Source organism: Haemaphysalis longicornis, unplaced genomic scaffold, assembly GCF_048455015.1.
Source record: "Haemaphysalis longicornis isolate Haplotype H1 unplaced genomic scaffold, Haemaphysalis longicornis Haplotype H1 scaffold_2, whole genome shotgun sequence".
NCBI classification, from domain to species: domain Eukaryota; kingdom Metazoa; phylum Arthropoda; class Arachnida; order Ixodida; family Ixodidae; genus Haemaphysalis; species Haemaphysalis longicornis.
This window is the reverse complement of record NW_027526295.1, coordinates 53287114-53359202: the sequence shown is the minus strand read 5'-3', so window position 1 is coordinate 53359202 and position 72089 is coordinate 53287114. Positions and strand designations below refer to the sequence as shown.

At 48.2% G+C, this 72089-nt stretch overlaps 1 protein-coding gene and 1 long non-coding RNA gene across 5 annotated transcripts; both read left to right on the top strand.

Annotated features, from left to right (window-relative positions):
* Positions 1-15995: 15995 nt before the first annotated feature.
* LOC144168899 (uncharacterized) lies at positions 15996-26549 on the top strand. Of its 4 annotated transcripts, XM_077697895.1 has the most exons (4): positions 15996-16187; positions 16798-16884; positions 22456-22909; positions 25679-26549. In XM_077697895.1, the coding sequence occupies exon 3, from the start codon at positions 22495-22497 to the stop codon at positions 22861-22863; it is 369 nt and encodes a 122-aa protein (XP_077554021.1). In that variant the 5' UTR covers positions 15996-16187; positions 16798-16884; positions 22456-22494; the 3' UTR covers positions 22864-22909; positions 25679-26549. The 4 variants fall into 4 exon arrangements, 1 of the variants encoding a protein (XP_077554021.1); XR_013322283.1 differs by lacking the exon at positions 22456-22909 and having other exon boundaries at positions 25679-26544; XR_013322282.1 differs by lacking the exons at positions 22456-22909; positions 25679-26549 and adding an exon at positions 20421-20572.
* Positions 26550-48176: 21627 nt separating this feature from the next.
* LOC144167109 (uncharacterized) lies at positions 48177-55495 on the top strand. The gene is made up of 2 exons (XR_013321848.1): positions 48177-48240; positions 55343-55495. It is a non-coding gene; the product is annotated as an uncharacterized LOC144167109 (long non-coding RNA).
* Positions 55496-72089: the final 16594 nt, after the last annotated feature.

Sequence of the window (72089 nt, the reverse complement as noted above, 5' to 3'; positions counted from 1 at the left end):
CGTCGTGTTTACTAGACCGCGACATGCAGGGGTGCGCGAATGCTTCTTTTTGTTCCATTTATATCCACAGTTTGCTATACTGCACGCTCTATAAATCAGCAAAGTAGTTTAATTTACTGGGATTTTCACTGTGGATACAAAAAACGCAAAAGCTCTCAAGCTGATGCGCGGCAGCCTGATGCAACTGTGGCCGTTTTCTTTATTTTTTTAATAAAACTTGAAACTTGTCTCAGCTACATACATCGATGGCAACTATCATTACGTCGGAAGCATGCATGCAGCAACTGACAAACTAGAGGAGTGAATGTGTATTTTAGCCGCAAAATATTCGACACTAAATACATCGTGGCTGAAATTACAATGGGCACCAAGGTAACTTGACGTAAAAACAAACCTTTCAGCCCGGAAAATCGGGAACCAAGTGTAAACGCTCGACTTTTCCACCGTTAGATCATCATAAAACAGCGCACGCCACTTCTGCAACGACACGCGGCTAAATGCAACGTAAAAGAAACCAACAACACATTCCCATGCCGTGCGCGCCCGTCACAGAGGAAATTTTCAACCGCGCCATGACGGCGTAGTGCGACAAGAAAAGTTTGTTTACAGCCCTAGGTAAGATAAAGGCTCGTCTAGGGGCTAAGCGGTACCCTTTAACAATAGAATGAAGCGGGCGCAGAGCCACAGGGACGAGTAAAGGAACAGCCTAATTTTGGCAATGTGTGGACACTGTTTTTCCGGTCGAGCGCCGCTGTCAGTCGCATGAACAGGTGGCGCGCGCTCAGGCTTCATTTAGAATACAAAGGCTGGACCACACAACTCCAACCCAGCTGTATTTTTCATCCGGACAGCGACCACGGAATCCCGCGCTTAGCGAACCAACGACAAATATTCGCTCCCAGGGCACCGCGCCCAGCGTGTCACAAAGGTTGCTCGCGCCGGCATAGTTAGCGTTAGAAATTTCGTTCAAAACCGTGGAAATTCACGTACCTTTTCTCCATTTGGGCAGGTATTTCCGCATTGCGTGCACTGCGGCACGAAGCGATGCTCCGGCATTGTAGTCCATCACCAAGAGCGGTCAATACCCGCCTTGTATGTTTTGCTAATTGGCTTCGGTTTCAAACGACCGTACCAAAATGGCGGACCTAGTTAGCGGAGTCGACGTGAGATGGCGGGGCGCATTTTGCATAGGGTCTATTGGCGGTGAGCGCGAACAAAGGCGGCGCAGCGAAGCGCGCCTCCCTGACCTCAGCTTAGGGATTCTCGCATGTGTCGTCAGCTTCACTCAGAATCGGTCTCCCTGCTGTATCGTTGCGCTCGGTCAACGTCTGATGCTTGTCCGCACCAGAATCGGCGTGTGGATAACTTTTTATCATAATAATAGGCTTAAAATCGCATACACTTGCTCATGGTGTCAATTAAAGTATAGTTTTGGATACCGCTACCGGAAAAACATTGCCGGCGCCACCCCAATCCTTGCGAAGCCGGTCCTGTGCGGAGCACGAAGAGTCGGAGCTAGGCGTCAGCTTCTCATGTAAGCATTCGAACAAAAGGAACAGTCATCTTCTAATAACCGACAACAGCGGAAATGGAAGACCAAAACAAATTCTAGGCCTTCAGGGCTGTCGACTTTGGCAGAAGGCATCACGATTCCCGGTTATCATATGTAGGGTAAAACAGTTTTTGCAACATTGCCGAACGCTCGAACGCGTTTTGTCACATCACTTTACGTTGTCAATGCATGAAAGTTTGCCGACATGCACTATAGACTGCAAAAAATGTAGGTTTAGTTCCAATTAAACCAGTGTGTATATACGCGCGTGCTGATTCTATACCAGGCATCTAACCAGTATGGGGGTTTATTGAGCAAAACGAGTCACGTCTTCGTTAAATTTATAGTAACACATATATGTTTGTTAAGACCTGGAAGGATATTCCGGAACATTTTGCACAGCCATATCTTCCCGATATTCGGGTATGCGTTATAGGAAAACTGCACTCAAGAGGACGAGGAGTAAGAGGACGAGGGGAAAACTTTGCTTAACAAATAAACCGATTTGGTTAGTGGGCCGGGTCCTCAGTGCAGGACCAGAGAGTAAAGTAATTTTCTTCAAATCATAGAACGCCATCCCGAGTAGACTAGGATTTCTTCTTCGCGCCTGGAAGGGTTGAAAAGCAATAAAGAGCTACTTGGAATTCTTCTTCAGTTTCGAGTCTTGTAATATATGCAGGTATACTATTTATTACGTTAGTTAGCGAGTATATCATGCCTTCAACACCGTAATCATGTCATCATTGCTCGAAATGAGAGTCAGTTCGTTATGATAACGATACAATTACGATAGAAATTCGGAGCACAAAAGCCGCCTTCGAGTACTGTGGACCACGTTGTTTAGGGCGCGATCGCGGTGGCGTAGCACAAACCTTCTCATTGTATTTGCGTGTGAATAAACAAAGCACGCAGCGGATATGCACCTTCTTGCACGCAGCCGTAATGAAAGCCAATTTGTGGAGAAGGGAATGTATGCCATACAAAATCAAGGAAATATCCACGCGACCTTTGTGATGCTCCCAAACATCCCGAAACCTCCTAATAAGAAGTTGGTGACGGCGCAGAAAAATTAATGCGTTGTGCAGAGAAAAAAAGCAAGAAACATTAATCCGATACAAGACAACAACGAAAGAAACAGAAGAAAGTCGCTTTATTTCCTGTTGTGCGATGAGCGTGTAGAGGCCGCTGCTTGGTACGTAGTATTAGACTGTTGAGTCTTCATAGGAGCATCTCAAAAATACTGCAGGGAAGCCTACCTATTTTGAATACTTATCGAGAAGCTCTGATCGCTGATCCTGGCGAATAAGCAAGAAAGGACGAATTACACACGATCTTCTGACCGATACTCTGAAGAAAGTGGTTCTCTACCTCTTCGTGTGTTGCAAACTTGTGGGGGATACAGCTTCAAATTATTCACATGCGTCAGAAGCTTGCAAAATAACTGAGTCGCTAGAAATACGCTTTTTAACGCATTACAGCAACGAAGCGGGCGATTTCTAGCCCAGGCACTGTTGCCCCTCACAAGCGGAGTGTAGCAGACGACAGCGGCGCGAATCCCTAAGCCGACGTCAGAGCCAGGTGGCGCCACTCAAAGATCTCACCGCCAATACTTGAACACCTTACCACATAGTCACGTTGGGCTAACGTGACCCTCCTTGACGTGACGTGAGCCTCCTAACCTATCCCCCCTTCCCACACTAGCAGCCTCCGGTCCTCCTCTCCTCAATAAAAAAATCATCAATGAAATAATGAAATCACCACATCCTCTTGTATCATTTCTTGTGTCACGACAAGACGAGGAATTAGAACGATGAACACAACCTCATTATATATATATATATATGAAGTGGAGTCCTTAGTTGCTGCAGGAATACGCACAAAGTAGAAGTACGCTCTTCGGAGACTTTATTTCCAACGTTTCGACCTGAGACAGGTCTTCCTCAGGAATGAAAGATTTTACCCAAAGCTTTCATTCCTGAGGAAGACCTGTCTCAGGTCGAAACGTTGGAAATAAAGTCTCCGAAGAGCGTACTTCTACTTTGTGTATATATATATATATATATATATATATATATATACAGTGAAACCTCGATATATCGAACAGCGCGGTGCCCGCGAAATAGTTCGACATAACCAGAATTCGATATATAAAATTACGTAAAAAACGCGTCATAAACTGGTACAAAACAATAGATGCACGAATTGTGCAGTAAATACTCACTTGGTGCTTCAAAGTATTTGTTCTTTTGGCTTCAAGTACTGCAGCAGGGTAGCCTGGATTGCTATACAGGACTTTCTCAACGTAGTCCAAACGTTTCACAAGCGACAGGCCGGTAGGACCAAAACCGCTGAAGCCTCGGTCGAAGTCAGCAGCGGGGCACTATCAGCGCTTGCGGGTACAGCCTCGGCAGCGTCTTCGTTTGTGCGCTTAGTAGTAACTTAGCTCCGCTAGGATCTCCACATCCATCAACTCCGCCGTCGTTCCGGTGCTGTCGTCACCGCCAACAAAGTCATCAATGCACATGCTTCGTGGCTCAGCACCAACAAAGCGCTCCAGCTGGCCCCAGGTTTCTTCAAGCTCGCATTCTTCTTTTGCAGCGTCCAATTCTGCTTCGGTGCAACCGATGCGCAGCAGTCGGGAACGCCCATCGCGCCACCGCTATCCTCGAGGGTATCGCGGGATACCTCTCCGCCTTTCAACAGAGCGCGAGCGGTCTGGGCAGTCCGGTTAGCGGAGTTCGATATACCCATTTCATGTTCGTCGCAGTTCGAAATAAAGAATTAAAAATTCAGGTGATTTTCCGCGCGATATAGAAAGTGTTCGATATAGGCAATAATTCGATATACCCGTGTTCGATATATCGAGGTTTGACTGTAATGCGATTGTGCTCATTATATATATATATATATATATATATATATATATATATATATATATAGCGATGAATAAGTTCCGGGATTCGGTTTCAAAAATACAAGAGAGGGTAGACTTACGTATGAAAACGATGATTGAACTAACGTTTCGACCGGGTTCCGGTCTTCGTCAGAGTCGGGGTCCGGCCTGTGACGAAGACCGGACCCGGGTCGAAACGTTAGTTCAATCATCGTTTTCATCGTGTGTCTACCCTCTCGTGTATATATATATATATATAGAAAGATAGGGCAGCAGTCTACAACGCCAAAGGAGGCATAGGGGTGTGGTTAGGCTCTTTTCTTTTTCACTACGGTTAATGAAGTAAACATTTTTTTTAATATACAGACGAAAGAAAGGAAGAAAAACACGCGCCAAGAGTGGGGACCGAACCCACGCATTTCGATTGCATGTCGAATGCCTTGTTTTCTTTCTTTCTTTCGTCTGTATATTAAAAAAAATGTTTACTTCATTAACCGTAGTGAAAGAGAAAAGAGCCTAACCACACCCGTATGCCTCCTTTGGCGTTGTAGACTGCTGCCCTATCTTTCTGTATTTCCTCAACAAGCCCCTCATTTCCTTACTATATATATATATATATATATATATATATATATATATATATATATATATATATATATATATATTCTGAAAAGATAAAAACTCACAGAGCGCGAAAAAAATAAGGTTACTAGAGACAGAGACAAACGAGAAAGACGTAGAAAATAGAAATAAGTTTACTGACGTTTCAGGGAGAGGACTCCCTTTCTTCAGAGTACAAAATAAGTTCGTTTCAGAGTTCCTTATATACAGAAAATGTAGCAAGGGCGAGGGCAAGGTAAGAGGAGGGAGAGTTTGTACATATGTATCATGGTTGGTGGGTAGCAATAAGAACACACAGTCACGCGGCACGAACAATGAAAAAAGAGAGAGAGAAGAACCAAACACAGACAAAAAATAAATAAAAAGGAAATTTTCCCCTCCCCCGGGGCAATGAGGGTGAAAGACAGGTCAAAACAAGATATGTCCATGCACGTGTTTGACATGGGCAAAAAGATTAGTCACGCGGAACAAAGAAGTTTCAAAGAAGATATGAGTGTACATTGGTTTGCAAAAAAAAGACAAGGTCAAACAAATCATGACAAGGAAGAAAACAGGCAGGTGCACCCGTATGACGCGGAAGCAGGTAGTATTCATCTCGTCGGCGCATGGTGCCAGTTCAGGGAATGCGGAGGCGGTCAGCAACGAATATTAGAAAACAACAATACAAAAAAGAAAGAGGACACGAACACACGCTCGCGTTCACAAATTAATTACAAGGTGAGAATATCAAAGCTAACAACGGTACTGCAGCCTTCTACCCAGAACACAATGTCATGTCTAGACTTGTTCGTCAAATTTGGTTCAGTGAAGCCATTGTGCTAAAAAACGTCTTGCTAGCACGAAACTATACCCAACTACGGGAGCTCGCCAACTCATGGGAGAATATTATTGAGGGAAAGAAATGAACAGGCATAACACTAGCCTGAGAAATGCAGCCGAAATTTTAATCGGAGGAAAGACATGTCAATTTCCCATAACTTTCATTTATGCCAAACGACGCTAATTTAAACTTATAGATAAGGTAGGACTCACGAACCTCGCGATCGTGATGCGTTTTAAAGCTGGATTCAAGAATTGTGGCTTTTAGTTGTTCAAAAGAATGACCAGGAGTGTTAACATGCTCTTATAGAGGCAAAGAAGGGCAGGTTTTTGCATGAGAGCGGTGATTGTTAAACCTCGAACGAAAGGGTGTTTCAGTCTGGCCGATGTATTGTTTGCCGCAGAGGGTGCATTCCAGCAGATATACGACGTTGGCGGAATCACAGTTAAAGTTCCCTTTTATATTAACCGAATAGTTTGAAGCTGTGCTGGCGGCGCGCTGTGTGGTAGTCATTTGTGGGCATACCTCACACCGTGGTTTGTTACAGGGCATGCAACCAGTAGTCTGTGGTCGGCTGATGCTGGATTTAGTGACAACATCGCCCAAATTTTTGCTGCTTCTATAAACAACACGTGGCGGCTCGGGGAATATTCTCTTTAGGCGTTCACTTTGAGCGAGGATATTGTGATGTTTGCTTAGTATGGATGCAACTTTCGGAGAAGAGGCCGAACGGGTCAAAACCAGGTTTGTTTGTTGATTGGGTTTTGGAGCTTTTTTTCGGAGAATGTCGGCGCGGTTCAACTGGTTAGCTCGTGTAATCGCGTCATCGATCACCTGCTCTGGCTATTTTTGATTTAAGAGTGGGGTTTGAAGTTCTCTGCAGTTAGAACTGAAATCCGCCTGGCTTGTGCAGATTCGCCTAAAACGGTGAGATTCGCTATAAGGTATTGCAGTCTTGCAGTGCCTGACATGGCTGCTGTGGAAGTGTAAATACTGGCGCGTGTCCGTAGGTTTCCTGTAGAGATTAGTCTGAAGTCTGCCCTGAGAAACTGTGACAGTAACATCCAGGAAATTCATGCTGTGCGTAGAGTAGGAATGAGAGAGGGAGATGGTGGGATGCGCAAGGTTAAAAGCCTCAATAAACGCAAGAAGTTCCATTTCGCCGTGCTGCCAAATCATGAATATATCATCTATATACCTTTTGTAGTACAATGGCTTCAAACTTTGGGGTGCGAGGAAGTTTGACTCTAGACATCCCATAAAGATGTTCGCGTAGTTGGGCCCGATTTTGGTTCCTATTGACGTTCCGCTTGCTAGCCACATCCGCGAGCTTTGCTTCACGCAAAAGCGCTGCAACCCTCCTGGGTGGCACGAGGTCGCATGCACCGCCACCCAAGCTCCCGCAGGGGCCTCGTACGACCATGACTTCCCACCGCTGCCTCCGCTCCCTTCCAGCCCAACGCCCTCCACGACGTCCCCGGACACACGGGCCAACCGGCCAGCCCCGCGTGCCGCCGTGACCACCGTGGCCACAGACCTTCAGCTGGGCGCCAGGGACCTACCCCCAGAGTCCCCGGACGCCCGCCGCAGCCTGCAACCCGTACGTGCTCCTGCGACCACGGCCTCGGAGCACCAACGCTTCGCCTCCAGCTCAACCCCGAGAGTGCGCCGCGCCCAGAGCCTGCCGCGCCCGTCCTCGGGAACTACAACGGCCACCGGAGCCCCAACCACAACCGAGCCACTGGAAAACGCCAGCAGCGGATCCGCACTGCTATCGGACTCCCCAAAGCCAGCCTACAACCTCCGCAAGAAAGTGTCTTCTGCGCCTACAAAATGACTGGGCTCCAAAAAACCCGGTAATGCAGCTTCCTACCCACTATCAAGACAGTTCTTAAAATTAAGAAAGATTACTGAAAAACGCATACGTTCCCAAATGCACGTTTCCGCACTTTCACAGTAGTTCTCTGCCGAGGTAGCTCCCATGGGTTTGAGGGTTAGGCTGAGACCTGCAACTGCCGAACTGTCCCCTTCCAACAAAAAAAAAAGTGGCAACAAGTACTACGCATCCTTGCAATTAACGCAGATAATTCTAGATCACTACGAGACTATGTCCCATTCCCTCCGCCAGGAAGAGGAAATTCTTAGTAAGGATCTAAGCGAAAGAGAATCAGGCCTTCTACGCAGCTACGAATCCAAAAAGGCATCCGCTATATCCGAAACAAAAGTCTGTAAATTTTCCCGAGATAATATCCCTAGCAATGACTACATCCGCAAGAATAAAGTTAGCCCCATTACTAATGGCTGTCCATTATCTGGGAATGCACATGAAAATCGCCCCTTAAGCGCGCCAAATACTAACCATTCACAAGCTCTCATTAAAATAAAATAAAATAATAATACTTTATTCACTGTACATATGCAAATACATGATCCAGCCCGTATAAGCGTGTGGGGGTCGCTTGTGTGCGCGGCTGGGCAGCCCAGCGAATCACAGTTTGTGATTGAACATAATAAATATACATGTAGCCATTTACAACAAAATACTAGATTTCCAACATAAGAAAACAAGCTCGATAAATGAGAACACGAGTGTGGGAACATACAAGACATGAGCAAACACTGCAATTAAGGAAGCTTCGCAAGAAAGAAAATAATACAATCGTTACATAACGTAATGCAAGCTTGGTGTTCAAACACAGTAAGAATTACAAACGGAAGAATGGGAAACTTTATGCGTCTGTGCTCAACCATTGTCGAAGCAAGCGTTTCACTGTGGTGAAGTTAGGGATATTGGGGTCAAAGTGAAGGTTATTAAAATAAAATGGAATATAGATGCGGCGACTTCTTTACCGAAATTGGTGTACACACGAGGTAGGACGAATCGTTCAGTGTAACGTAGCGGCTTTACTTTAATGTTTACTACTTTGAATGAATCATCAAAATAATTTTTCATTATTGGATCAAAAATACACTGCTGGTGCACAGACAACATGTCAAAGGAATACATTATTGATTGAAGATCGTAATCATGGTATCGCGTACCACACGCCAGGTTAACGGCAATTTTATTCAATATTCGGTTTATAACGTTTAATTTGTAAGGGGAAGCAAAACCATAAACAGTCAAACCATATTTGATAATAGACTCACCTAGACATTTGTACACCATTTTTCTAACGGAAACGTCACAGCACGACCTCAAAGAATACAAATATATACAAATCAAACGCAACCGTTTAGCCACCTCCTCAATCTGCAGACTCCAAGATAATGTCTCGTCAAAGATCAAACCAAGGTATTTAACATTGTGTACAAGATCAAGTTCAGAGCACGAACAACCGAAACATTGAGTACCATGGAGAAAAACAGAGTAAGTCGGCGCTGGGGCTTTATGCGGGCTATGAAAACATAATAACTTTGTTTTTGATGTGTTAACAAAAATACTGTTTATGTTGAACCAGTCGACCAAAACACAAATGTCCTCTTGAATAATTCGAGCTCCATCATCGTATGTGTCGCAGGCCAATGCAAGAACTGTATCATCCGCGTAAAGAAAAATGTTTGATTTCAAAGGAAGATCGCCCAATTGGTTAACATATATATTAAATAATAAAGGCCCCAGCACAGACCCCTGTGGTACTTCATGGTCTATGGGAAAGATTGATTGATTGTGGGGGTTTAACGCGCCGACGCAACGCAGGCGATGAGGCGCGCCGTAGTGGAGGGCTCCGGATTAATTTTGACCACCTGGGGATCTTTAACGTGCGCCGAAATCTCGTACACACGGGCGTTTTTGCTTTTCGCCTCCATCAGAAAAGCGGCCGCCGCGGCCCATGGTCTATGGGAAGCGTATTACTACTGCAATTTGAAATACGGACGCATTGAGCACGATCGGAAAAGTAATTATTGAAAAACTGCTTATACGGTCCTCTGAAACCAAAGGTATCTAATTTCCTTAGCAATGACTGGTGGTTAATTGTGTCAAATGCCTTTCTCAAATCGACGAAAAGGCAAATTATCATTTTGTTATTATCAAAGTTGCAGCAAATGTAATCGTTAAAATCTTCCAATAAATGTGTAGTGCTTAGTCCTCTGCGAAAACCGAATTGAACAGGGTTTATTAAATCGTATTTAGTGCAAAATGAAATCATGGACTTATACACAATTTTCTCTAAAATACACGACAAGGAGCATAAAATAGCTATCGATCAATAGTTATCATACAGTTTTTTAGAACCTTTCTTATGAAGGGGTCTAATCACACTGACTTTCATTTTATTCGGAATTTCACGAGTAGCCAAGATTTTATTTATTATATAGAGCAATACGTTTTTCAGTTTCTCAAAGTTACAAAACAGGTCTCGAATTTTAATTCCATCAAATCCAGCTGATTTAGTTAGCGGTATCGATTTAACAACATCCCATAGCTCAGACTCATTGTCTGTGGGAAAATAGGCTGATTTTATATTTGATGGCGAAGTATATTCATCAAAGCGATTTGCGTTTGCGAGGTTAGAAAGTTGGTTAATTGATCGGACAAAGGTATTGTTAAGCTCATTCGCAAGTTTCACGGGAGTTATATCCGGAAATGTTTCTTGGAGCATCATATCAAGTTCTTTTTTGCGGTCTTCCTGCAATACTATTAACGACACCCCATTTTTTTCGTATGTCACGGCCGCATGCTGTAAAATGTTTACGATGATATAATTTTTTAGCTAACGTTATTTTTGCTGTTATTTTGTTTCTAAGTTTCCGAAACTCTTCCTTTAAACGGGTATTTTCAGGATTTCTTTGCCACTTTTTTTGCAGAATGCTTTTATTTTTACAAAGCGAAATTATTTCTGCATTGATCCACGCGCTAGATTTATTTATCCATGTAACCTGTATTTTAACCTTTGAGTCATCGTTAATATTTTCGAATGTTTCAACAAACAATCTATAAGCTTGTAAACGGTCGTAGTGTAGCAAGGAATCCCAGTTAAATGATGCGATTTTTCTGTGTACCTTTTCAGAATTTATAACAACTTTGGTATCACCTTCAACATTATCGTGTACATTATCATTTCCTAACACAGACATAGCAATAATATAATGATCAGAGACCTTTTCTTTAATTATACAGCCTAGGGTAGTTTTTTCGGGCACCCTAATATTTATATGATCAATACACGTCCTTGTCAATCGTTTGTTTAGTATTTCTTCACGTGTATATCCTTGAATCAGATTTTCGAAACCATGACTTGCCAATAATGTTAAGTAGTCAGTAACTCCTGGCTTAGATGAATTAGATGCGTCAATGTTAAAGGAGTACTGGCACGAAATTTCTCGCTTTCAGTTTTTATGCTGTAAAGAATACCTATTGGCCCAGTAATTACGAAAATCGAACCGAAAGCCGTCAGCCGCCAACACAGAATTAATTATAGCACGTTTATTGCAACCAATTTCAAATTTGGTCGCCGCGCGGGAAAATGGCCGTTCGAAGGCAAGCCTGCAAGCGGGCAGCCTTACGTCACGGTCTCACTCGTGACGTCAGGGACGTTTTTCTTTCCTCCATGCGTTCGCCGCATCGTCTGCTACGATTGTACATGGTCCGCGACTCGCCCGCGCAGTCGACATGTCGTCTGAATCTTCAGACTCGGATGAGTCACTGCCACCCGACAGACAGAACAACTTTATTTGGCCAGGCGATTAGGCCGGCGATGTCTTTGCCGTCGTCCGTTTTTTAATATCACTGCGGCTCGAACCGGCGCAGACCGTGATAGCAACAGCTTGTCGCCAGTCTTCTAATCAATCTGATCACGAAAAAGAAGCTCTACATGCGAGAAACTAGATGTTAGTGTGTTGAAAATTGTGCTAGGAGTTGTTATCAGAGCTGAATTTAAAAGTGGCGTTCAGATATTTGCCGCGATGGGAAGCCTACGCTGACCGGCAGCGGAGGTTCGGCGCTCCGACCCAGCACTGTCGGCACCACGGTGCGGCGAGCGGCCGAAAGATGGCGCCACCTGCGCGCTAGAATCAAAACAGGCCGCGGCAGATGTCTTGGTCACCGATCGCAGAAACGGAAATTATTGCCAAAATAAAGCTTCATATGCGAAAAAGGGATGATAGTGTGGTGAAAAGTTGTGTAAGGGATGGTCATACGCAGTTGTACAGATACCAGCGATCAAATAGTCGCCACGATACTAAGTTCCCAACACCCAAGGTGACCCGTGCAACCCCGAGCCCGCTGGCTTGGGCGACAGTTCTTGCGGCCGCCGGCGTGCACGAACTCCACGAAGTCCACATTTAGCGCCGCATGTCGTCGCGTGGAAAATAATGCATCTTGGCGTCGTTGTCGATTTGCTCGGGCAGGCTTCCACGAGCAGTACTTCGCATACCGCGAGCTTGCCATAGCACAACTTGGGTGAGCTCGGCGACGCGCACCGCCGCGTCGCCGCGGTGCCCGTAGACATCGCGCACCACGCCGTTTTCGGCACCAGTGTCGAACACCATGCGCCGGCAACGAACTGAAGAGCAAAGACGTCGAACACGCAACGTTTACAAGCATTGCTCACACAGCTACGCCCACGTCTCCTGCCCAAACGAATACCACCGACAACAGCAGCGCAGGATATCGTTTCCGGTTCTGAAAACGACTATATGATGTCACCCTGAACCGGCCAGACACGTAGGCCAATGTTTCGTCACGCCGAAAGCGATTGCGCTAGTGCTGCCGATTTGTGGAAGCTCGCGGCCTGGACAATCAAAATCGATTTTAGATGTGATTCCGGCCTCGGATAGCTGCAAAAATTTCTGTGAGGCATCTGTACAAACTACTGAAGCCAATTATATCATTTTTTAGGTATAAAAATTTGGTGTCAGTACTCCTTTAAAGTCGCCAACTAAAATTACCTGTTTATTGCAACTGTGTTTGATTAAGAAATCATGCAGTTCTTTAAGAAAGCCAGATATATCCCTATTCGGGGGTCGGTAAACGCAACAAATCAGGAAATCTTCGTAATCTTTAGTGATAGAAACAGCAATTACCTCTGCCTCACTGAACTGGACTTCTAAACGTTCAACCAGCCAAGTGCTCCGCACAGACATTCCAATACCACCTCCTTTTCTACCTTCTCTACATAGACTAATTAACCGAAAATTGTTAAGAAATATTTCAGAGCATTCAGATTTGCTGACATTAATTTCTGTAAGAACAAGGACATCCAATGAAAGCAGTGTGCAATCAAGGTAAACCTGGAGCATACCCCAATGTTTCTGCAAACTTCTAACATTTACGTGAACTAAATTGAATACTATCACACTAAACTTTTTTACGCCCTTTTGGCCAAAAAGGGTGTAAAATAATTGAAAAAAGGGTGTTGGGAGGCCCTTACGCCCTTTTTCTTGAATCTCAACACCCTTTTTTGTAGCTTTCCACCCTTTTTGCGTGAAAAAAAGGGTGTTGACCAACCTCACCACCCTTTTTTTTTGGAAGGGTGTTGAAAGGGTGGGGAAAAGGTGTTCAGCTCATCATTGATTGAGGTCATGCATGCAATATAATTTCAAAAAGACATCCCATTGTGCCATCCACCCAACCTCGTCAAAAATGTTCAAAAGCAAAAAAAAAAAAAGCTGCCAAATTCAATAAAAAGCAGCGGCAGCACCGACGTTGAAACAGGAAAAAATATCAGCCCTTGCTTATTACGAAATCGACAGAATAACACTCCCCCTCCCACTTTTTGTTTTCTACAACCTTGCACCGAGCACAGCACAACCTTGAACTGTGACATCTGCATCATCATTCCGTCGTTCCCTGTTCCTCTCCTGCCCCACCAGCACAATCATAGCCCCCTCTGACAACAGTCATTCTCGTCACTCAGTGGAGTTATAAAGTACTAGCAATCACAATTTTATCCCATTCTTATTGTTAGCGACCGTAAATATTGTGTACAAATGCAATAAACAGACCACCTAGTTTCTCCTACAGAAACAACGTTGGAGAACAAGGCAGATATCAAAAGAAAACAAAAGTTGGGAATGGAGGGGGCATGAAGTCGGGCGCTAAATAAACAGACGCCAAATAATAATACGATTACTTACACTAGAACACTGCCAAATTTCATTGCGCAGTGTTATCTTACTATCTGCTGCTTTTTTTAACGTTCAAATGGAGCGCCAAAAAACTCAGTCCGCGTTTTGTGTTTGCAAACTTTAAAAATCTAAGCTTCTTTATTATATTGCACACAAAAAATAATAATTTACTGTTGTAGTCAGTAAAAGAGGCAATTATTTATTGTTGTCGTTTTAATTTCTTTACGCAACTCCCTGTCAACGGCCGAAACCCTGAGTACGGCGCTGGGCGGCGTGGCCGGATTCCGGAACAGATACCCCGTGACCAGTGCTGCCACTGCTACTGATTTATCAGTAGATCTGCTGATGTTGTTCAATTTCTGCTGATTTAGTGATAAGAGTGCAAAATCTACTGATTTTTTTGCTTTCTGCACATCAGGTTACCGAAAGCTACCACTATTTTGACCTCAGCTCGAGTTAATCGGGGCGTCGCCATTTTTCCAAGAACTTGTTCTGATTGGCTTTTCGTCGAGAACTGAAAGCCAACCCTTATAAAAATTTGGCTCCAGTCCACGTTGGAAGGCAAAGCTCTGAACGACACCCACAGCAAATGCCCATGAGACGTCACTTGAATTCACACACGTGGCTCTACAAAGAGTGAAACCAGAGATTTTGCCAGCCGTTACTATGAATTCGCGGGGGCCGGGGCGGCGTCCCGAACACGGCCGGGCTAGAGCGGCGGACGCCGCCGCCCCCCTGCTGTAGCCCGGCCGTGAGGCGGGAGCATCTTTCGTAGGGCGTCTTTCGTAGGGCGAGACAGCGGAACCTAGCCATCCTGATGTGCTAGCTTGTGGCTACACCACCGCGCGACACAAGCGCAGACACCGAAACGATTCGGCGTGTCAGCTTAGTGATTCCCATTTATACCTATTTAAACTAGTTATTTTAGTAAGTTTGAGAATTGCGAGAAAGCTGAGGGAACTTGTATAATTGCTATTTATCAGAACCAGTTGCTCCTTTTGCCTTTTGTAATACCTCTTAAAACACAACCGAATAGGTATTCACCAATTTAGAAAACGGAGTCCCATTCGTGGCAAGCTATGCACAAAAGTTAGCGTTTCTCTAGCGGCCAGATGTCCGTATGTGGTTCCCGCCCTGCAAACCAATCCTTAAAGTATGTTTGCCGTACGGCCACTTAATCCCGTCGGGTGCGGGTTACCCTGGAGGTGCTGTCGAACAAGTTAATCAAGCCGCGCAAAGGAAGCGCGCAATGGACACGAAACTGCGCCAAAACAGGCCAGAAACAACCGTCGCTAAAGCAGACGAGAAAACCGTACCGCCCATGCCGCCGCCGGCAGCACTTCAGCGCGGGGAATGCTGGGTAAATTCGCCGCGCCATCTACAGTGTGCTCCGTGGATGAAACCCCCCTCCCCCCCCCCCCCCCCCCCCCCCGCCGCTGACTCCACCGCGTTGGGAGTTTGTTGTCCCGCATGCCACGAAAGAACCGTTTGCTGGTAGAGCTAGAAAGCTTTGCTTTAAAAATGTACAGTTTCGATATGACTTCATTGCGAACCCCTCAAAATTCAGTAGGAACGAAGCAAATACGTGTTTTATTGTACCAATGTAATTAACATAAGGGGTATAGATGTCAGTTTAATGAAACTCACCAGAATTTACATAATAAAAACCGACGACAGTAACCGCAGTACACGGATCAGCTGCTTGCGACTCCGACGTGCACAAAGCATATAGTACCCGATAAGAAATAAAAAGGATAGAACCACAGTTGCATTTGCAATGCGTATCTTCCCCCTACGCGGCGCCACCATACACGTGCGCGTGCACGAATTGGCTAACGAGCGTTAAAAAAGAAGTTTGAAATGGAAAGTTGCTCTTTCTTAATTGTTTTGAATAGTAAAATCTCCTGATTTCTGCTGAATTTTGAACCAAATTTTAATGATTTCTGCTGATTTTTCAAGCAAAAATCTACTACTACTTTTTCTTTGCCTGTGGCAGCACTGCCCGTGACCCTCCATGCCGTGACCCGTCTTTCATGGATTCTTTACTGTGGTGTGCAGTTACACAAGCGCAGTTATTATGATTAATTGGACACCTCGTCGTCTTCGGTTATGTCTGTCGTGTTCGACTTCGCGATGAAGTATTTGAGAACAACTTTGCCACCTGAAGACGGCTAAATTCGTTCGGCGCTTGCCCCTGAACGTCGCTCGCTCTTCTGCTTCGTTTCCTGCAGGTAAGCTGTCTCGACACATTTGCCGCCTTTCTTTTCACTGGATGCCGTTTGTAGCTGTCAGCGCCGCTTTAAGGATTCGTTAACAGGAGCCCGCGTGTGTGAATTGTTTAACTGAACTAGCTAGGTTGAACCTTGAGGGCTCGTCTTTAGAAAGGCGATGTGCGAAAGAACATTGTGGTGCTTGCATTGAGCGCTGAACGCACTGGCGCTCAGTAACGCAGTGGCGCTCAGTAACTCAGTAACGTTTCCCATTCCGCAGCACTACATTGAACAGCTTCAGAGTTCACCACTGCAAACCACGTCTTACGCGTAGTTTATCAGAACACGGGCGGCTACTCCTCTAAACTGTGCTGCGCAGCGTTTACGGCTTCGTTAATCACCGCTGTCATTTGTGCCGTGTTGGGAATGGCGAGGGAGAATCGTTTGCGAGCGAATGTGCGCGCCTCGCAAGCTTCGTTGCGTTTGCGGCGAGCCACCTCACCATGTGTACGGTGCCGCTGTACGCGGGCATTGATTTTGGCTGAATATTGTGTTGCCCGAGTTGTAACATTCGTGCACCCAATAATTTCCATTCTTGCCTGTGTGGTAATCATGTGTCATCCTGTTTTAGACCTCTGGACGGTCTGAGCACATCACGTCCCTCCATTCAACCGGACAAGAGCCACAAGCATTGTCAACAGTGTTTGGCCGCCAGAACGTAAGTTTTCAAACACAGTTTTGGTAGCACAGTGGGCTACCATACTTCAATAATGTTCGATCAATGTACAAGTTCCCTCGTACAAGCCAGGAATTTTTTTGGGGGGGAGGGGGGGGGTGTGGTCGACCAAAAAATGGGACGGGGAAATATGTAGGCAAGGCATCTTGCGCGTTGTTTTGCAAACGAAGCTTGAAATAACTGACTTTAACATGCGATTTGTGTATGCTCAACACTACCTGTAAAGCCCACCTTAAAGGAGCCATGAAGACAAAATACAAGTTGGGTTTATTAGAAAGACTGCTTAGTCCTGATAACAATGATCCCAATATCATCGCAATCTTCGAAAAAATAACGGAGATATTAAGGAAAACGTTTGAAGCAGTCGCGACCCCCTAGCCAATTTCCCGCAACTTATTTATGACGTCACGGAACCTTGTTTGTGCGATTGGCGGCCGTCTAACTGACCTGTCGCGACGGCACATGACTGGACGTCTGTAATCCGGCCTCTAGTTTCATTTGACCGCATCACTTGAACGTTAACGTGCAGTTAAGGCACTGAAAATTATGTTTTATTGTGGGCCCGTATGACGTCATTCTTGCTCATAACACGTCACTGTGGCGCAAAATTTGAAAGTTTTTAAATACTTCTTGCTTTTTTTTCGTTAAAAAACATATTTTGCGGCTCTAATGGAGCTGAGTGACATACTGAATCCTAGTTCTTTCAAATTAAACGAAGTTGTATTTTCTCTTCATGGCTCCTTTAAGGAGCTTAGATGGTGATGATAGTGATGATCAGCTAAATTGCTGTTCGCTGGTCTATGGGCAGACTACGGGCGATTCATTCGTCCGCAGAGCAGGTGGTTAGGCGGACCCGCGCTCGTGAGTGTGATCATGAGCGCGCTCGTGAGTGGCGCGCGGACCCCGAAGTTCGTCAGGCGGAAGTGGAGGCCAACACTGAATGTTTACTATCAAGATTCTCGTGTTTTAGAAAAGGGACTATTAAGTTTTCTTATCAGCTATGAAGTACAGTCGAGCACGATTTGAAGGTTATCGAGCGGCCAAGCGTGCCACCAGCCCACGGTTTCGTTTCGGAACCATGAAAATCGAGATTTCACACTCTTCGCTCCCTTGTTGGCTGTTCCATGATACAACAATGGCCTGCACGACTGACTTGCCACCCTTTGGGTTTCAAGCTGTACAGGGCCGTCCACGCTAGGTGCGAACACGGCGCAGCGTGACCTTGCTCCGCGGAGCGCCAGCGCACAATCCGCGGCCGCGCATCGAAGCTAAGCGGCGCAGGCGCACAGGGGCTTGGAGGTGGGGCTTCGTGTCGTCTGCTACCGCGGGAGAGCGCCGTGCCTGCTTTGTTGTGAAGCACGCCTAACTGTAGGCTTGCCTGTAGCGTCTAAGCGCGCTGCGACAGCATTGCGGGAAAGCGCACTTTCCTTACTGCGGCGCGTTGTGTAGTTTCTGCCTACGAGAACCCACAGCTTCCGCATTTCAGTTCCGCGGTGCAGGTTAAATGCAAATATTGTTGCAAACATTTCAGGACTGGCTTGGTTTGGTTCAATGAGAGACGCTGTATAGAACGGCATCGTATAATTTCGGCCACTAGGATTTATTTAATGCTCACTGGCATTACGCAGAACATAATTGTCTGTGCATTTTGCCTCCGTGGAATTTCGGTCACAGCGGCTGGGTTTCGATCTGCCGAATTTCCAGATGTGTATTGGCTTTTTTCAAACATATGAATATCGCGCATCGTCGAGATGGTTCAAGCAGTCGCCCAGCCAGGAAGTCACGCCCCCAGCACAATCGTCTACTCTACGGTCGAATCCTGGACCGGTCCCACTCTAGTGTGCTAAATTATAATGCATACGTCATTGGTTGCGCTCCCTACATGGCTAGTTATTTGGAGAAAGCGGCCCCTCCCTTTGTTGCCACCTGTGCGCATCCTCCTTTATGGTAAGACCCGTACTTCCTCGCGACTCCTTGAACCATCTCAACGATGCGCGATATTCATATGTTTGAAAAAAGCCAATACACATCTGGAAGAAATTCGGCAGATCGAAACCCAGCCGCTGTGACCGAAATTCCATGGAGGCGAAATGCACAGACAATTATGTTCTGCGTAATGCCAGTGAGCATTAAATAAATCCTAGTGGCCGAAATTATACGATGCCGTTCTATACAGCGTCTCTCATTGAACCAAACCAAGCCGCTGGTCCTGAAATGTTTGCAACAATACTTGCATTTAACCTGCACCGCGGAACTGAAAAGCGGAAGCTGTGGGTTCTCGTACGCAGAAACTACACAACGCGCCGTAGTAAGGAAAGTGCGCTTTCCCGCAACGTTGTCGCAGCGCGCTTAGACGCTACAGGCAAGCCTACAGTTAGGCGTGCTTCACAGCAAAGCAGGCACGGCGCTCTCCCGCTCTAGCAGACTACACGAAGCCCCGCCTCCAAGCCCCTGTGCGCCTGCGCCGCTTAGCTTCGATGCGCGGCCGTGGATTGTGCGCTGGCGCTCCGCTGAGCGAGGCCACGCTGCGCCGTGTTCGCACCTAGTGTGGACGGCCCTGTACATTCGTTGTTATCAAGCACAGACTTGGACTTGGTTGCCCTTTATCTACACCAATGATAACGAAACTTGCATGGAATATTTGCTAAAGCTGTTGTTCTTCCTTCTTCCTGCTTCGTTTGAAAGAGTAGCTTTCCCGCGACAACCTCCGAATCGCAGTGGACTGTACATGCGGCGCATTCGTATATTATGGTGGTGAAACTAGCAAATGTGCGTGTTCGTCCTTAAGTAATCGCCTTTTGTTATTTTTTGTGCTAGTAGCGCGAGTAGTAAACTTTCGCTAAGCGGAACACCTTATTGCACTGCTGTTGAATGTTGAGCTTGTTGCACGTTTCTTAAATTTCATTATATTTCTATCTGTTAAATCGAAACAGACATGGCTTCAGTAAAACTCCTGTTAAGCAAATACAGAATGCTGATTCTAACCAAGAGGGAGGTCAAGGAAACTGGAATAGTGCCAAAAAAACAAAGCTCCGCATTAGGGAGAATTGTGTAGTTTTGTTGATGTGGAGGAAATACAAGATGGGCAGAGCAATGCTTTTTATGCAGCAGAAATTATGGATCTGCAATAGTCAATGAAATGCGATGTCGGTAGAAAAGTAAACATATCAAGGATTGATGGTTGACTGAACAAAATACAGCGACGTGCTCTGTCATGTGATTATACTTTGTACCAGTGTAAAGACAAGGAATGACACGCTCCTGACAACATGTAAGCCTATATGAGGCTTTTCCTGCTGTTCTGCCATTCCCCGGCCGTGCTGTTCCGCCATTGAAACAGTGGGGCTGTTTCGATTGGCTCGTGGCAGGTTCCCAGCGCTTGTCGGTGTATCCGGCGCGAAATGCAGCCGGGCTGTATATGTTGACAGGTACAGCATCTGGAGCGGGCGCAGGGATCAGACGTTGACATAGCCCTTGTTTTCAGCTTTATATGAGCAAGAATGTCCTTAAAACTGCAGGTTCCGCGCCTGCAGGTGACTTCAGGCGGTTTTTCAGGCTGCTTAAACCGCAGCCCAGCAGTTATCTTCTTGGATGTTCTTTTCCCCGGGGCTTCTCCTCCAAGCCGCAGTAGCGCTGGGGATCTGACCCCGGGTATCCTCAACCGACAAACTCAGCCTCTGATACAAAACTGTACATTTATTTACAGCCCGGCGGGCGACTAAAAAACAGTGCTCAGGCGGAGCTCGAAGACGACGGGCCGAGCTCTCCTGTGCCCGGACCGCGTCTCTCTCGTCTCCTTGTCTTCATATTCCCTCCACCCTGACGCTGGGGGCTAGGGAAGAGGGAAAAGCGAGTCCTTCGTGGGGGTCCAACCCCATGTGGTGGCCATTAGCACATCCGGTGCGAGCAGGCGGGACCTTCCTCGGGATGCGCGGAGTTTCAAGGCGCCAAGCGACACGTGCGTTCAATTTCTGTGCCGCTCGTCCCGGGGCCCGCGCCAGTTCATGCGTCGAAGCGCGCGACACCTCCACTGCCACTGTGAAACATACCTTCAGGAATGTTTCACACACGAAACACACACCACACACACATTTGGCCCGTGCACCATCGTTCCTTCAGTTGACGACACAACAATCAGCACGGCCAGTGCCTCTTGACCCTGGCTGCAGGTCACCATGACAAATTAGGCACAATCCTCACATAGCTCATTCAGAGCGAGCGGCCTTTAGAATGCGGTACGCACCGGCCGTCGTCGTCCGAAAACGCCCTTGCCATGCGCCGCACACCCTCACACAACAGTATCAGGGGCCCCTCTCTTCCTCGCTTGGGAAGGGACCACTGCTGGGTCGTCAGCATGCGTTGGAGCCACTCTGCACTGAGGTGAAGCTGACTGACGCTTGCGCCTCTTTCCAGGCGAACCCTCGGGTTTGGCCGCTTCTGACCCACTGTACGCGCACGAGGTGTCATTCTCTACGACACACCTTTGGTCAGGGTAAGCAGCAGAGGGCTGCTTTGTGGGCACGTTAACGCGGTCATGCAATGCCGGAGAGGCTATCTCTTCAGTCACTGCAGTTCTACCTGCAACTGCCTGGGGCTGCGTTACATGAGCGGCCGTACCCTGATTTGCACTTCCCTCTCTCAATTCGCTGGAGCTTCCCATGGCAATCATATTTTCGGGACTCGACATTCGGGAACCTCCAGAAACACACGATGCAGTGTGCGCGACACCAACTGCATCCGATTCTTCACGCGATTCCCGTGCTGCCGCATCCTGCAAAGCTACTGGCCGCTCGGCCACGCTCCCAGGATGTTCTCTGTCTCCGCACGGTGCGACGACAGGCTCACGCTCAGCTGAAGCCAGTCTCCGCCCCTTCAGAACGGCTGATTTAAGAACCTCATAGTTCTTCCGCTCCTTAATGTGCGAACCCTCGCGTTCGGCCGCTACTGAACCACCGTTCGCGCACGAAGCGCCGTTCTCTACCACACACCGTTGTGTGACGCAAGGAGTAGAGAGGGGCTCATCGGTCACATGAATTAGAACATGCGACGCAGCTGAGGCTGTTTCTCTGGCTATCAGCTTTTTCACGGGCATGCCCACACTCCTTCGACGCACGAACTGGCGCGGGCCCCGGGACGAGCGGCACAGAAATTGAACGCACGTGTCGCTCGGCGCCTTGAAACTCCGCGCATCCCGAGGAAGGTCGCGCCTGCTCGCACCGGATGCGCTAGTGGCCACCACATGGGGTTGGACCCCCACAAAGGACTCGCTTTTCCCTCTTCCCTGGCCCCCAGCGTCAGGGTGGAGGGAATATGAAGACAAGGAGACGAGAGAGACGCGGTCCGGGCACAGGAGAGCTCGGCCCGTCGTCTTCGAGCTCCGCCTGAGCACTGTTTTTTAGCCGCCCACTGGGCTGTAAATAAATGTACAGTTTTGATCGGAGGCTGAGTTTGTCGGTTGGAGATACCCGGGGTGAGATCCTCAGCGCTGCAGCGGCTTGGAGGAGAAGCCCCGGGGAAAAGAACATCCAAGAAGATAACTGGCGCAGTCGACAGGATCTTCAACAGCGACGACTCAGCCAGCCGGCGGGCGAGATGGAGCAGGCGGAGAAGTCACGGCCTGCTGAACAGGATCGGCGGGAGCAGCGAGCTCGTCAGCCTGGTGGAGAAGCGGCTCGACCGGCGCTCAGCGGACTTCTCAACGGAGAGCGGCAGCCTGCTGAACGAGATCTGCAGGAGCAGCGAGCTCGCCACCCAGGTGGAGAAGCGGCTCGAGCGGCGCTCAACGGACGTCTCAACAGAGACCGAGGCAATCTCTGCGGCCTGCTGAGCAGCGGAGAAGCAGCTTGGCAAGCGGTCAGTGGAGGCATCAGCAGCCCACTGAAGGAGAAGCGGCAGGCGAGAAGTCGGCGGGCGATTGTTTGGTGGACACCTCGGCGGAAGGAGCGGTGCATAAATGGATAACCCATCTGCACCGGTGCGGCATCTCTACAGGCGCCGAGCTATACAGGTCAGTGCCTCGTTTGATGCTGGGTCTGCGGTTCACCATGACATCTAGCGGCTATCTAGATGTAGCCGCGAGATAATGATGAGGATTAGGAAGCGTGCATGAACGTTGCAGGGACAGCAAGCATTGCAATGTCGTTCGCTGAGCAGAAGGCGCTATTGCTGGCGAAATTGAGAATCGCTGAGGCAGAGTTAGCAGCGGAACGTTCGAAGAGTGGACGTTTCAAGAGAGCTAACAACGTTCCTACCTCACCGATTGCTCAAACAGTAATGTTCAGCACTCGGGGAGAGAGTGAACTGGGGTGCTCCGGTACGCCGAAAGATGCGCTGGGTGGAACCCATTCACTGGGCGCGCGTAGTCCTCCTGTTTCACGGGATCCGCCACGATCAGAGTCACGTGGGAAAGGCGAAGATAGGATAGTGGCGCACGTTCCTTCGTGGGCGTTGAGATTTTTCTGCAACCGGGGAGTAGGATAGTGAAGCATCCCGCTTAGAGAATTTCACCGAAATAAAGATGGAGGTGAAGGAAGGTGTTACGCGCGAGGCTGCGTTGGTAAATGACAGGCAGTCAAAGTTGAATGAGAGTGTGCGCATGCCCGTGATGAAGCTGATGGCAAGAGAGAAAGGCTCCGCAGCGTCGCATGTTATTGTTCATGTTGCCGATGAGCCCCTCGCTACTCCTTGCTTCACACAACGTTGTGTGGTAGAGAACGGCGCTTTGTGCGCGCACAGGGGTGCAGTAGCGGCCGAACACGAGGGTTCGCACAGGAAGGAGGGGAAGAACTATGAAGTTCTTAAATCAGCCGTTGTGAAGGGGCTGGTTTCAGTCGAGCGTGAGCCCGTTGTCACCGCGTTCAGAGAGGGAGAACGTTCCGGGAGCGTGGGCGAGCGGCCAGTTGCATTGCAGGATGCAGCAGCACGGGAATCGCGCGAGGAATCGGATGCAGTTGGTGTCACGCACACTGTATCTTGTGTTTCTCAAGATACCCAAATGTCGAGTACCGACAATGTGATTGCCATAGGGAGCTCCAGCGAATTCAGCGAGGAAAGTGTAAATCAGGGTACGGCCGCTCATGTAATGCAGCCCAGGGCAGTTACAGGTAGGTCTGTAGGAGTGGCTGAAGAGATAGCCCCTACAGCATTTCATGTCAGCGTTGACGTAGCCGCTAAGCAGTTCTCTCCTGCTTACGCTGACCAACGGTGCGTAGTGGAGCACGGCGCTCCGAGCGCAGAAGCGGCCGAACCCGAGGGTTCGCCTAGAAAGAGGCGAAAGCGTCAGTCAGCTTCACCTCAGTGCAGAGTGGCTTCAACGCATGGTGACGAGCCAGCAGTGGTCCCTTCCCGAGCGAGGACGCGAGGAGGAGAGGGGTCCATGACACTGTTGTGTGAGGGTGTGCGGCGCATGGCAAGGGCGTTTTCGGACGACGACGGCCGGTGCGTACCGCATTCTAAAGGCCGCTCGCTCTGAATGAGCTATGTGAAGATTGTGCCTAATTTGTCATGGTGACCTGCAGCGAGGGTCAAGGGGCACTGGCCGTGCTCATTGTTGTGTCGCCAATTGAAGGAACGATGGAGCACGCTCGCAAAGTGTGTGTGGTGTGTGAAACATTCCTGAAGTTATGTTTCACAGTGGCGGTGGAGGTGTCGGGCGCTTCGACGCATGAACTGGCGCGGGCCCTGGGACGAGCAGCACAGAAATTGAACGCACGTGTCGTGTCACGCGGCGCCTTGAAACTCCCCGCATTCCGAGGAGGGTCGCGCCTGCTCGCACCGGATGCGCTAATGGCCACCACATGGGGTTCCCACGAAGGACTCGCTTTTCCCTCTTCCCTGGCTCCCAGCGTCAGGGTGGAGGGAATATGAAGACAAGGAGACGAGAGAGACGCGGTCCGGGCACAGGAGAGCTCGGCCCGTCGTCTTCGAGCTCCGCCTGAGCGCGGTTTTTTAGCCGCCCACTGGGCTGCAAATAAATGTATAGTTTTGATCGGAGGCTGAGTTTGTCGGTTGGAGATACCCGGGGTGAGATCCTCAGCGCTGCAGCGGCTTGGAGGAGAAGCCCCGGGGAAAAGAACACCCACAAAGATAACTCCAGCCTTGACATAAAACATTATGAAGGGGGGGGCACCGGGACCCCCCCTCCCTCCCCCCCCCCCCCGGCTACGCCCTTGGCGTGTGCTTATTCTTTCTCTTGCATCCACCACATTCGAGTCGTCACGTTGATTTGGGAATGCTGGAATCCAGCATATGCTGGCAAGATACGAGAGCTTGAACACAACCCACTTGCCCGCAATGAGTTTTCAAAGATCTCCACCACCTGAAGGTACTGAAGTGAGATGTAAGCATTGCCTGAAAACTATACCAGATAAGGGTACCAAATCATAGTTATGGGTCTTTCTCGCCCATTTTAGTGTTTTGAACGAAAAAAGTGCCATTTAAAGGTGACACGTCGTTCCCTGCCGATTTCTGATGCCTGATTAAGTTTGTGGGCATAAATTTAGCAGCTTTCTCACATGTCTAACGTGTATGTGTGCTTGTTAGGAGTGAAGTAGGTAAAAATTGAAAGGTTTGATTGTAGTTGTGTATAGATTACCTACATTTTTTTCATTCCTAGAAAAGAAAAATTGAGGTAGCCCTGCCAATTGTTCTGCATTGCTGCGTTTTATTATGCTTGTATGATTCGTAGAACCTGCAGGAGTTCAGCTGCTTGTTAACGGAAAAATGAACAGTGGTACAAAAAAAAGTGCATCTACTAAAAAAATCTTCACAATCGCAGGATGCCAACGGTCCACCTACCAACTTGCGTCCTGCATTGTTTCTGCTGGCTGGAGCGGCGCATGGAGCATTTTTCAACTTCTCGAAGTTTGTGATCAAGCGCTGCCCCAAGTGAAGGATGCCGCCGAGGGATCTTCGGTTTTAATGCCACAATTTCATGTGCTTAGCACTTACTCGTAAGGCATTTTAAATATTCATCATCCCAGAGGATATGTTACCTTCGTCTTGGGTGGAATGTGGCTGCAATCAGGTTATTTGTGACAGAAACAAGTGAACCACGTGGTGAGAGTCATTTGTTGATATCGCATGCTACTGAAATAACATTTTCATTCAGCTGAATACTTTCTAAATATTACAATTTGTGAACAAAATATGATAAAAGTCATGATTAGTTGTACTGCAGTGCAGGAAAGAAATGCCAGCACATATTTTAGGAGCCTCTTATATTTCAGGTCATTGGCTGGTGAGCAATAAAACATAACCGAAAATTGTTTAAAGTGAAATCAAATATTTGTTGTCGCCAGTGCGTGGCCCGTAGTAAAAGCTATCTGGTCTCCCAATTTCAAATGAGACAGGAAATGCCAAAAAAATAAGGAAATAAACAAGACAGCTTGCTACAATAAACCAATTCAAATAATTGCTCAATGTCTATAAAGTGGTGATTCAGGCGGGTTAGTTCGGTGTTGATGAAATACAAGCAGGCCCTCGCCTGGTCAAAAACAAATAAACAAAGACATTTTGGGCCCCTACTGGCCTTTGATCACAATGAAAGGGGGGTGAAAGGTCGCGATTATTTATAGGTTTGGTGGTGCAGAGTGCGCATGTATATCTCGGGGAGTTGGTTGAATATGCACTGATTCCAAAAGTAGTCGTGTCGACAGGCACTTCTCTGATGCGATTATGCTTGCGGAATCCCAATCGATGACGTGGTCAGTAGCCAGGTGATGATCCGCCAAGGCATTTCAGCTTGCATTGCCTTTTTTGACATCGTTCTGGTGCTATTGAATTCTTATTTTAAATATTTCCAGTTTCACCTATGTAGGGTGCGTCGCAATCCTTGCATGGAATTTTGTAGGCAACTCCGGGGAATCTTGATTTTTCTAAAGGGTCCTTCACGCGTACCAGCTTTTGCTTAAGCCTGTTCGTTGGCACGTGTGCAATTTTAATGCCATATGTCCCAAAACACCCTTGCAAGAGCTTCACTGATGCCTTGCGTGTAGGGGACGGCAGCACGTTTTTGCCCGTCTTCAGGAACCCTTTCGGAGGAGGCAACTGAATCCCACAATTGTTGCGTCCTCACAAGCTTTGAAGGGTAGCCGTTGCTGCGAAGGTCCTTCCTTACCACGGCTAGCTTTTGCTTGCACAGACCAGGCTCAGAGCAGATTCGTGATGCGCGTGAGAAGAGTGCAGCGGCGACGGAGCGTTTTTGGCCTATAGGATGCGCAGAGTCGAACCCCAGGTATCTACCCGTGTGGGTCGGCTTTCGATAAACACTGGTTATAAATCCTTTGGCCGACCGTTTCAGAAGTACGTCGAGGAAGGCGATCTGTCCATTATTTTCCTGTTCCATGGTGAACTGGATACTTGGAACGCAAGAGTTTAGATGCTCAATTAAAGGCATTACGTCTCGGCGGTGGATCACACAAAAGCAGTCTACGTAGCTGACAAAAATCTTGGGCCCGTCTTGTACGAGCATAGCGCAGAATTTTTTAGAGCCTCTGAGGCAATATTTGCACAGACTGCTGAAACGGAAGCTCCCATCGCTGTTCCAAACCGCTGCTTTTAACATTGTGCGTTGAAAACAAAACGTGTTCTGCAGGCCAAATTCCAGGCAAAATTACGCGGTCCGGAGTTGCAAGGATCTACTCGAGAACGATGTATCTCTGCCTTCACGTTAGCCAATTGAGATGCAAGACTTATATCGTCCCCTGGAATTTGGCCTGCAGAACACATATTTTGTTTTCAACGGACCAGCGGTTTCGAACAGCGATGGGAGCTTCCGTTTCAGTAGTCTGTGCGAATATTGCCCTAGAGGCTCTAGAAAATTCTGCGCTATGCTCGTACAAGACGGCCCCAAGATCTTTGTCTGCTACGTAGACGACTATTTTTGTGTGATCCACCGCCGAATCGTAATGCCTTTATTTGAGCATCTAAACTCTTGTGTTCCAAGCATCCAGTTCACCATGGAACAAGAAAATAATGGACAGATCGCCTTCCTCGACGTACTTGTGAGACGGTCGGCCAAAGGATTTACAACCAGTGTGTATCGAAAGCCGACCCACACGGGTAGATTCCTGGGGTTCGACTCTGCGCATCCTACAGGCCAAAAACGCTTCGTCGCCGCTGCACTCTTCTCACGCGCATCACGAATCTGCTGTGAGCCTGGTCTGTGCAAGCAAGAGCTAGCCGTGGTAAGGAAGGACCTTCGCAGCAACGGCTACCCTTCAAAGCGTGTGAGGACGCAACAATTGCGGGCTTCAGTTGCCTCCCCCGAAAGGGTTCCTGAAGAATACAGGCAAAACCGCGCTGCCGTCCCCTACACGCAAGGCATCAGTGAAGCTCTTGCAAGGGTGTTTGGCACATATGGTGTTAAAATTAAAATATGGTGTTAAACGCTTACCAGCTTAATCAGAAGCTGGTACGCGTGAAGGACCCTTTAGAAAAATCAAGATTCCCCGTAGTTGCCTACAAAATTCTATGCAAGGATTGTGACGCATCCTACATAGGTGAAATCGAGAGCATGACGGAATCCCGTCTGGCCGGGAGGGTACATTAGAAACGAAAAAGAGATGCCGACCAGTCCAAACAAAACGTACTGACGTTTCGGCTTCCAGCACGGAAGCCTTATTCACAATAAATGCATCACCAGAAGTGGGTCGTTTAAGTGGGCTTGAATAATCGCTGCAAAGAGCGTGCGTAGATCGGGTTTAGATTTCCGTCGTTACGATTGACTGTGTTAGATGTGGTCTGAATGATTAGTGATTCCAGATGTAGCCGTGATGCTGTCACTTTTTCTGTAGCGACGATTCTTGCATTGTCCCAATCAATCTTGTGGTCATTCACGATGGCGTGTTCGGCTACAGCATTGTTGCGGACGCTTTGATTCTTTACGTCACGTGCGTGCTGCTGCGGACGATTGTTATAATTTCCTGATTCCCCGATATATTTTTCTGTAGCGACGATTCTTGCATTGTCCCAATCAATCTTGTGGTCATTCACGATGGCGTGTTCGGCTACAGCATTGTTGCGGACGCTTTGATTCTTTACGTCACGTGCGTGCTGCTGCGGACGATTGTTATAATTTCCTGATTCCCCGATATACACGCCGCTGCAGTCTGCACAAGGTATCTCATATACCACACCGGGGAAGCGCTCCTTGGGCAAGCGGTCCTTGACTCTCACGAGCTCATGGCGCATCTTTTTGGCTGGAATGTGGGCCACCTGTCGAAGTTCTTGCTCCAAGTTCTGGCTCCGCTCGTCAATAAAGGGACCACTCACGTTCGTAATTCTTTCGATTTTGTCGAGAAGACTCGCAACACTGTGATCGAGAAAGACGACTTGATGGTGTCCTTCGACACGAAGTCCCTTTTCACGAGCATTCCGAGTGACCTGGCTGTCACCGTATGCACCACTGCTCTCGAGGCTGATGAGACGTTGCCCGAGAGATCACCGATGGATGTGCCAGAACTACGCAGGCTTCTAGATTTTTGCCCGAACAATACGTACTTCGTCTTTATGGGCCATTTTTACAAGCAAAGGCAGGGGACTCCAATGGGTGCCGCTATTTCGGTCACGGCGGCGAACCTGCCCATGGAAGCGCTGGAAGCACGCACGCTAGCCTCCTTTGCCCCTCAACCAAGTGTTCTTGCGTTATGTCGATGATTGTTTCTGCGTCGTTCAGAAAGACGCGGCGAACAGCTTGCTGGCCCACCTCAACAGTATGGACCGTGCCATTCAGTTCACGTCAGAAGAGGAGGCCGATGGCAAACTTCCCTTCCTGGACGTCCTCATGTCTCGGCAGGGCCAGAGGCCACGTTTCAGCATGTACCGCAAGGAAACGCACACAGGCCGCTACCTGAACTTCAACTCCGTGCACCCCGCTTCCCACAAGAGGGCTGTTGTTAGCACGCTACTGCAGCGTGCGAAAAGATTGTGCTCGAAGCCCGAGGATGCGGCGGTGGACACGGCAAAGGTGCGGGACGACCTGGCTAGCTGCGGTTACCCGAGGCACTTTATAAACGCAATGGAACGCCAACTGACCCGACGGGGACAACTGGACGTGCCTCCTGCCCCGATGAAGCGAGCTCCTGTGCCCTACCTTCCAGGAACAAGTGAATGTTTGGCACATATCCTATGGGAATATGACATGCAGGTGGCCCACGGTCCAGCCAAAAAGATGCGCCATGAGCTCGTGAGAGTCAAGGACCGCTTTCCCAAGGAGCGCTTCCCCAGTGTGGTATACGAGATACGTTGTGCAGACTGCAGCAGCACGCACGTGACGTAAAGAATAAAAGCCGAACACGCCGTCGTGAATGACCACAAGATTGATTGGGACAATGCAAGAATCGTCACTACAGAAAAAGTGACAGCATCACGGCTACATCTGGAATCACTAATCATTCAGACCACATCTAACACAGTCAATCGTAATGACTGAAATCTAAACCCGATCTACGCATGCTCTTTTCAGCGATTATTCAAGCCCACTTAACGACCCACTTCTGGTGATGCATTTATTGTGAACAAGGCTTCGTGCTGGAAGCCGAAACGTCAGTACGTTTTGTTTGGACTGGTCGGTGTCTCTTTTTCGTTCCTAATCCTAGATAGGTGAAACTGGAAATTTTTAAAAGAATTCAATAGCACCAGAACGATGTCAAAAAAGGCAATGCAAGCTGAAATGCCTTGGCGGATCATCACCTGGCTACTTACCACGTCATCGATTAGGATTCCGCAAGCATAATCGCATTAGAGAAGCGCCTGTCGACACGACTACTTTTAGAATCAGTGCATATTCAACCAACTAAAAACACGACTAACCGGTCGTGGGGTAATCTCCCAGAGATATACATGCGCACTCTGCGCCACCGAACCTATAGATAGTCGCGACCTGTCAACCCCTCTTCATTGTGAACAAGGGGCCTTGTAGGGGCCCCAAGGCGTCTTTATTTCTTTATTTGTTTCTGACCAGGCGAGTGCCTGCTTGTATTACCAGGCAAGTGCCTGCCTGTTTGTATTTCATCAATGAATAACCCTCCCCTGACGAGTTTTCGTCGAACCTTGGACTCTGTTAGGTGTCGGTAGGTTTACACAGCCAACTTGTGGGGACGCACATAAGCTCTTAACAAATGAGCTGCGTAGTGGCTATGCACTAGCCATGGTTTTTATTAGTTGCTTTGATGAATATGATCTTCTGTCGCAGTGTTTTAGGTAGCTCACTCGCACATTATTCCTTTGTTTTTTGGACATTGTGGAGTGTCCAATGATTTTTCGTTCTATTTCTGATTTTTATTGCAACTGTAAATATGTCAGGAGTCCCGTAATGAGTTTCTGGCAGCAATAGAGCACTACTGTGTGCATGAAGGCAGCCTAAATAAAAAAATTGGCTGCCTTGCCTTTGCTTAGAGGGGCCATGCAGACAACGCACAAGTTTGGTTCATTTGACAGATTGCCTCGTTAGAATCATACTGACACCATTTTTAACGCGCACTTCACTCGAATAAGTTATATAATTAGGAAAAAGGGAATGGCCATGCGACCCACTAGCTCATTTGCGACCCACTAGTGGTGGGGGCACTATAAAACAGGAAATATTTCGAACGAAACGAACTTCTATGTTGTCCAAATGGCCCCTTTAATGCACTGTATTGTATTTTTGGTTCCTGTAGTGATGTCACCATGAAGGAACCGCAGTAGACAATGTTAATGTCAACGCTTTACCATGCATTTTTTTGTGTTTGATGGAAACAAATATAATACTCTAACCAAGGACTTTATCCGAAGCGTTCCCAATGTTTCGGAACCTACTTGGCTCCTTCATTAGAACTGTCTGTTTGACCAAGAGCAATAGTTCTACATACAAACAATTTTTTTGTTTGCTGCAGAGGATCAGAGGCTAGGGCACAAATAGGGGGTAGGACAGCTAGATATCTGTTCATCTTTCGCCGGCTTGCTTGGGTGTGACAACTGTATCTAGTTGTCAATTCCAATTTGTTGTGGTCAGTTTTTCTCAACTAAATTGTAGCTTTTTTGAAGATTATATTGTTTTTGTGGGCTAAAGGGTTGCCTCATTGCGTGTTTCGCCTATGTAGCGTTGAAAGCGGATATTTGCTTCAAAGTGGAATGTCGGCCTAGCATCATGGTCCTTTGGTTGCTGCTCACTTCCATTCATGCCATTATTTTTTATATTATCACTTAAAATTAAAAGTTAACCAATCTGCTGTCATTTTAATTTTGTCACCTGCTTTATAGTTTCTTTTTTTCCAACTGTCTGTAAGGAGTGACAATTCGTATTTTTATGATACCAAGGCGTCGGACTGTGCTAGTTGGTACATGTTTGAATGGATGAAAAACCAGCGGAAAACACAGGGTACGGAAGAGAACGACGGGATAAGCTTGTCCCGTTGTTCTTTGTGTTTACCGCTGGTTTTTCATCCATTCAATTTTCATGAATTTGTTGAACAGAGATTAGTTTAAGTGCTCAAGCAATTTTTGGCTTGAAGGTTCCCTGTAGCATTTATATAAGTGCTCCCTGCTCTTTTTTTACCCAAGACCCCATTACCAGCCTTAATGAGATTGTCTTTTGTAGACATGAAGTTGAAAAAAATATTTGTTTGCATTGCTTTACATATTTTGAAAGAATTGCTTGCTCACTTTTTTTCAACCCTGTTTATTTATTTTTTTTTTCAGAACCAGGAAGGGTGCTCATCCTCGGTTCTTGCTGAAGCACCAGTATCTGTACTTCACACGTGAGCTTTGAACATGCAGTACTTACGGTATGAAACATTTTACCAGTATTAGCTTGCTTTGTAGAGGTCATTGTAGATGGCAAAGCTCTTGACAGTGTAGTACAGGGTCTGGTGTAGTGCACAATCTCTCTATAACAGCACCCGCTGGGTGCTTGTTGTAGAGAATAATATTGTGGCTATAATACTTGAGATTATTTTAAAATGTACGTCAAATACTAGTAAGAATAGCTCTCTAAATTGGTGACCATTTTCCTGGTGGAGGCAGAAAGTGAAAATGCCCATGTGTGGAGATTTAAGTCCACAATAAATATCCCAAAGTTGCCAATGCTAATCCAGAGCCCTCCTCTTCGGTGCACTTAATATCCCATGTGCAGCTTTGTGTAAAAACAGCCAGAAATGTATGATCAATTTAAATTGATTTTAATGTTTCTAAATGCAAGTATTCTCAGTTTAAGCTGCCTTATTTAGTAAAATATTTTCTAACAATTGCATATTTACCAAAGGTTTACAGAAAAGCTTTCATTGGTTATGCACCTTCTCAGCGAAACAAAAATGTCATTAAGAAAAGCAGAAAAAACCTAAATATGGAAAGTAGCAACACTAAAGCTGCTAATAAAAAAGATGCTGAACGTTTTATCGATACTATTTTGCTGATTTTACTTCTAGTCAACTCTAAAAAGGGCTATAGACAGGTTTGATGCTTCCCATAAAGCACCTCGTAATACTAGACGAAACTAATGGGCACTGGCTGTTGGGTTTTCATTTGCAACATTGAAAAATGACCCCACATCCACCAGCAGCGACATAATGCAAGGCACCATGCACAAGCTAGACTCATGATAAAATACTGCTATAGCAACAATGTCATCACATTTCAACCATGGGCTTCACCAGGGAACTCATATGCATTGTTCTGTGATGTTTACAGTTCTTGGTATTGCTATGTGGGGTCATTTTTCATGAAGCAAAAAGAATAATGTAAAATAAAATAAGTGGCAGTGAGGACCCAACTTTTATGGGTAGAATAAAGCCACAGTATGGAGGGAAGTATACATATTGCATTTGGTCTGCCTTAATATTGAGTTTTTCTGCTCAGCTCAAGAATAAGGCACTAAACATTGCGGGTAGCTACCGTGATTGGAAGTTTGATGCAGTGCTGAGAAGCCAAGGGTTTTAAGGTTCAAAGAACTTTTGTGCAGTTGATGTGTTGCATGCCTACTTGCTTTCACTGCATAACACGTTTATGCTGTGCAGTGAAGCTCGAAGGATGTGCACTGCAGTTCAGCAAAATGAATATAAAATTGAATTTTTAACACCGTTTCGAATAATCAACAACCTCTAATGATACAACTTCTGTACTGCAATTTGGCTGTAATATTAGACTTTATAAATAGATGTTTCAAAAATCGGTGGGTCAAAAAGTTCAAGTAAATTATCAGCTGACATTGAGCTTCAATGGAATGTCTCGTAGAACGGAGCTTGGAAAGCACGAATGTTTCATACCGTAATTGTGTGTCATACTGTGCCATATGTGGCTGCACACCTGCAGCGCCATTTGTGAACCGAGGATGATGCACCCTTTTTGTACCCCTTTAGGTGGGTGCTTTTGCAGGAAAAGCTCCTCAGATTGGGGTGCTAAGTAAACACACTATGATATTTTGGGCAGAAAAGGGTGCTCCTGCAGCGACAGAATCCAGGCACCCTAAAGGGTGTAAAATATTGTGTTATGAGGGTGCTCCTGCGGCGACAAGCTGAACGAACCCTTTTGGGAATAAAAATGTTTAGTGTGGGGTTAGATCGAGCTCCGCAAGACGGCGGTACTTGTCCGTGCCAAGCGCATGATATGGTTTGGACATTCCAAGCTCTAGCCCGCCGAACGCAAAGTAATGCCTTGACTCCAATGCGAGTGCTTTTAATAACAACTTTGATGACACCACTGTTGAGAATCGGTTGAAACGGAGCAGGCGACACGCGTCGGTGTTATATTTTTCTTCGGCGTGCGGCCGCAGTGGCACGAGCCGCGCCATGTCCGTGGCGCGATCAGCCATGTTCGTGGCTATTTCAGTGTTGCCAAACAAAGAAATTGACAGCTAAACTTTTCAATGAATACCGGCTATAGGATGGGTCAAAGATAAATGTTCTTTATAGTTCAGACTGCTCTGTCCACCTCATTGCATTCGGAGGGAAGGAAGTTCATAATTGCTTGTATCTTGATATTTGGTATGTGCTTGGCTGTAAAGTTTTAAGGGAAGTTGCCAAAATGTTTATTAATAGACACCTCAATCATAGTTTATGGTTGTGAATTAGTTTTAGTCTCAGGATTCATGCACAGAATTTTGCAAACATTCTTGTTTCTTTTTTTTTATGTTGCGACATTTACTGTCGATTGTAACAGTTTGTTCGGAAAACGTGGTTTCGTTCGGCTTGAGTCTCAAGATTTTTGACACAAAAGGAATTGTGCAATTTATGGTCAATTGAACTTATAAATGTGGTTGTCTGCCTTTTAAAAAAGTTGTGACGACAAATACCAATACAAGTTCTCTACGGGTGCACATCACATGGGATATTGTTTTTGGAAGCTACCACCAGAAAACATGATTGCAATTGAAGTGGGGCTCCAGTTCTGTCTAGTTGTATCACTTCAATGCTAATGTGTAGTGAGCACACTGATAACAGTTTTCAGTGGTCCCTCTAGTGCACCAACGTTGTGATCGTCACGTGCAGGAAATTGTGAAATTATTTCTTCTTTTTTGGTTCAGACTACTACGTTTTTTTTTTTGTGTCATGTCAAGTTAACCGATATTTCAAGATATCCGAGTTTGACGCCACGAGGGATCACTGTATATATAACTTAAAATTGTGCCATTAGTCATAAATTGTTGCATTTCATTTACTTACAGAGCCTCCAGACATACACCTGTCGCCATGAATTGCATTAAGACACCATGGTGATAGGTCGCAAGCCTCCAAGGCCCTGGTGATGACGCGCGCAGCACCATGGTACTGCGCATGCCATCACCTTTAAAAAACGGTGTGAGGATGCTCAACACCCTTTATTTAGGGTGTTGAGCGTCCTCACCACCCTTTAAGGGTGTTGAGCATCCTCAACACCCTTTTTTGAGCTCAACACCTTTTTTTTGTTCTTACACCCTCTTTTCGTCCATACACCCTTTTTTTGCGAAAACACCTTTTAAAGGTGTTAGCCATGGGACAAGGTTTTTACACCCTTTTCGGCCAGAAAGGGTGTAAAAAAGTTTAGTGTGTACATTGCTACAATGGTCAGAAGCCCATCCGCGTTTCCTGTTTTCCCATTCAATGACAAATTCTAAAGTTTCAGTCATCAATTCCAACTATTTTAGACAAGTCGGCTTCACACTTAATGCGGATCAGTGACATCCCTTCATCTTTCTTAGCATATATTTTCCCATTTCGGACCCAAACGAAGCGGTACTGGTTCGCGGTAGCCTTGTTCTTTGTTAACCAATAAAGATGTTTTGTGCGAGCAGTCAGGTTTTCGTTCACGAATATCTTTTCGTCCCTCAAAAAAGTCCTTTGCTCAAGCCATTTGTCCCTAGTGTCAAGCCTAGTGAAGCGAAGTAAAATAGGCGCAACAGCATTAGATCGGGCCTTGATCCTGTGAACAGCCTCTACCTCTTCAGGACGGGGAACCGGTAGTTTCAGCTTATTAGCTAATGAACCCAGGACACCTCGGAGGTCTTCCCCGTCGGTTTCTTTAAAGGGGCCCTGAAAGGCATTTTGAGCACACTAAATGAAGTAGCGCAATCGTTAGATTGGGTCGTCAAGGTCATCTGGGCCAAGTATTACTCTTTTACGCGCAGCGGAAAGCTCACACTTTTGTTGCAAAGTTTGTCGCTTTTTTCTCACCCTTTCCTTCGTGTTTTTGGACGCCGCCATCTTCACATGTCTACATCATCGATTCCCCGATGTTCGTCATGAGCTAGACATCCTGCTATTGGGCGGCTTTTTCACGCACTTCCGGCAAAGAGATGAGTCGTCTGCTCAGCGTCGACTCGCCGGCTGATCTGCCAGCGTAGTGCCGGAGTGCTTGGACATTTTACGAGAAACGAAACAAGTGTAAACAAACGCTTAACCGTTCGTATTGAATGCAACACGGCCATAACACGACATGGATATTCTCTTACCGGAGTACGTCCCATAAAGAAAGCGTTGAAGCCCCGTGGCACTTCTTTCGTGCAATCGCAGAGAACGCCCTGAGCCGAATGCCCAGGTTTGACGGATACATTTTTTCCCACTTCAAAACAATCCAGAGATGCGTTTCGAACGAACACAACGTCACAACATGCGTTGCAAGTCTGAACCGCGATTGACAGACGATGGGCTGCCTCCTCCTGCCCCTCGTAAATTCGGCACTCACCTCGCGCACGGTTTGCGGGGACGAACAGCAAGTCACTTAACTCTGGCGCGCAAGCCGAGATGGCTTTTAGCCACGCACACTGCACATACCCCATGCGAGGTTGAGTCGTACGTCGCTCGAGAAAGATAATCCAGGCCATGGGAAGCACTATCCACCGGCAGAAGCACAAAGTCGCATTTCATCGCGAAACAAAGGCGTCCACAACACACACACCATCGCCTCCTGTAATGCCAAACGCATCTCGCACTTCCAAATGAGAGTGAGTAGTATGCCTGCAGTGCCCATACGCCGCGAGGTGGGGCCCCAAGCTGAACCGGGATCACGCAACCGTAACTGACTTCCAGAGCGGTTTGTGCCTTGTTGCCAAGGCAACCGATGTTTGAGATCGTCAAAGAAAGGCGCTCGCTCCAGCGCTAGAAAGCTCAGAGCCGCGCCGGAGCATGTTTAGCCAACGTTGCCGCTCTCCACCACGCGTCGCCCCAAGCTTAACTGGTCACATGATTGAAGCGTTTTGTGCACGGGTTCTGTATCGGCTTAAAATGTCTTTTTCACATGGCGCCGGCAGGAATTACCACCACCGCAAAATAAGACCCGGCACCAGCGGGGCCACATCTGATACGGCGCTTTTTGGATAAACACTGCGCGGTGCATGAAAGGGACCGAGCGCAAGATCCTGCCCAGCGGCTGCGAGTTCGCCGCCGATTAAAAGTCACGTGCTGCAGTGCAGCAACGCACACCGCGAAAGGGCAAGGCCAGGCCACCGCACACATGCGGCCAGATTTTTCGTTCGCTTATCCATCCTTGAGCGGAGTGCGGAATTCATGGTGTCAACAAAACTTGCCCGTAGCAGACGGCAGTCGGAGGAGCGTAATGCGGAAGTACGTCACCGCTGACTAGCGCAGCATCATGGGAGGCAGTGCTGGCGCGCCGTCAACAGTTGAACAGAGGAGGAAACGCGGCGCGACGATAATGCGCGGTTTTTGATTTACGATTTCTCAGCTAATACTCATCGCTTTAACAAAATTCTTGCGGGAGGAGATTGCTAATACATTGTCTTATTTGGTTACATGTAGATCCATGCATCGGCGGAAGGTATTTCAGGACCCCTTTAATGCCATGAATCTCAACATTATACTTCCGGGAGTACTGTTCTAGTCTATCCACTTCATTTCCAAGAAAAGAAATTCGGACGCTTTGGTCAGCCACTTTCGTTCCAAAGTCATGTGTTTTCTTTGTTATGTCTTTTATTTCCGCTTTCTGTCCTTCAAGCGAACGACCAATATCGTCATATTTTGAAGAAAGCGTTTCTAAACTCGCTTACATGTTCTAGATTGTCTCTGCCTGCTTAGCGATACTATCGTTTGTGGATTGGTGCTTTTCTAGTTGCTCTTCCTGGTTTCCTTCAAGAGCGTTCAAACGCTGAAGAACCATATCTAGCTTTGCCATCACGTCATTCAAAGAAGGTTCGTCATCACTGCCGGTCGAGCTAGCGGCAGCGCTGGAGCCAACTCGTCCAGGCACGTGTGATTTAAGCTCAGGGGAATTACAAGTTGGGCATAACCACGTGTCGAGCCCTTCCGCTGATATTGCTTTGAAACCCTTCTTTGTGACCAGAGCATTTACCGACATGGTAGTGATTCCCGCAAAGCTTACAGGTGAGACACTGACCGTCAGGATCGACAGGCTTAATGCAAGAAAGGCAAACAACATCGTTCGACATAATGAACAAATGGTGCAGTCCGGCAGAGCCACTACCGTAAGACAAATAAGTCACAATGCCTTACCTAGGCGAGAAAACAAACGCAGTTTAGCACGGTTATCGTGCTCCGCCGGACTGCAGAAGCCGATCAGCAGGCGACGGTTTTTAATCCTTGAAATTCCGGGTGGCTTGCACTGACTGGCTGACATTCGGTTGACGTAAGCCCAGATAGCGTGGTGCACCCGGGCGCTTGACTTGGCGATTCCGTGACTGTGCTTCGAAGCGGTGACAGCAACCAAACGGGAAACCTAGGCGAGAAAACAAAAGCAGTTTAGTACGGTTATCGTGCTCCGCCGGACTGCCAGTACTGGTGCGTCTGCCAACGCAAACCCAAATTTTTATTCCCCTTCTGTAACCTCTCCCCAGGCTACTAAAACTAACAAAAATCTCACCGGAAATGTGATGAACCTCTCTAGTATTACCCTGTCACCAGATCAGATGAGCGCCTTGTCAAAAGGTCTGAATTTTAGCCCGGCAACTGGCGATTTCAACGAATTTCAACTTTGTAATGACTTAGACAACTTCGCCAGAAATATGAGACTGCGAGAGTACTCTCATCACCGTCCTCCAACCGACGAAGCCCTAACCGCATTACCTAGCCATAAGCACTGGACCCCTCCCACGCAGCGCGATACATTGATTGATTGTAAGGTTTAACGCGCCGACGCACCGAAGGTGATGAGGCGCGCCGTAGTGGAGGGCTCCGGATTAATTTTAACCGCCTGGGGATCTTTAACGTGCGCAGCGCAGCGCGATACATGCCTCGACATGTACATTAAAGCCGTTCATTGCGATGTACGAGCAGCATACCGAAAGCAAATCCCTTTCCGCTGTAACATCACAAACAAGAAAAAAAAAGCCCTGGAGGAACTCGCAGGTTGCCCCGATAAAGTAATCAAACCAGCCGATAAAGGAGGCGCCATCGTCATCCTCGACAAAGCTGACTATGTCAACGAGGCTCATAGACAACTATCAGAATCTGCGTTCTACAAAGTACTTCCTAGTGATCCCACTAATGATTATAAGCTAATTGTCAAAGAAACACTCACTGAGCCTGTTCAAAGTCAGGGAATAACTGAAACAACTGCTCGTTCTCTTATCCCCTTAAGCCCAGTAGCCGGTAGATTCTACCTTCTTCATAAGATTCATAAAAATAACAACCCAGGTCGCCCCATTGTCTCTGGCATTGGTACTGTCACCGAGTACCTCTCGCGCCATGTCGACTCTCTCATTCGCGACATTCCCCCCAGCTTTCCATCCTTCCTTAAGGATACAAATGATTTTCTCTCGGATATCATGAAGATGGAAATTCCCAACAACTGTTTACTTGTTACCCTAGATGTCGTGTCGCTATACACTAACATTCCGCATGCCGATGGGATCACTGCTGTATCATGTGCGTATGAGGGGTCGGCGGGTGACAAACCTATCGATTCTCTCACCCTTGAAACTTTCCTTCACCTTATCCTTGAACTTAACAATTTTGAGTTTGATGGTGTCAATTACGTGCAAGTCAGCGGAACGTCAATGGGAACCAAAATCGGGCCCAACTACGCGAACATCTTTATGAGATGTCTAGAGTCAAACTTCCTCGCAACCCAAAGTTTGAAGCCATAGTACTACAAAAGGTATATAGATGATATATTCATGATTTGGCAGCACGGTGAAATGGAACTTCTTGTGTTTATTGAGGCTTTTAACCTTGCGCATCCTACCATCTCCCTCTCCCATTCCTACTCTACGCACAGCATATATTTCCTGGATGTTACTGTCACAGTTTCTCAGGGCAGACTTCAGACTAATCTCTACAGGAAACCTACGGACACGCGCCAGTATTTGCACTTCCACAGCAGCCATGTCAGGCACTGCAAGACTGCAATACCTTATAGCCAATCTCACCGTTTTAGGCGAATCTGCACAAGCCAGGCGGATTTCGATTCTAACTGCAGAGAACTTAAAACCCCACTCTTAAATCAAAAATACCCAGAGCAGGTGATCGATGGCGCGATTACACGAGCTAACCAGTTGAACCGCACCGACATTCTCCGAAAAAAAGCTCCAAAACCCAATCAACAAACAAACCTGGTTTTGACCCGTTCGGCCACTTCTCCGAAAGTTGCATCAATACTAAGGAAACATCACAATATCCTCACTCAAAGTGAACGCCTAACGAGAATATTCCCCGAGCCGCCACGTGTTGTTTATAGACGCAGCAAAAATTTGGGCGACGTTCTCACTAAATCCAGCATCAGCCGACCACAGACTACTGGTTGCATGCCCTGTAACAAACTACGGTGTAAGGTATGCCCACAAATGACTACCACACAGCGCGCCGCCAGCACAGCTTCAAACTATTATGTTAATATAAAAGGGAACTTTAACTGTGATTCCGCCCACGTCGTATACCTGCTGGAATGCACCCTCTGCGGCAAACAATACATCGGCCAGACTGAAACACCCTTTCGTTTGAGGTTTAACAATCACCGCTCTCATGCAAAAACCTACCCTTCTTTGCCTCTATCAAAGCATGTTAACACTCGTGGTCATTCTTTTGAACAACTAAAAGCTACAATTCTTGAATCTAGCTTTAAAACGCATCACGATCGCGAAGTTCGTGAGTCCTACCTTATCTATAAGTTTAAATCAGCGTCGTTTGGCATAAATGAAAGTTATGGGAAATTAACATGTCTTTCCTCCGATTAAAATTTCGGCTGCATTTCTCAGGCTAGTGTTATGCCTGTTCATTTCTTTCCCTCAATAATATTCCCCCATGAGTTGGCGAGCTCCCGTAGTTGGGTATAGTTTCGTGCTAGCACAATGGCATCACTGAACCAAATTTGACGAACAAGTCTGGACATGACATTGTGTTCTGGGTAGAAGGCTGCAGTACCATTGTTAGCTTTGATATTCTCAGTTAAGGCTGAAAGTTGGGCTAGTTGGTGTTGACTTAGATGCATATTACCAGCGAAAAAAACAGACAGGGACGAGGAAAAAAAATATGTGTGATTGCTTTCGTGTCCTCTTTCTTTTTTGTATTGTTGTTTTCTAATATTCGTTGCTGACCGCCTCGGCATTCCCTGAACGGGCACCATGCGCCGACCAGATGAATACCACCTGCTGCCGCGTCATACGCGTGCACCTCCCTGTTTTCTTTCTTTTCATGATTTGTTTGACCTTGTCTTTTTTTTGCATACCAATGTACACTCATATCTTCTTTGAAACTTCTTTGTTCCACGTGACTAATCTTTTTGCCAATGTCAAACACGTGCATGGGCATATCTTGTTTTGGCCCCTCTTTCACCGCCGTTTCCACGGGGGAAGGAAAATTACCTTGTTAATTTTTCCCCCGCTCTTTGTACACCAATGTACACTCATTTCCTGTCGAAACTGCCTGTCCTACTGCTTTTGGGCGCGACCCTCGCCTCCCACCAACAGAAGCCACGTGTCTCTTGATTCTTAGAACGAATGTGTATGGGCAGATGTGCGCCATTTGTGTGCATTTACATATCTTCTTTGGAACTTCTTCGTTCCGCGTCACTAATCTTTTTGCCCATGTCAAACACGTGCATGGGCATATCTTGCTTTGACCCCTCTTTCACCCCCGTTACCCCGGGGGAGGGGAAAATTACCTTGTTATTTATTTTTTATTTTTTAATTATTTATTTTTTTCTGTGTTTGGTTCTTCTCTCTCTTTTTTTCTATTTTTTTTCCATGTTCGTGCCGCGTAACTGTGTTCTTATTATCCTTTTTATAATTTATTTTCCCGCTCTCTCTTCATTCTTTTGCTACCCACCAATCATGATCCATTTGTACAAACTCTCCCTCCTCTTACTTTGCCCTCGCCCTTGCTACATTTTCTGTATATAGATAACTCTGAAACGAACTTATTTTGTACTCTGAAGAAAGGGAGTCCTCTTCCTGAAACGTCAGTAAACGAATTTCTATTTTCTACGTCTTTCTCGTTTGTCTCTGTCTCTACTAACCTTATATATTTATATATATATATATATATATATATATATATATATATATATATATATATATATATATATGTACAGAAAGAAATGCCGGCAGTCTACAACGCCAAAGGCGGCATAGGGGAATGATTAGACTATTTTTTACCGTTAGTGACGTTACATATTTTTTTTTATTATTAATTACGTGAGAAAGAAAGAAAGAAAAACACGCGCCCAGAGAGGGGACCGAACCCACGCCTTTCGGCGCGTGTTTTTCTTTCTTTCTTTCTCACGTAATTAATCATAAAAAAAATATGTAACGTCACTAACGGTAAAAAATAGTCTAATCATTCCCCTATGCCGCCTTTGGCGTTGTAGACTGCCGGCATTTCTTTCTGTATTTCCTAACGAGCCCCTCATTTCCCAACCTATATATATATATATATATATATATATATATATATATATATATATATATATATATATATATATATATATATATATATATATATATATATATATATATATATATATATATATATATATATTGTGAGCGTTTATTGGTGCCTTGACTCATGAAGAAGACTCATGGAATGAATTAATTGCCATTCGCTAGTGGGACCAATCTCTCACCTGTACATACCCATTATCATCATCATTTGTGGATTATCATCATCGTCTGGGCTTGTTCTGCCGAGTCTCTGAGTTCCCTGCGGGCTGAGTAAAGAGACGTGCCTTGGAATTACCATTCCCTTGTTCCAGCCTGCTTTCCTCTTACAAGTGGTGGAGGTGCGGGGTAGCACAAGGCGTCCTGAACGAAGCTCCAGGGGTGCGGCCGGTTCGGGTAGAGGTCGGGGTCGAACGCAACCAAGGAGCGGAGTTCTTCTCCAGCCTTGATTTACGCTCCGGTTATTGGCAAATCCCCATGCACGAAGATGACAAAGAAAAGACGGCCTTCGCCACTCCTGATGGGCTTTACGAATTCAATGTTATGCCTTTCGGGCTATGTAATGCGCCCGCGACATTTGAACGCATGATTGATACCGTGCTCCGCGGCCTCAAATGGAAAACTTGCCTCTGCTACCTCGACGACATTGTTGTTTTTTCAACCACGTTTGAGCAACATCTCCAACGTCTCGACGAGGTACTGGCGTGTCTCTCAAATGCCGGACTCCAGATTAATACAAAAAAGTGCACATTCGCCAGTAAATCGATAAAGGTGTTAGGGCACATCGTGAGCAAAACCGGCATACAACCAGACCCTGCGAAGATTTCTGCAGTTCTAAATTTTCCGCGCCCGCTACAGCAAAAAGACCTTCGCAGCTTCCTCGGACTAGCATCGTACTTCCGCCGCTTCATACGAAATTTTGCAACAGTTGCTTCTCCTCTCAATAACCTCTTGCGTTCTGGCACAGCTTTTGTTTGGAGTGAAGATTGCGAACGGGCTTTTCAAGCTCTGAAAAACGCACTCACGTCGAGCCCTGTGCTTTGCCACTTCGATGACGCTGCACCAACGGTTCTACACACGGACGCCAGTGGTCAAGGCATCGGTGCAGTCCTGTTGCAACTCGATTCGTGCAAGAGGGAGCGAGTGGTCGCCTATGCTAGCCGCACACTGACGTCGGCAGAACAAAACTATACAATCACGGAGCAGGAATGCCTTGCTGTTGTGTGGGCCATCCAGAAGTTCCGCCCTTACTTGTACGGTCGACATTTCAATGTCGTCACTGACCATCACGCATTATGTTGGTTGTCGACGTTGAAGAACCTCTCCGGCCGCCTCGGCCGTTGGGTTCTCCGTCTACAGCAGTATCATTTTACCATCACGTATAAGTCCGGGAAAAAGCATTTAGATGCAGATGCCCTCTCACGCTGTCCCTTATCGCAATCGGCCGTCTGCTTCTCGCCGGCAAGCAGGCCTGCTTTACCCATGGCGCCCATTGCTTACTCCACGGTTGATGACATCAGTCTCCCGGCCAAACAGCGCGACGATACTTTTTGTCGCAGAATAATCGATCGGATAGACGGTTCCGCGCGACCTCCCAACAGCCGGTTACGTCGCCAACTCCAGAAGTTTCGGCTTGAAAACGGAGTTCTGCACCGTTACAGCCACCACCCTACAGGGGCCAGGTGGGTCCCTGTCCTACCTCAGGAGCTACGCGCAACTGTGTTAGAGGCATTTCACGATGATCCGACAGCAGGACATCTCGGGTTTGTCAAAACCTACGATCGCATTCGTTGTCGCTTCTTTTGGCCTGGGATGTCGACATGCGTGGCAAAGTACATTTCTTCATGCACCAAATGCCAGCACCGAAAACGCACTACGACTCCGCCAGCCGGGTTGCTACAACCGGCACCTTGTCCTTCGGCGCCCTTCGAAGCTGTGGGCATTGACCTGTACGGCCCGCTTCCCAGCACACCAAACGGCTATCGCTGGATAGTGACTGCTGTCGACCATCTAACCAGGTACGCCGAGACGGCCCCTCTACGATCTGGCTGCGCCCAAGAAATCGCTGACTTTCTGCTGCAGAATATCATCTTGCGCCACGGTGCACCCCGCGTCCTTTTAAGCGACCGCGGCAAGGCCTTCTTGTCCCGAATTGTGGCTGAAGTGCTTCAAGCGGCAGATACGATTCATAAAACAACCAGCAGCTATCATCCTCAGACGAACGGCCTCACTGAACGCTTTCACCGGACTCTCTCTGATATGCTCTCTATGTATATCAAACCAGACCACACCAACTGGGACCAAATTCTTCCGTTTGTAACCTTTGCCTACAACACAGCAATTCAGCGCACCACTAGCTACTCACCATTTTTCTTGGTTTTTGGCCGTTCCCCTTCCTTCTTTATTGATACCGCTTTCTTATCTGCACCGGTCTCTCCCGTTACCCCGTTTTCTGACCAGTTCATCTCCCGGGTTAACCACTGTCGACACCTAGCCCGCATCCACACTGAAGCAACGCAGCAGGAACGAAAAGCTCATTACGATGCTCAGCACCGCAACATCGAGTTTCATCCCGGTGAAGAGGTGCTTTTGTGGACCCCGATACGATCGCCGGGCCTGTGCGAGAAGTTTCTGAGCCGCTATATTGGTCCATACACCGTCATTGAACAAACTTCACCTGTCAACTATAGAGTGTCTCCTGCAGTTGCCTCCAACGACCGTCGCAGACGTGGAAGTGAAGTCGTCCATGTTTCTCGTATGAAGCGTTTTACCCAGCGTGCGCCTTAGCTACAAGCGTCCAGGCGGCCGCTTCCCAGCGAGGGGGGGAAAGTGTGAGCGTTTATTGGTGCCTTGACTCATGAAGAAGACTCATGGAATGAATTAATTGCCATTCGCTAGTGGGACCAATCTCTCACCTGTACATACCCATTATCATCATCATTTGTGGATTATCATCATCGTCTGGGCTTGTTCTGCCGAGTCTCTGAGTTCCCTGCGGGCTGAGTAAAGAGACGTGCCTTGGAATTACCATTCCCTTGTTCCAGCCTGCTTTCCTCTTACAATATATATATATATATATATATATATATATATATATATATATATATATATATACAGTAACACCTCGTTAACTCGAACTCGCATATCTCGAAAAATCGGCTAAGTCGAAATTTTCTGGGGCCCCGAACCATTTCGTATACGTCCCATGTATTTGTTGCCCTTTATTTCGAAGTATTTTTGGGCGAAACTGCGGGTATCTCGAAATCTTGACTGAGAGTGGAACGAAAATTTTGGTGCCGCGGACCGTTTCACAAGATTCGGGCGATGCTGGCACGCCTAAATCCCTTGATTTTTTTTTTATCGTTTAGCCGGGCCTACCACAAAAATGATGTTTTTCCCGAACACGAAGTCTGAACCTAGAGGCATATCAACTTCGTCAAGCAACCCTGTGGCTCGTCATGTAACGGTAGAGACACGCCCAGAGGTGCAGTGTACTAGAACATACAGCTGTGTCGTGCGGAGAAAAACCCAATGGAGAGCACCGGCGGGGAAGATCGGCTCATGCGATGCGTCAAGCAGCTAGAGGACTCTTTACTAGGGCCGAGTGCGGCTGCAAAGCACACCAGCACTACGCAGTTCTTTTCTGCTAAATAAAATTGCAGAGCCACGAAACCCAGCCGGTGAACGTCTCTTCTATGTTGTTTTCTCTTTCAAACCTTTATGAAAAGCAAGATAGAAAGCTGATGTTGAAGAACTGGTAAGTAGCAGCGCCATTTTTGCAAAGAACTCGATGTTTCATGGCAATTCGCGCAACTTTACTTATTTCGAAAATCGGCTTATCTCGAAATATTTCCCGGTTTTTACTACTTCGAGTTAACGAGGTAATAGTGTATACATATATATATATATATATATATAAGCAGAAAAAGAAAACTTCTCGAGGAGCCAGAAAAAATACTTGAGAAAATCGTAGACGCACGATTAAAAACAAAAACAGTGGTTTACTGACGTTTCGACTGCGGGACCAGTCTTCATCTTGAGTAACATACAACGTTGGAGCACGCACGCGTATATAGGTGCAGAGGGTGTGCTGCAGTGTACCCCTTTTTTTTAACAACATTTGCGTGTTTGGGGCGAGGGAACAGGGAAGGGAGGGCATTATACATGTGGCAGTATACACATGATGACAAACTCTTTTCTAAAAAGCCCAGCAATATTCAAATTCATCCATCTAAAAAAAAACAGGGTAGGGAGCTGCTCAAATACGCTTTTCATACGGATTACACGAATAAATGGATGGTGCAGGGAACGTCTCGACACACGAAATGCAAAGTACACAAAAAACAAATAAATACAGAACAGAAGCCGCCGGTGACGCATCCATTCCTGAAAACACCAATTACCGGCGGCGTAGGGAATGTCAGGGCACTTTACAAGTTCACAGAAGTCACAGAAGAGCGCACGTGCCAGCAACGCAACAAATTATTTAGCCAGGTAGGAAGTAACTAGGTGTGTCCTGCGTGGAAGCAACTATTGAATCGGTAGCCAGTAAGGGTCAACAAGTTTCTGTGTATACAATAAAAGCATGTCACAGCATGATGGAGGCATGCAAAGAAGTGAGTAATGATTGACAGTCTAAGAAGCGGAGGGGGGGGTCCCCGCAACATGGAAGAAGACGGTGAGTGACCGCGCGGACGGCGCGTTCGCGATAACAAATTTAACCCCCCAAAGGGGGCTGCCAACCGCGGTAGCGGAGGCGTACTGGGACCAACGTTTTTAGATTAGGTCAGTTGGCAAAGAACGCGGCCCTCCAAGCAACGAGAGCTTCGCCGCTGCGACATTCCACAATAAAACAATAAAAACAACACAGTCTACTCTCGCTACCAGACCACTGCTCGGTCGTGATCTCTGCGCTCTCAAGCGTACTTTTTTTTTCTTTTTTTTTTTGTCTCTCGCATGATGGCGGCTTTGATGTAGCGTGCGGTGGTCGTTTTTCAGCAGCGGCCGGTTGACCAACGGATCGCCAGCGATGCGACATGGTGAGTGTGGTGAATACATACGACCAGTCTGTTACGGTTCAATACTTTTAATACCTCTACGCTTCCTTCTTTGCTGTCCCGCCCCGAGACTGTTGTCGCGAGGTTTCACACTCGATCCGCGAGGACAAATTAAACGAACGATCCTTGGACTAATACGAGGAAGCGTCTACAGGAAGCCCCAATAATATTCCATGTCTTGCTTCTTCCGCACAGTGCATCACATTCGTTGTGGTGTTGCAATGCATTCTGAGGCTGTTAAATATTACTGTTTATGCCTCTGCCAAATATAAACACGTGACAAATTTGTTGTCAAGGTGCGTGCGTATAACCAGCGTACCAAGCAGGTCCAATAATCACACCAGCAAACGAAGAAAACCAATTATTTATTTATGCATCGAAACATAGAAGCTGCGAATTGTTCAGGAATTTTTGCAGTATTAAATAGCGGCAACCCTGTTGCATGTTCTCCGTATGAACATCTCATCATGATACAAGCACGTGATATTTTTCGAAAGTAATGGTGGAAGCGAGTGTCTGAATGAAAAATGTGCCGGCAATTTTTTCCTCCCTAAATCCTCCTGAGAGAAAAAAAACATCAGTAAAATAATGGCTGTGCCTTCCTAAAATATCGTTTTTCTGTTCACTATTTATCTACCTGACAATTAATATTGTCACGAAGACAGGGACGATGCAGTGGTGTTGAATGAGAAACACGTTTATTGGAGCGAACTTGTGCTCCCCTAACAACTCAAAAGAATACAGAGGCGGCGAAGCAGCGGTCAACAAAGTGACTTTCACAGGCGAGTGTCGTCGAATCGAATGCCCCGGCGTCCGCACTGCAGGCTTTTTATCTTTTGGCGCGCGTGGTTCTCGAAACGTCGATTCGCATCGAGAACATAGTAGATCCAAGAAGATTATTCTGGGCTGTTCACGTTAGATCGGAATGCTCTCCCTATCACAACAGATAACACATGCGGCACAGAAAGAAAGAATTTAACACGCGCTTCCCTTGGCGCAGAGATAATACAGACCGGCGCAGCCGGGCGGTAAAAGCAAAACACAAATAAACAAACCCAATGTATGGTTGGCGGCATTACCCCCCCCTCTAAGAGTGCATCGACCCGATGCTAACATAAGCGACAGTCCGAACAAATGAAAATAAAAGTTCGTCATCGTCCGTAGAAAGGTTTTAAGCGAACCACGTGGACGACTTCAGGCCGCGTGCGTCGTCGTGATGTGCCGGAGTCACCATCGGGGATCACTTCGTAGGTAAGTTGGCCAACACGTCGTAGAATCTGGTAGGGTCCGAAATACCTTCGCAGGAGCTTCTCACTGAGTCCGCGTCGTCGGATGGGAGTCCAAACCCACACACGATCCCCTGGTTGGTACTCGGCGTCTCGGCGTCGGAGGTTGTAGCGGCCCGCATCCACCAGCTGCTGGTCCGTTATACGAACTCGAGCGAGCTGGCGGGCCTCCTCCGCACGTTGAAGATATCCGTGGACGTCGGCGTTGAGGTCGTCGTCTTCTACGTGCGGAAGCATGGCGTCGAGCATCGTAGTCGGCCTTCTACCGTAGACAAGCTCGAACGGCGTCAGCTGTGTCGTCTCCTGGATAGCCGTGTTGTACGCAAACGTGACATACGGGAGCACTTCGTCCCAAGTCTTATGTTCAACGTCAACGTACATTGACAGCATATCTGCGATTGTCTTGTTCAGACGTTCTGTTAGTCCGTTCGTTTGGGGGTGGTACGCCGTCGTTCTTCGGTGATCCGTGTTGCTGTAGCGTAATACTCCTTGCATCAGCTCCGCAGTAAATGCCGTTCCGCGGTCTGTGATTAGGACTTCCGGGGCTCCATGTCGCAGCACAACCTGGCTTATAAAGAACTTCGCCACTTCTTGTGCAGTCCCCCTCGGAAGAGCGGCGGTCTCTGCGTAGCGCGTCATGTAGTCTGTCGCTACGACAATCCACTTGTTCTGTGATCGTGACGTAGGGAACGGGCCTAAAAGGTCCATTCCAATCTGTTGAAATGGTCTCGATGGGACGGCGATCGGTTGCAGAAGTCCGGCGGGTCTTGTCGGCGGCGTTTTTCGTCGCTGGCAGTCACGGCAGCTCCGGACGTAGTGGGTGACGTCAGAGGTAAGGCCGGGCCAGTAGTACCTCGCCTTGATTTTTCCGATAGTGCGGGCTGTGCCCAGATGTCCGGAAGACGGGTCGTCGTGGCACGCTTCCAAAATTTCGTCACGAAGGTCCGCGGGGATGACGAGAAGGTAATTCGCTCTTGTTCCGGGGCTGAAATTCTTCTTCACAAGGACGGAGTTTCTCAGGCTGAATGCTGGTAAACTGCGTTTGAAGGTCCTAGGAACGGCAACGTTGCATCCCTCGAGGTACTCGATTATGACGCGTAAGTCGGGGTCGGCACGCTGCTGGGCGGCTAGGTCGCTCTCCGTCACGATCCCGAAGAACGCGCTGTCTTCATCAGAGTCTTGTGGTGGTGGGTCGACGGGGGCGCGGGACAGGCAGTCGGCGTCGGAGTGTTTCCTGCCGGATTTATAAACGACTGTAACGTCGAACTCCTGCAGGCGCAAGCTCCACCGCCCAAGACGGCCAGAGGGGTCCTTCAAATTGGCGAGCCAACACAGCGCATGGTGGTCTGTTACAACCTTGAATGGCCTTCCATACACGTATGGGCGAAATTTTGAAATCGCCCATATAATAGCCAGGCACTCTTTCTCAGAGGCAGAATAGTTTTTCTCCTCCTTCGACAGACCACGGCTAGCATAGGCGATTACCCTTTCGCAGCCGCTTTGCTTTTGGATAAGGACGGCACCCAAGCCTATATCACTGGCGTCCGTATGCATTTCCGTTTCGGCATTTCCGTCGAAATGAGCGAGCACGGGCGGGCTTTGCAGGCGTTTTTGCAGCTCGCCGAATGCTTTTTCTTGGTCGTTTTCCCAGCTGAAAGGGGTGCTATCTTTCGTCAAGCGCGTGAGTGGCTCTGCAATGCGTGCGAAGTTTGCGACGAAGCGCCGGTAGTATGCGCACAGCCCGAGAAATCTCCGCACGCCCTTCTTGTCTTTTGGCCTTGGGAAGTTCGCAATGGCTGAAGTTTTTGCCGGGTCAGGTAGGACTCCCGCGGCGTTGACGACGTGGCCCAAGAACTTGAGTTCCCCGTATGCGAAACGGCACTTTTCAGGCTTCAGCGTCAACCCCGACGTACGAATGGCCTCGAGTACAGACTCCAACCTTGCAAGGTGTTCGTCGAAAGTTCGGGCGAATACCACTACGTCGTCGAGGTATACGAGGCAGGTGTGCCACTTAAGGCCAGCTAGCACAGTGTCCATGACTCTTTGAAACGTCGCTGGTGCTGTGCACAGCCCAAACGGCATCACCTTGAACTCGTATAGGCCGTCTGGGGTTATAAATGCAGTCTTCTCTCGGTCTCTCTCGTCCACTTCAATTTGCCAGTAGCCGGTCTTCAGGTCCATCGATGAGAAGTACTTCGCGTGGCAGAGGTGGTCGAGGGCGTCGTCGATTCGGGGGAGGGGGTACACGTCCTTTTTCGTGATTTTGTTCAGTCGCCGGTAGTCAACGCAAAACCTTAATGTGCCGTCTTTTTTCTTTACGAGTACGACGGGCGCAGCCCAGGGGCTTTTCGATGGCTGTATAATGTCATCGCTCAGCATGTCGTCGACTTGAGTCCGGATGGCTTCCCGTTCGTGTGAAGAGACGCGGTACGGTGACTGTCGGGTAGGTCGGGCTCCATCTTCGGTTATTATTCGGTGCTTCGCTAGAGGGGTCTGACGTAGTTTTGCGCTCGACGAAAAACATTCGCTATAGCGACGCAGCAAAGCCAATAATTTTTTCCGTTGTTCTTGCGGTAGCGCCGGATTCACGTCGAATTGCTGCGGGAGCTTGAATGTTTCTACGGGTGTGCGTTCAAAGTCGGCGACTGCGATCACATCACTTGCTTCTTGCGTTTCTTCGAGGAACGCAATTGCAGCTCCCTTGTTTAAATGCTGGTACTCTTCGGTGAAATTAGTGACCAAAACGTGAGATTGGCGTTGCTTAAAGTGCGCAATGCCTCTTGCGACGGAGACACCGCGGTCGAGAAGCAACCTTCGATCACTCTCTACGATAGCATCGATGTCAGAAGCAGCATCCTCACAGTAGACGGCGATCATCAAGCTTGCGCGGGGTGGCAGGGTGATGTGATCGTCGGCGATCCTGACAGCAGCACGGTGATCGGGGTTCGGCTGCGGCGTCGTGGAGTGATTGGAGGAAAATGTTATCGACTTGGTCTGCAGATCAATTATTGCGCCGTTGTCCGTCAAAAAGTCCATTCCGAGAATCACGTCGCGGGAGCAGTTAGGCAGAACGACGAACGCCGCAGGGTACGTTGTGCCGTCTATGGTGACGCGCGATGTGCACGTTCCACTTGGCGTCACGAGGTGGCCTCCTGCTGTGCGTATGTGCGGACCGTCCCATCTGGTCATAACTTTCTTCAGTTTAGACGCAAATGGTCCGCTCATTACCGAATAGTCCGCTCCCGTGTCTACGAGGGCGACTACGTCAAAGCCGTCGATGGACACCTTGACGTCAGATGCAGTCGTCCTCGAGTTGCGGGTTCGTCGGGGCGTCGTATCTCTGCTTGTACGTGTTGATGGTCGGGCACTGTGCATCGTCGTTGTCGTCGTCTTCTCAACGGACGTCTTGGTCAGGTCGGGTACGCGTCGCGCCGTGTAGCTGTCGTCGTGTTCAGGAGTCTCGTTAGGGCTAGGTCGGGTCGTCGGGATGAGGGCATGTCGTGAATGATGGTCGTCAGCGAGTCGCTGCGTCGTTGGAGGGTTTTCATTTTTCCGCCGTTGTGCAACTTTACCTCCCGAAGTTGCTGCTTTTAGTTTCCCCCGCGTGGGCTGGGGGAACTTCCACGTGAGAAGTCAGCAGTGCTGCGGCGGTTTGGTGACTGAGACGGGTAGGGCGACGGTGAACGGTTGAAGCGGGCTGGTCCTCGGTTGGTGTTGGAGAGGTATTCTTCGATCTCAGCAGGGCGCTGGCCGTATCGGGGGCGTGGGGCGTCGACGGAGAACCCTCGCAAACCGAGCCTCTTGTAGGGACAGCGACGGTAGATGTGGTCGGCCTCTCCGCAGTGGTAGCACAGCGGGCGATTATCGGGCGTTCGCCACACGTCGGTCTTCCTTGGCGTCTGGTATTGGTCTACAGGGCGTCGGGCGGGCGGCGTTGGACGGCGGTATGGCTCAGCCTCTTGACGACGGGTTGGAGCAGGGCGGGGTTGAAGAACAGCCGAGGAGTAGGTCATGGCTTGTGGTTCGCGGGGTGCTTCCGACGGCGTAGAAGTTCCCAGTGCGTTTTGGACTTCTTCTCGGATTACGTCGGTCAGGGAAGCCACTTGAGGTTGCGGCGTCGTTGGAAAAAGCTTCCGAAGCTCCTCCCTGACCACTGCTCGGATGGTCTCTCGCAATGTATCGGAGCTTCCATTTGCAGCACCGATGGTCTCCGAGAACAGCGCGTTGACAGGGCGGTCGTACTGCCTGGTTCGAATTTCTAGCGTCTTCTCCATCGCGGCCGCCTCAGACGCGAATTCGGCCACTGTCTTCGGAGGGTTACGGACTAGACAAGCAAAAAGCTCTTGCTTCACTCCTCGCATTAGAAACCTGAGCTTCTTTTCCTCGGTCATTTCAGGGTCCGCACGACGAAAAAGTCGCTTCATTTCCTCAACGAAAATCACGACTCCTTCGTTGGGGTGCTGCGTTCGAGTTTCAAGCAAAAGCGCAGCTCGCTCTTTTCTCACCACGGTAGTGAAGGTCTTAAGGAACTCCCTCTTGAATTGAGTCCAGTCGGTCAAAGAGCTCTCATGGTTCTCGAACCAAGTTCGAGCAGCATCTTCTAAGTAAAAGAAGACATGCCGGAACGTTTCTTCATCGTCCCACCTGTTGAAGATGCGGACTCGCTCCAACTTCTCCAACCATTCTTCGGGGTCTTCAGCGGGGGCTCCCCGGAACGATGGCGGTTCTCGGGGCTGCTGCAGGATGATTGGCGACGTTGTTTCTTGCACCATGGTGTTGGTTGCAGCGTTCCTTCTCTTGGGCCCTTCTGGCAGAAGACCGAACTCGGGCGGTAAATCTTGCAGGCGGGGGCTGGCTCTTGTTGGACTGGCTTGGCGGCTTTTCGAGGTTGTAGTGGGCATGAAGGGTGCGTACCCAGCACCTCCACCAGATGTCACGAAGACAGGGACGATGCAGTGGTGTTGAATGAGAAACACGTTTATTGGAGCGAACTTGTGCTCCCCTAACAACTCAAAAGAATACAGAGGCGGCGAAGCAGCGGTCAACAAAGTGACTTTCACAGGCGAGTGTCGTCGAATCGAATGCCCCGGCGTCCGCACTGCAGGCTTTTTATCTTTTGGCGCGCGTGGTTCTCGAAACGTCGATTCGCATCGAGAACATAGTAGATCCAAGAAGATTATTCTGGGCTGTTCACGTTAGATCGGAATGCTCTCCCTATCACAACAGATAACACATGCGGCACAGAAAGAAAGAATTTAACACGCGCTTCCCTTGGCGCAGAGATAACACAGACCGGCGCAGCCGGGCGGTAAAAGCAAAACACAAATAAACAAACCCAATGTATGGTTGGCGGCAATATGTTCTTACACATATAATTCAGTTCCTCCTCCGTCGGTTATCTTTGGGAAAATGCAGCAAGTTTAAAGCGAGCGACACGTTGAACAAGATCCCCAGCGCGCCCCAGAACTATCGCCCCGTCCGGCCTAAGATGTGAGCGAAACGGCTCTTGAAACCCAACAGGCAAGCCGACAGACACACGTCATAGAAGTGGGTGCAGCGTTCGCGACTCCAGAGCAGTGACGTAAGGCGAAATGTCCGCCGGCGCGCACCACATAGCGGATGAGTGGCTGAACTAAGCGTCCCTACCCTTCCTATTGAAAAGCGCGCGACGTGTCAGGCAATGTTTAAACAGGCGGCGTTGGGTGGTACTTACTACAAATTGATAAATCTGGCCGAGCTGAAGTGTGAGTACCGTTGGCCTTTAATGAGTAACCCTGACCATTCCTTGATTTTTACAGGTGCCATTCTGTCACGGGGCATGGTGGACGAAAATTCCCATGGCTGACCATTGATGACAATGACGAGGGAGAAGCTGTGTGGGGGCGAAGCCAGCACTGACTCTCTCATGGCCATTTTGTAAATGTTGTAAATAGATCGCTCATAACCTTCAACCATGGTTCGTCTTATCTGCTGTGCCACAACATTACAGTTCTTTGCTAAGTTTCACAGTTGCTACAAATCCTGTTGTAGAGAAAACCTTTTATTCGCCTTAAAGGGGCCATTACGACAAAATACCAGTTTCACTCACAACATTGGGTGTCTTATAGTGCCCCTACTGCTTGCCAAGCAGCGAATGATGCCTTATTCATTGAGAGATTACACAATTTAAGCCAAAGTTTCAATCATCTCGCTAAATAGTGTCTTGTGATGTCAGCGATGATATATCCAGGGCAGTTATTTGAAATGAATGTTGAGCACGTTAACTAGGGCTGCAGCGGATAGGGAAACCTTGCCTTCCATCCAACAAGGATGCAACATCTTGCGGTGACAGGCCTCCGTGTAGGCGACGCAATTGCATACACTTCATGGATACATGGGCCTCATCATCATTCCCTCTTGGACTTCATCTGCGAAGTGAACATTTTCATGTTCAATTAACTTTGGTCATCAACTCCTACTCCCTCATCTATGCCCTGTGGCAAAATAAATGCCTTATAATTGCATTGCTTCGTTTACCGCCCATCCTCTAGATGGCGCATGAATAGCACTCAGGCCCACTGTCCATACTCACTTTGTTTTTGAGCGTATTTGCACCTCGCTTGTATTTCTGGCTTGTCTTTGTTACAGCATGTAGTAATCGTTTCGTGAAATATAGGGTATGCTCAAGAAATAGGGTCACCTAAGACGATGTCGTTTACGCCAATCGGCCAGTGTTGTGAGAAAACTCCAAAGCGCCATACTGCTGAGCAGCTCTAGCAAGCACAGTGTGCACAGTACAACAGTGCACACTGGTACTTTTGTTTAGTTTACATAAGTTTTTCAAGTTCCACTGTTCACCTGATTCTTACTATTATAAAATGAAAAAAAAACCTTGTTTTTCAAGCTCATAAGCCTTGCCTAACAACTTGCGTTTGCTTTTGCTGGCCTCAGCAAGTTGCACTGCGTCCCATAATGCGTGCCAGTGTCATACTAATGAGGCAGTCATTCCAATGAACCAAACATTCATTTTTTCTTCATGAAAAAATGAAGAGTAAGCCCCTTTGAGTAACAGGGATTTACTTTTTCGTGGCATTTACAGTGAAACCTCATAAGAACTGAAAAGGTAGCTTTGTTATAGGTAGTCTACTAATAGTAACGTGATGAAAACAAACAACTTGCAACTCCTGTTGTATTCCTTACTCCATTATGGCTCATTTTGTCGCCTCGCATGACCTTGTCACACTTGCTGAGGAAGTGACACGGCAACACCAAAATGGTCAGAAATGGAAAGACATTTATTCTGCACTTCAGCCAGACAAATGATGACTAGCCGGGGACCACGGCATGTGTAACTTTGCCTATGTAATTTGCTTGTGTACAACTGCTCATCCGTTATACTGCTCCTTTCGCGTCGTTTTAAATTGTAACCGGACAATGGTGGCGGTGGTCAATCCCACGGGATATGTCCCAGGGGAAGACGAAGATGTGGCACGACATGGCCTGGATTAGAACATGGCCAACAGTGCTGGACTAGGTGTCCACAGCGTGACCTGCTGATGATCGGACCTTGGGGGAACGGGACTTCCAGTAAAGGTGTGGTTTTCCAGGGACTCCGTGTCTTTCTTGGGAACCACGGTCGGGTGAAAGGACCCTGGTACTAGAAAATAATACCCTGCAATTACCTCTATGTGATGAATTTTGATCGGCCCATAAATCTCAGCACAGGTAACCATTTCTGGTAGCACAGGTAACCATTCAACAGAAGTATTTCGTTATTAAAGTGTACAAATTTATTGCTCCATTCTTCTGCACATCCAAAGATGGCCCAGTGTGTCGCAGTCACCGTGGCCATGGTCAGCTGCAAAAGAAGCAAAGTTTCACTTCAGATGATGGTCAGCTGAACTCTGAATTACATGCAGTAGCTACAGGGCCGTACCCAGAGGGGGGGGGGAAGTTGGGGGTTTGAACCCCTCCTGAAACCTTTTCCAGGCAGCATGTAAGCAATACTTACTGTTGCATTCGGGAAAACTACCCCCTTCCCAAAATCCATACCCCCCCCCAAAAAAAAAATCTGGCTATGGTCCTGAGTTGCTATAATGGGAAGCACAAATTGGGTGCCACATGAAGACAGCACCAAAGAATGGTTGCTAAACCGGAAGGATAAGCAGTCTAATTTCCGGTTTAACACACCAAATAACACTTTCACCTGCCTGCCTAACTGATTTGCATGACTTGCACACACGCACACACACACGCACTACTTCTAAAGCAGCTCTTAGGTAGACAACAGGGGCCTTAGCAGTTGGCCAATAATAACTGAGCAGAAGGCTGTACAAGATGTTCTCCAAGCTGCGGGTGGGTCTGGTGGCCAGCACACAGCATTTGATCACACGTACTAAAGGGAGCACTAGTACCAGAGGCCTTCATACCAAAAAACTGAACCCTGAAATTTCTGTTATGACCAGCAGCATGTTTAATTCATTTGCATGAACGGAAAACAATGCAAACTTATTTACCTTTTACATTATTTTTTCTTCACCTGGTACAATGCTTGAATAATTGTTTGTGGGGTTTGTGCCAAAGCTACACCTTCGCTAAAGGCATACTGTAGTGGAGGGCTCGGGATTAATTTTGACCACCTGGGCATCTTTAGCGTGCACCGAATCTCGACCACACAGGCGTTTTTGCTTTCCGCCTCCATCAGAAAAGCAGCCGCCATGGCCGGGAATCGAACCTGCGTCCTTGGTCTCAGCAGCACAACACTATAGCCACTGCAGTGGGTCCCAGGTACATTGCAATGATGCCTGAATGGTTTACCCAATCTCAGCTCCACCCGCTGCAGTCGATCGAGCGATCGGCACAGTAGGGAGGTAGTTTTTATGCCGATTAGCAAACTTCAACAATGAAAAAATAAAAAGTAGAAGCAGCAAATACTCAAGACTGCATAAGACAGGTGTATTGGCGTGCATCACTTGCACCATCAGACAGAGAAATTGAACTGAAATTCAATTTTGCAATGGCGCATGGGTTGATGGGTGTCTGAGCGTGCAGAATTAATCACTCGTGATTACCCCTTTATTTGTTCTTTTTCTTTCTGCACAGTTTTATTTGTCCTTAGCTTGATTTTAAAAAAGAGTGTCTGTATAATAAACTGCAGTTGTAGTAGCGCACTTGTGTTGTCCTTTCACAGTCCCTGTCCATTTTATTGCCCTACACTGTTCGAGCAATGGAATATCAACTAGGCCAACCCGTCACGTTACTAAATCATGCAGGGTTCTCAGTTTTGGTGAGACTGCCCTTGTACTTTCAAAAATGTTGCGGGTACCTTAAAGTCACTTGTCAAAAATGATAGCTAACTTACTGTTTTCCTTTCCTTCTTTGTCACTCATTTATCCCTAGCTCCTTAACCACCGGTGATATAGTATGTACAGAGAACAACACACTTATCTATAACACAACTGTCATACTTCTAGCCTCATCCTTCCTCGCCCGAAAAGGATATAAAGAAAACTACTATGGCATGGCGTTCTTAAATCTTACCCACATCTTTTGGCCTTACAGTTTTTGTAAAAGCTTGTTTCCGCCGTTTTCAGAGGTAGTTCAATGAAGATGAACTCGCTGTTATAGACAAGTGTGTGGCACGCGCACTGTACTCTGTTTTATTGTTTGCTGGTGGGTATAGCAACGCCCCAACATTATTTCCGAGTAAGAGCCAAAGGGGTTGCGAAGTCTTTCATCGCCTGAAAATCTGTAGGCTTGACTTTAGCCGTACGAGTGCATACTAAACTAATGCCGCGACAATATGCCCTGCGAGAGACTGAAAAAAGCTGCGAAAGTGAGAAGAAACAGCGTCGCGAACAATGTACAAAGCAACGTTTGTACCTTTCAGTTAAGGAACACAGATTGCGAGAATGTGGTTTTAACGTGATGGATGGCGATCGCTATAGCTCATCAATTTTCTTGGTGCAAACATTTTGCTGTAATTAAATGCCAAGGCAGCCAGTTGTCTCATCCGCGTCGCTGGCTTCCTACCTACCTAATGTGTGCTGCGTTTTCATTCGTTTGCATTCAGGTTGACAACCAGCTTGTCTGCGAAACACCAAAGACTGGCACTATTAACAGCTAATGCCAACGGATTCCAACAGTCATTAGATGCTGCGGTAAATTTACAATGATCGTCCGTTTAATTTGCCCTCGCGGATCGAGTGTGAAACCTCGCGACAACAGTTTAGGGCGGGACAGCAAAGAAGGAAGCGTAGAGGTATTAAAAGCATTGAATCGTAACAAACTGGTCGTATGTACTCACCACACTCACCATGTCGCATCGCTGGCGATCCGTTGTTTAACCCGCCGCTGCTGAAAAGCGACGACCGCACATACGCTACAACAAATCCGCCATAGCGGGAAAGACAAAAAATAAAAAAAAAGAAAAAAAAATACGCTTGAGGGCGCAGAGATCACCACTGAGCAGTGGTCTGGTAGCGAGAGTAGAGTACGTTGTTTTTATTGTGTTTTATTGTGGAATGTCGCAGCGGCGAAGCTCTCGACAAATATTCTCATCCAAGGAATACTTTATTTCTGTCAAGAAAGCACATTATACACCCCAAAGAAATAAAATCGTCGAAAAACATTAGTTTAATATTAAATTGGTATATTTTGTTTGTTATTAATAAAGCCGACTACTGTTGCAGCGCTTGGTTTCCGATCGGCTCACTAATTTTGTTAGAATTGCAAATATACTTCTGTGAAAATGTACTTACTGCATTTGCTTCCGCATCATAAATAAAAATGGCAAGGCATCCTTTCTTGATTCCAAACGGGTGGTTGACTATTGTAGGCTTTTCCGCAGTTTCAACCGTGTAAGACGTGTTCGGGTATACTTTAAATATTATTGAGGTATAAGGGATCCCGTACTGGGGTCCGTTGGAACGGGATGCGCCTGAAAGCAAGCGCACTGTGCAGCGTTTGGCTTGCCTTTTTCCCATCCGAAATAGAGCTTGTGTCTCCTCAAAATGGCCATAAAAATGTAGAGCTCTTGTCACTAAAGCGGAAGATTAGAGCGAAGTTGGATTGTGCATTTCAAAGGTACGTTAACGGTGTGTGGTGGGCGTTCACCGGCGCCTTTTCAAGCAAGGAGAAGCAGACGACGCGCCCAGACCGATCTCAACGCTACCGCAGCGCCACCGCCTGGTCGGCGACAGCAGCGGCCAGCGACAGCGGCGTATGTTTATGACGTAACTTTGAATTCTTTCCACGGAATCGCGCTTTTCCACGGGTTCAATCCGTCAGGATCCTTCGGCGACTTGGAGAAATGCCGCGGCACGAACTTTGCCGCTGCCGAAGCATACCCCGAACGGCAGCCCGGCGCGGAGGACGTCAACAAACCGCACCGACACTTCAGAGATCCACTAAAATATGTATGCACGATGACAGCACGGAGTTAATGCGCTAATAAAGGCGTGATGGACAGCCGAGCACCAACAGCACAGCGAAAGCACATGGCTGGAGCGAGCCCCGCTCCACAAACTAGATCTCAACGCAACGCCAGCGCCACCTCTCGGAGTGGCGACAAAATAGTGCCGCCTCTCAAGGCGCAGTTTGCAAACTGAGTTAATCTAAAAACGTTGACTGGGACTGCAGCTACTATTCCACGAAAAAAAAAGGGGAGACAGACAAGGATGGGGAGGGGGGGGGGGAACGTGTCGTGGCTGACAGTGTTTGGTAGGGCGAATGAAACAAACAAACAAACAAACAAACAAAAAAACGGTGAAAGGAAAACAGTGAAAAATGGCTTAGGTACCCACCAAAGACGATACTTTCCCCAAACTCTCATTAATGCCTGAAGATGCGGATTTGAACTTATAAATGAGATACGATTCGCGGATTAGTCGATCATGGTGAGAGCGAAACCCAGATTCTAATATCGTGGCTCTGAGGTGGTCAAAAGAGTGCCCAGGAAGGTTAACGTGTTTTGACAACGGGAGAGATGGCACAGTTTTGGAATGTGACTTGTGATTATTAAACCTAGATCTGAACGACTTTTGTGTTTGCCCGATGTATTGTAGGTGGCACGCCGTACACTCGAGCAAATATACCACATTGGAACTATCACAGTTGAGGTTTCCTTTGATTTTTAGACGAAAGTCAAAGGCTGAACTGACCGCGGTAACCGTTGTGGACATGTGCGTGCATATTTGACATCGAGGCTTCCCGCAAGGACTGCATCCGCCGGTCGTTTGAGTCCTTATTTTGGATGAGGTCAGGACATCCCTAATGTTTTTGTTTCTCCTGTACACAACCCGTGGGGGTTCGGGAAAAATATGTTTTAGGCGCTCACTTTGGGTAAGAATGTTATAGTGCTTTTTTAGTATAGACGAGACTTTGGGAACAGATGCGGAATGTGTTAAGACCAAGTTCGTTTCCGGTTTGTCGTGGGAGGTTTTGGTGCCTCTGAGAATGTCTGAGCGATTCAGGTTTCGTGCTCTGTCTATAGGGTTGTCAAATATTTCAACGGGATATTTTTGTTTCAAAAGTGCACTGCGTAGCTCCTTACAATTATCATTGAAGTCCGCTTCCTTTGAGCAAATTCGACGAAAACGATGAGCTTGGCTATAAGGAATTCCGGTTTTGCAATGTTTGACGTGACTACTTTGAAAATGTAGGTACTGTTGCTTGTCGGTCGGTGTTCGGTACAGTTTAGTGATCAGTTTGCCGTCTGAGACGGTGACGTTGACGTCAAGAAAATTAACAGTAGACGGAGAGTATTGGCAAGAAAAAGAAATGGAGGGATGCGCAGAGTTGAACGCGTCTATGAAGGTTATCAGGTTCGCCTGCCCGTGGGTCCAAATCAGGAATACATCATCAATGAAACGCTTATAATAGAGTGGCTTTAAGCTCTGGCTATTCAGAAATTCACCCTCTAGGACGCCCATGAAAATATTGGCATAGTTTGGCCCTACGCGTGTTCCCATAGATGTTCCACTTATTTGGACGTAGTGTTTTCCATCGAACTCAAAATTGTTAAGCTCTAGAATTAGCCGAAGAAGAGTGCTTAGTGTAGAGCCATCAACAAATTTGTCAAAGGTTCCTTCTCTGTAAGCGTGAGTTACTGCTCGGATTCCATCGTCGTGCGGAATATTTTTGTAGAGTGACGCAACATCCATTGTAACCAGGAGGGAATTGCTGGGAATATCCAAATCTAAAACGTCCGAAAGGAAGTGGTTAGTATCTTTAATGTAGGAAGGAAAACTAGGCGGTATGATGCTAATTATCGAGTCCACGTACCGCGAAAGGTGTTCCGTGACGGTGCCTATCCCCGCGACGATTGGGAGGCCGGGATTATCTTTTTTGTGGATTTTTGGCAGCAAGTAAAACCTGCCGGCTACAGGATTAAGCGGAACAAGTGAATGGGCGGTTCTTTCTGCCATTGCTCCATCCTTCACCAATTGAGTGAGATGTTCTTTAATGGTTTCTTTAAAGTCGGCTGTAGGATCATTTTCGAGTGGTTTGTAGAATGACGAGTCTGATAGCTGCCTTTGTGCTTCTTTAACGTAGTCAACCTGGTTAAGTATTACTATTGCACCACCTTTGTCAGCTGGTTTAATTACAATATCAGTGCGGTGAGAGAGGGTTTCTAATGAATTTTTTTCACTGATGGAGAGCTTATGGCAGAAGGTACACTGCTTTTTGTACGCTTCAATGATGTCTTGTGGCACAGCTTTGATATACATATCTAAGCACTCGTCCCGCTGGGGGGGTGGTGTCCAGTGTTGAGGGCTTGGAAGCAATTTAGCAGTGTCACTAGATGTTTCGCGGTCATGAAAGTATTCCTTCAACCTCATGGTACGGGCAAAATTTTCCAGATCTTTAAAAAGCAGGAATTCGGAAAAAAACCCTGTTGTTGGGCAAGAACTCAAACCCCTAGAAAGTATGCTCAAATCGGCGTTGGACCAAACCGCATCTGACAAGTTGACTATGTTACTACTCTCGACATCTTCTTGCTGTGTGACTGGTAAGGTGCTAACAGGGGACCCGTCTGGTTTAGGGATAACATTATCACGCGAGAATTTTTTGGCCTTGACATTAGACAGCTTATCTCGAACCTTTAATTCGTGCGAGGGCAATGACTCGATCTCATGTTTGTTGAGATGGGGAAAGAGAAGTTTTTCGTTCCTTACCAAAAGTTCAAAATTTGTCTGGTAGTGATCGATAATTATGCGTATCAAGTCCAATGAAGCGGATTTGAGCACACTGTCCCACTTTTCCTTATTTGCAGGCGACAACTCAGATGTGGCTGGTTTTAATTCTATTGCAAGACCTTTGGGCACAATGGAGGAATTGAGGTACTGTTTAAGAGTGGAGGCATGCATCTCATATCGGACACGTTTGTCGGTTAGTTTTCTGGCATCTAAAAATTTCCTAGAGACATTATGGTTGGTTGCGTTACCGGCATCAGTAGGGCACAGTCAATCCTTGCGGCCGCGGGGCGGGAACTTTGAAGTGTTCGAACGGAGGTTGTACTGCCGACTCGAAGAAGCTGCAGTGGAAGGCACCGCAGGGGCAGCGGCCGAGGCGGCGTAGCTGCGCGGCGGTGATGTTGAGGCCTGAAGGGACGGCTCCGCCGGCGCGGAGTTGGTCGGCCAGGTCGAAGACCAGGTTGTAGACGGGCCCCTCCGTCTGAGGCACATGCCATGGAGGTGGCTGGCCATGAGAGCGACGCCTTCGAAGCTGGGGTTAAGGCCGTCTGCTGCAAGAACTCGTGCCGCAGGATGGAACTGCAGCTCGTGGTCAATGTAGAACAGCGTTCTTGATCGTCGGTTCCGGAGAAGCCGATTGAAGAACGACGCCTCTCGGTTGCACCGGCCAACAAACCGGTAGTTTCGGATCCTGAGGCGGCGGTTCGTGCCTCTTGGCAGCACCAGGGTCATGTACACACGAGACACCTTCGGACATTCCTGAACAATCAGGTCCAGGAGAGCCTTGTATCTTTCGAATGCCGTGGATCCATTGACGGTGGCCAGGTCGTTTGTTCCGACGTGCAGGATGATCGTTTTTGTAGTATCCGGAACGAAGTCTAGGAGGGACTGCACGTCGCCGATGCATGCTCCGGGCTGGGTGATAAAAGCAGGCGTACCTGGTCGGTTGGGGTCAAAGTGCTGGTAGAGATGCTTGGTGTGGGGTAGTCGCCGATAACGACCGTGGTGGCAGGGACCTTGGGAAATTTCCAGATGATGTTTTTAGTCGTGGTCATGGCTGGTTCCTTCGTGGATATGTAAGCAGTAAAAGAAAACTTCTCGAGGAGCCAGAAAAAATACTTGAGAAAATGGTAGACGCACGATTAAAAACAAAAACAGTGGTTTACTGACGTTTCGACTGCGGGACCAGTCTTCATCTTGAGTAACATACAACGTTGGAGCACGCACGCGTATATAGGTGCAGAGGGTGTGCTGCAGTGTACCCCTTTTTTTTAACAACATTTGCGTGTTTGGGGCGAGGGAACAGGGAAGGGAGGGCATTATACATGTGGCAGTATACACATGATGACAAACTCTTTTCTAAAAAGCCCAGCAATATTCAACTTCATCCATTAAAAAAAAAGACAGGGTAGGGAGCTGCTCAAATACGCTTTTCATACGGATTACACGAATAAATGGATGGTGCAGGGAACGTCTCGACACACGAAATGCAAAGTACACGAACAACAAATAAATACAGAACAGAAGCCGCCGGTGACGCACCCATTCCTGAAAACACCAATTACCGGCGGCGTGGGGAATGTCAGGGCACTTTACAAGTTCACAGAAGTCACAGAAGAGCGCACGTGCCAGCAACGCAAACAATTATTTAGCCAGGTAGGAAGTAACTAGGTGTGTCCTGCGTGGAAGCAACTATTGAATCGGTAGCCAGTAAGGGTCAACAAGTTTCTGTGTATACAATAAAAGCATGTCACAGCATGATGGAGGCATGCAAAGAAGTGAGTAATGATTGACAGTCCAAGAAGCGGAGGGGTGGGGATCCGCGCAACATGGAGGAAGATGGTGAGTGACCGCGCGGACGGCGCGTTCGCGATAACAAATTGAACCCCCCAAAGGGGGCTGCCAACCGCGGGAGCGGAGGCGTACTGGGAATGTAGCTACTATTCTACGAAAAAAAAGGGGAGACAGACAAACGTTGGGAGGGGGGGGGAAACGTGTGGTGGCTGAAGTGTTCGGTAGGGCGAATGAAACAAACAAACAAACAAACAAAACGGTGAAAGGAAAACAGTGAAAAATGGCTTAGGTACCCACCAAAGACGATAATTTTCCCAAACTCTCATTAATGCCTGAAGATGCGGATTTGAACTTATAAATGAGATACGATTCGCGGATTAGTCGATCATGGTGAGAGCGAAACCCAGATTCTAATATCGTGGCTCTGAGGTGGTCAAAAGAGTGCCCAGGAAGGTTGACGTGTTTTGACAACGGGAGAGATGGCAGAGTTTTGGAATGTGACTTGTGATTATTAAACCTAGATCTGAACGACTTTTGTGTTTGCCCGATGTATTGTAGGTGGCACGCCATACACTCGAGCAAATATACCACATTGGAACTATCACAGTTCAGGTTTCCTTTGATTTTTAGACGAAAGTCAGAGGCTGAACTGACCGCGGTATCCGTTGTGGCCATGTGCGTGCATATTTGACATCGAGGCTTCTCGCAAGGACTGCATCCGCCGGTCGTTTGAGTCCTTATTTTGGATGAGGTCAGGACATCCCTAATGTTTTGTTTCTCCTGTACACAACCCGTGGAGGTTCGGGAAAAATATGTTTTAGGCGCTCACTTTGGGTAAGAATGTTATAGTGCTTTTAAGTGCGAATGCACTTCTTAAGCGAGCCTGAATCGTCCGCCGCCGTAGTCCGCATAGCAACAGCTGCGGGTGCGCGCACTCCTCGTCTTCCTCCTCGTCTTCCCTAGCAACGGGGGGAGATGGGCACGCGCTACTCTCCTCCTCTTCTCTCCGCTCAGTGACTGCGGGTGTTGGGCGCCTCCTCATGGCACATACCCACGTGAGGGATTGACCAGGAATCGGGCGTGAGAAGGGCTAATGCACCCGCTTAAAGGAGTACTGACACGAAATTTCAAAGCTTAGATAACTATGTAAAACGCTTCCTTTTTATCAGGAGATATCTCTCAGCAAGTTTTAACAGCGGCGAGAGGCCGAGGCGAAGCGGCAACGTCGAGTGGCCCTTCGCGCCGCCGCCAGGGACTTCGCTCGAGCCGACGCCTGCTTCAAGAGCAACCGTGCATTCGCACTTACACACTCTCCCCCTCGGGGAAGTGCGAGGGAATTTTTTTAGTATAGACGAGACTTTGGGAACAGATGCGGAATGTGTTAAGACCAAGTTCGTTTGCGGTTTGTCGTGGGAGGTTTTGGTGCCTCTGAGAATGTCTGAGCGATTCAGGTTTCGTGCTTTGTCTATAGCGTTGTCAATTATTTCAACGGGATATTTTTGTTTCAAAAGTGCACTGCGTAGCTCCTTACAATTATCATTGAAGTCCGCTTCCTTTGAGCGAATTCGACAAAAACGATGAGCTTGGCTATAGGGAATTCCAGTTTTTCAATGTTTGACGTGACTGCTTTGAAAATGTAGGTACTGTTGCTTGTCGTGCGGAGGAGGACCGTGCCGAGGGCTGTGGGACGGGCCGGGAGCATGGGCCCATCGTTCCTCATCTTGCGGGCGGCCTTCCTGCGCTGCGAGCGCGACAAATACAGCTGCCAGGACCCTTCGTCGGCTTGTTTGTTTTTGAGGCTTCCGCCACTGGCCACCTGGAGGCGGGAGCCCAGCACATGGCGCTCCGACCCTTACCCGCTGCACATTGCACCACCCGGGAAGCCGGCCAGACGGCCCGCACTGCACCACATCACCCACTGGGACCAGTTCCGGCGCTGCCTTGTCGCGGAGGAGCTGGGGGAGGGAGCAGAGATGTTCGGGGGCTTGGTTCGCTGCGCCAGGCGAGCCACGCGGAGCTGCACCGTCGCCGAGGGGACCACCACCATGTCAGACCTGAAGCTGCTGCAGCTGCGGGCGGTACGGAACCGGGCGGAGCGGAGAGCGCAGCTCTCGGGGGACAGGGCAGACTGGACGGAGTACCGTCGCGTGGATGCTGCCTGCCGACGACATGCCCACCGCCTCAACCGGCAACGGTGGGCCGAGCTGTGCATCAGCTCGGAGGCAGACCCGCGCTGCCTTCGACTCTGGGACATCTTCCGCTCCATCTTGAAGCCCCGGATAAACCGCAACCCTCTGGCCGCCCTGGCCATCCGCAAGCAGGCAAGCTTTGGGGAGCTGGCCGAACCCTTTGCGGATCACTTCCTGCCACAGCACCGGACGGAACCAAGGCCCGTGGCTGCGCTGGAGGAGCCCGAGGGACGTCACCCTCTCAACGACGCCCCCATCACGGAGGGCGAACTCCGCAGTGCCCTCCGAAGCTGCAAGCGCAAGTCGGCGCCAGGGGCAGAGGGCCTCACCTACCAGATGATCCGCAACCTGGACGAGGTGGGGTTCGGCAAGCTCCTGGTGGCCTACAACCGCATCTGGGAGACGGGGCAGCTGCCGCCCGAGTGGCTGCTCGCCATCCTGAGGCCCATCCTCAAGCCGGGGAAGGGCCTTTGGGCGGTCACGGCATATCGTCCCGTGGCCCTGCGGGTGCAGGCTGCTGGAGCGGGTGGCGCTGCGCAGGATGGAGGCCATCGTGGTGGAGGAAGAGGCGATCCCGGAGCAGCTCACGGGGTTTCGGAAGCACCGAGTGGCGACCGACTCCATCACTGACGTGGTGGCGGCCCTGGAACACGCCCGTGCCACCAGGCAGGTGGCTGCCCTGGTGCTGCTCGATGTGAAGGGCGCATTCGACAACCTGCAGCGCCCCGCCATATCCTTGGCCATGGAGGAGGCCGGCATTGCGGGGAAGCTGCGGGGCTTCGTCGAGGCGTTCCTGACGGGCCGGACGGCGCAGGTGCAGGTGGGGGACGTCTTGTCGGCACCTCGGCCAGTGGATATCGGCACCCCACAGGGCTCCGTCATCAGCCCCTTCCTCTTCAACCTGGTGATGGCAGCCGTGCCAGGCTGCCTGCCCAGAGGGGGGGCGGCAAAGGGTACACATGTCGGTGTACGCCGACGACATTGCCCTGTGGGTGCTTGGACCGAAAGGAGACGGTAGGGCGGTCGTGCAGCAGCTGCAGGCGGCTATGGATGCGGTGCGGTGCAAGCTTGAAGGTGTCGGCCTGCAGCTGTCGGCTGCAAAGACAGAGGCCATGCTTGTGCACCCGAGCGCAGCCGCCCGCGGACGGACGAGGAAACTCCTCATAGACGGCGAGGAGCTCGAGTGGAAAACCAGGGTGAGCTACCTGGGGCTCACCCTGGACCACAGGGTGGACTTCCGCCAGGCCGCCAAGGAGCTACGTGCCAGGGCACAGCTGGCCACCTCGGCCGTGCGGAAGATAGTCGCCCGGGACAAAGGCTGCTCCCAGCAGACAGCCCTGCGGCTGTACAGCGCCTCGGCCGTGGGGCTTGTTGAAGACCAGGAAGCAGACGTATGTTAGCGGACAGCGGTTTAATGAGGGGGTAATTCGGTAGAGGAAGAAGATGGTGTCACGAGCCTCGCTGCCTGTGAGGTGGCTTCGATGTCTTCGTCTTCTCAACCAGATCACATTTTCCAACAGGCTCCGGCCGGCCAAATTTTATGGATCTGGTTGGATTCACATGGCTAAGTTCTAAAAATGGCAGTACACTGTGCAATTACATCTGTAGCATTAAGGCGCTGAAGTCGCTGAATGAATTGTCCGTCTCAAAGTCTGCGGTAAATGCAAGCACCACGCATTAGCGAACGTGTCCATTCACACTTTCGTTGGCCGAATCAATCTTTTCCAAGAGCCTCCCCACCAGGGAACCTGCGCAGCTATGAAGTTTAAGCTTCCGGAGTTGTTTAGAAAACAACCATGCATTTCGTGCGTCCATGGGATCCAATTCCCTTCACATATTCGTGATTCTTTTGTCTTGAGATAACTATCGCGTTTAGGCTTCGGTTTCTTGCAGCAATCAGTTATCGTCTTCTTCCAAGCGGTAAATCGTGCGAGAGGGATGTTTGATCTGCAAAAGTCGCTTTCAGCACTACCGCAACAAAGGTTTGCGTTTTCTGATGTAGAGGCGTTTTCCCCGCCTGAGTTGTCAATATCTTCGTCATGCTTGAAAACTTTGAAGTTCTCTGTACTTTCTTCGGAAAGTTCTCGCTCGGCCGTAACTCCTAGGTGGTGAAGGTCCGAAAATGCATTCTTCTGCTCATTTGCAGGCGCTTTAGTTGCCACGTGCATGCTTCTCATTTCTTTGAAGTCGACGATCGGAGAGATGGATGTCGCAGCTCCGTGCACCGTCCACCCGAAGACTGTTTTCACGGCGGTGAGATTTTCACTAAGGCGCCGAATGTCCCCAGTCACAAGTTTCCAGGAAAAGTCTGCTCCGATAAGTAGGCTAATGCCTGGTTCGGGCTGAGCTTCAAAGGAGAAGTCGGCGAATGGCATCGCTTTGGCATCGAGTTCCTGAAGAATCGTCTGTTCCGTTAACCGAGGCAGGTCCTTGCTTATCTCAGGTACTTCAAGTGCCTCGATTTCAAATTCGCGACAGTCGTACTGGCTGTAGAGGGTGAGTTGTACTCTTTTGTATCGCCTGCGTTGAAAGGACGAATTTCTAAAACCGGACATCGTCATCTCCTCCTCTGCAAGTACATTGGATCGTAGCTTCCTCGACAGCCTTTCGGTTATAAAACTACGTTGGCTGCCTCCGTCGAATAAGAGTCTCACCAGATGTTTGCGTGAAGTGCCCGTAATCCAGACATGTGCTGTCTGAAGCAGAACAATTCTGTCGGAGGTCTTTGATTCCGTTGACGAGCTGGACGCCGGCAATCTTTCCGGCGGTCGGCGTTTCCACGCTGGGTCACACAAGGAAGTGATATGGCGTCCATTGCAATTTTTACATAAAAGCCTTCTCGTACTCATGCACTCCTTGGCGCGGTGAAAACGCCTAGCGCAGCGAAAGCAACATCCGTGTTGTTTCAACTTGGCTTTCTTTTCGTCTAGTGTAAGTTGAGCCTGGCAGCTCTCTGTGATGTGGTCGTGCGATTCACAGAAAAGGCAACAGTTGTGGGACAACCTAACGGTTAATGTCGAATCAGACCCCTGAGTGTTGTCCTTCACTTGCATCCGTGGTGTGTCGATTGCAGATCTAGTCATAACATAAGTAATCTCCCGACTCCTTACTTCTAGGTTCAACAGGTCAAGTAACGTCGACACTTCATCGGGCCTTTCACATCTCGGTTCTCGTGCTGATGTTTCCATCAACGTTAACTTGTTAAAGTTGAGCACGAGCTCATACGGTAAACTCTGCAATAGCGCAGCCTTTAACATCACTCCGTAGGAATCAATGTGAACATCGAGATGCTTTAGCGACCTGACGTGGCTCTGCACACGTTCATGGAGCGTCTGAAGGCCACTCAAGTCGTCGCAGGAGGCTACTTTCGGCAGGTTTAGAAGTTTTCTCATGTGGTCGTTGATTATCAGGGTCTTGTCTTTAAATCGTTGCTGCAGCAGTTCGATGGCTATGGGGTAGCTGTCGTTAGTTGTTGGTAATCCCCTGATGACGCCTTGCGCATTCCCCTTCAGATAACTGTGCAGATACTTGAGTTTGTCAACGTTGGCTAGTGATGGGTTTTTATGGATCGTAGATTCAAACTGGTCCTAAAATGCAGGCCACTGAGCAAATTATCCGTGAAAAGGTTGTATCTCAAGTTTGGGCAATCGAACTTGAACTCGTTGTGGAGGTGAGCTGGCAGCCTGTATTGTATTACCCGCCGTGAAAAGGCACGCGTCTACAAGAAGCCCTTCAGCGCGGAAAATCATGCGTGCGATGGAATCACGGTAGTGTTCTACGGCTGTCAACTCGTCGTCTAATTCCTCACCGGGGACGCGACCCTCGATTTCTTTGTCCATATCGTTTAAAGAAGTCTCTTTCAATTTGAGCATATTTAGCTGTTCCGCCAGCTCACCCATCGGTAGCGGGGTACTCTCCATTGTGGCCTTCATGTCGTTGATGATCCGTGTAGTTGAGGCGCGTAGAGCAGCACGTTTTCGTTTGAGCAGGTCCATGATGACACGCAGTACGCGGAGGTGCCGCTTTAGCAGGAGCTGGGGCGATGCGTCGTTCTTGGGAGGCGCGTCCTCTTCAATGGGCCTGCTTCATCGGTAGGTGTCTCCAACGGTGTAATCCTTCGATCCTGGTCACGGCACCAAATTGTTGAAGACCAGGAAGCAGACGTATGTTAGAGGACAGCGGTTTAATGAGGGGGTAATTCGGCAGAGGAAGAAGATCGTGTCACGAGCCTCGCTGCCTGTGAGGTGGCTTCGATGTCTTCGTCTTCTCAACCAGATCACATTTTCCAACAGGGCTACTGATGTACGCGCTGCCGCTGGTCACCCTGCGGAGACCCAACTGGCGGCAGCTGGAGGGCGACCATCGAAAGGGCGTCCGCACCTGCCTGG

Bases quoted from the DNA above. Each gene is read 5' to 3' on its own strand.
- LOC144168899 (XM_077697895.1), top strand. From the start codon at position 22,495: ATGGAGCAGGCGGAGAAGTCACGGCCTGCTGAACAGGATCGGCGGGAG.